The sequence below is a fragment of the Typopeltis vanoorti genome, chromosome 9 (assembly GCF_054136105.1).
Source record: "Typopeltis vanoorti isolate ZY-2024b chromosome 9, IOZ_Tvanoo_1.0, whole genome shotgun sequence".
NCBI classification, from domain to species: Eukaryota; Metazoa; Arthropoda; class Arachnida; order Uropygi; family Thelyphonidae; genus Typopeltis; species Typopeltis vanoorti.
This window is the reverse complement of record NC_143557.1, coordinates 130,270,381-130,342,469: the sequence shown is the minus strand read 5'-3', so window position 1 is coordinate 130,342,469 and position 72,089 is coordinate 130,270,381. Positions and strand designations below refer to the sequence as shown.

Sequence of the window (72,089 nt, the reverse complement as noted above, 5' to 3'; positions counted from 1 at the left end):
TCAAATCATGAATATTCACATTCATACATCATTCTATCTTTCTGACATTTCATAAATTCTCAGCAAGTGAGGAGTGGACTTAAATCAGATCGGCCTTTTTGTAATCGTCGGTACCATTTTTTTAAATTTTTGCTTTTTCATAATGGTTTTATCATTACACACAGAATACATCACTAGATTACCTTTTCTTTTTTTTTCTTGCATTCATTCCTTTCAAAAGATCAGTTTGTTCGATACGTTCAGATCCTTCTAAGACCTGAACATACAATCGAACAACAGAAGATCTAAGAAACGGAAGACCAACTTCCAACTTATGGAAGATAAAAATCTTGATTTTTAAACAACAATTATGCCATACACTGTGAATGTTTCATTGACCTTCGTGTTTAAATGTTATGTATCGCGAAACTTGATTCGCCCATAAAATTACACCTCATTTATGGTTACTTGGAATTTCAAATAATGCGAAATTTCAAAAGAATTTCAAATTTAAAAGAATTTCAAATAATGAAAATCACGTTCTATTAACCCTCGAAATGCTTCAGCGAAAATACTTCATTTGCAATGAAGTGCGCGATGTTATTATTAACTTTTGAAATTAAAATGCAAAACAAGTGGAGTTCTGAATAGGGCTCAGTAGATTCAGGTGATGACGATGATGAGGGAAGGGTGCAGTGTTTACAAGTAAGTTTAAATCTTCGTTCCTAGAAATAGAAACAGAGAAGGAAATTAGTGCATCTCTGGTGCACAGGAAAGAGTCAAAATATAGATTTTTTTCTCTTTAAGTATACATTTTCAAAATGGCAAAATTAGGATTAAGGGATGATGTTATCCTGGCACAGGATTAAAAGATTTGAATGTTATTTGAATGTCAAACAATCCCATCGAATTCGACTTTATGGAGGATTAAGAATTTGATAGAAGATACTGGAACTTCACAGCGGATTTAAACATGCTCATCACATAAGCAAGCACGAATTTGAAAGCAGATGTTCTTGATTGAATCTCCATCCTTGAGGATAAAGAAAGAAAAATGTCGACTGCGACGAAATACTTAAATCTGGAGAGAAACGAAATTGACTCTGATTATGAATCTAAGAAAACAAGAATCAATTAAAAGTGTTTAGTGAATCAGAAATGTTCTAAAATGATGGAAGTATCATTTTTGTTGGTGATAAAGAACAAATTACTAGCATACCTATGGAGGTTTATTGAAATAGAATCCTTTGTACGAAAACTATTCAGCTTTTATCAAGCTATCATATTTAATTCGTGGATAACGCCTACTGGGGATACCACATTAAAAAAAGCGCGCCTACTCTACCTCTGAGGTGGTGAGGAAAAGAATAAACCTTTACCATTCTGTCTATCTATTCCCATTAAAAATAGAGATGTCAGCATTACATACAGACAGCTTCCGCATATTGGCTTTACTATAGTTAGATACATAAATGTAGTTTTATATCTGTCTTGTCTCGAACCAACACCCAATACCTTTCCATAAAAAGTTGACCAACTAGACGTTTCCGACGATTTTTAATCTCCAAAATGATAACAGTGGGTAACGACTTGAACAGATTTGAGCATACTTATTGCCGCAAAATGTATCTGATGCACCAGAATTGGCAAAATGCTACTAAATGTCTACTCTTCTGGGCTTATCACACCAAACTTGTTTAAGGCGTACTGGCAGTGGTGTGATAACCAGAAAACTTCAAGCCAATGGCATTGCAGCGATCGGAAACATCTCAATAAGTTGCGGATTGTGAAACGTAACAGAAGGACCATAGCCAATCAAATCACTGCTCGGTACAAACGTAGTGGACAGAACATCATCTCTGAGAGCACAGTTCGTCCAACGCTGTCATAAATGGGATACGGGATTAAATGAACACCCCCAGTCAATGCGCCCAGCACATCGCAGTGGACACGTGATCATCGACAACGCTATACTGGACAACTGTAAAAAAATATCGCTGGGACTGACAAGGTCCGTTTTGTAGTGTATCGTGCTTGTGGCGGAAGCAGAAGATGGCAGTAAAAAATGAGGGTATGTGGTTCACATACCCTGCAAATCTTTTTTAAGTAAATTAATGAATCTTTTAATAAGAATAAGCTTCCGTTAAATATATTATATAAGAGGTGCAAACTTACTAATTATATCACATTACGAATTTTAATGTTTTTAAAAAAATATTTTACACACCTTTTCTAAATAAGAATGTAAATAGTATTTATAATAAAAAAAATGTTATATTAAGATAGTCATAAGCTATAAGGACTATCTCAACTTTATTAGATAGGTTGTTCGTTGGCGGTTGAATTCATTCAATCCAATATATATCCTTGGAGGGTAGTGGATGGCAATGCTGTAGCCAATGAAGTTCTAACTGAGGCTCGGCTATTGCTGTTACCCTCCTGCCATGATCAGAGCTTTAATAGCTCAATAACACCTTATCCCTACACTGTCCTCTACAGATAACGGGGAAGACGAAAAGCATTTTTGCTTCGCCCCTTTAAGCCAGTCCTTATAAGGACTCTTAACTTTATCAATCAAATTTTTTTAACTATAACTATATCAATCAAATAAGATATAAGATAGTGTTTTTTTAACTATATCAATCAAATAAGATATTTGATGTTTGATGAATGCAGAAGTATTTATATATAAGAGGACTTAAATAAAAAATAATTCTAAAAGTGCTTTTCAAATTATCAATAAGTTAACCAAACCTTTTACTGCAATTAATTGGAGCATAGAAGATGAAGATGGAAATGCTATCACGGATAACCAAAAAATCGTTGATTGATGGAAATGTTACGCAACCAAGCTTTTTCAAAAGGCCCTCAACTGACTCATGATATTTTGGACGGAATTTTGCCAGGAGGTTCGAAGGAAGGAGATTACCCGATATTAAAAGAAGTTATTGCAGCAGATATCTCCTCAAAAATAGGAAATTCACCGGTAAGTGATTTTTTCCTATTCCTAAAAAGGGAAACCGCAATAAATGTAGCAACTATAGAACAATAAGCCTTATTAGTCATTCAAGCAAAATCCTGTTTAAAATACTATTGTTCAAGAATCGAAAAGAAAATAGATAGCAGACTATCAGATGAACAAGCGGGTTTCCGGAAGTCCAGAAGTACAATCGACCATATTTTTACAATACACATACTAGGCGAAAAATACATAGAACACAACAAAATAATCTGTGACAACTTTTTAGACCTTCAAAAAACTTTTGACTGAATATGGCACAAGTCATTATGGAAAATTTTGGATCATTATGGTATCGACAACAAAATCATTAATAAATCTCTTTATTGCTTATCTGATATGAGAATTGAAATTAAAAATTACAGCAGTGAACCGTTCCGGGCAGAACGGGGATTAAGACAGGGATGCATCTTGTCCCCTCTTCTTTTTAATTGTTTTCTGGAATATGTCATAGATGAAGCTCTTTATGAATATGACACTGGAATAGTAGTTGGCGGACTAAGAATAAATAACTTACGTTTCGCTGACGATATCGATATTCTGGCAGAAAGTGAAGACGAATTGCAAGAGATAACCAGTCGTGTTTTCAGAACATTAAAAAAAATATGGATTATACATAAATCTACAAAAAACAGAAACAATGATAACCTCAAAATCAGACATTGAATTAATTCTTAAAGATACAAATTGGCAATAAACAAATTGAGAATGTAAAGAAGTTCACTTATCTAGGAAGCACATTGAGTCAAGATGGTCGTTCAAAACATTAAATTCCAAATTACTAAGGCAACCGTGGCCCTACAGAAGTTAAAACCATTTTAGGGAGATAACAGAATAGCAATCACAACCAGACTAAGACTACTTGACACCTTGGTAAATTCTGTCCTTTTGTATGGTTGTGAGGCCTGTACTTTATTGAAGTAAGATGAGAGGAGACTCCTGTCTTTCGAAATGAAAACTTACAGAAGACTTTTGAGAATTCCCTATACCGCTCATGAAACCAATTAAAATGTTCGAAAACTGATTGGTTCAATAGATGGTAGAAAAAGAGAAAATATTCTCACAGTCATCAGAAGAAGACAGGTGAAATAATTCGGACATGTGTAGAGGGCTAATGGCATTCCAAAGCAAACACTAGAAGGAATCGTTCCGGGAACAAGGGTTACGGGCCGAGCTCGATTAAAATGTGCTGCTAACATAAAAAAATAGACAAATTTCTCCGTTTCTCAACTGACATCAAGAACAAGAGACCAAGATCACTGGAGGAGGCTAACAAACAAAATCACCTAACAGCCATGAATAGCCCAACGGTCCATTTAGGACTACGGGAGAAGAAGAAGATATCAATCTTAATGATCTGCTTTTGACTATTGATGAGAACAGACGTATTATTTTAGATTCAGCCTGATTAGATTGCATACAAGGTTTTTCAAGAATCTCACATTGCACTGGCGCTGACACAGCTTGATATCTTCTGTCTCCCCCTCTGCACGAAATATGCAAGTGGTCTGAGAGCAGGCAGGCCCCACCCGCTATGGGAACCAGTGGTGAATTTAAGGTATTATAGGGAGGTAGGATTTCAATCTGTGTCCAAGTGGGTTCTTGACACTCCTTTTCCCTATTGTACGGCAGTTACCTATAATATATTGTTGCTGGTTCGCACCAGTGTGTGTCTACGGGATTTGCTAGTGGACCCTCAAAAGTCTAAAAGATTATCTGTAATCTGCTCGGGACACCAGAGCAAACTCTATTCTTTCTCTATCTGTGTCTTTACACAATTTTCACTTATTGTTTTCATGGCAAAACCTCTGAACGAGGCCATAATAGAGGAGGTATACAAGGAATTACACATACTGGGAAAGTTGCTGAGTGACAACTGGCCAGGAAAAGTTAAGCTATTTGATATATCCCCCTCCTCAGAAGTCACACAAGACAAAATGGATGACATCAGTGACGAACTCATTACTCAGATGCAATCAGACTTTGTACACTCCCCAAATCTAGAAGATGCTTCATTCCAAGACAGCATCTATCAGACCTTGGAAACACATACAGAATTCCAACCGGTCAAAAAGAAGACGAAAACCTCTACCAACACCGAAGAACCCAAAACAACAGGGATAGAAGCACTCAATGTACCAAAAGAAAAGGTACCACCAGTCATCTTAAAGGATAAAGAAAAATGGATTCCTGTCTCGTCAACCCTCAGGGAACAAAACATCACATTCTCATGGGTAAAAAACCCTGATCAAGGAATTACAATTCAACCTGCTCCAGTCATGGATTATAGACAAATGACCAGATTTATGGACAATGCAAATCTCCCCACAACTTCACTTTACCCAGCGAAAAGAAGCTGAAGGTGGTTCTTCGTGGGGTTGCCGAATGTATCACTCTAGAAGATGTGATCAATTACCTCTAGAGACAGGTTCTGTCCCTAGTTAAAGTGAGCAGGATGCTCAGGTCAGATAAAACAGCAATGCCTTTGGTGCTGGTGGAAATCAGCAATACACAAAAGCAAATCTATGAACTGACAGTTGTATACGGACTCAAAATATCAACTGAGCCGCTCAGGAAGAGAACATCAGCAGGACAGCATCATAGGTGCCAAAGGTTCGGGCACGCCAAAAAATTATGTAAAACAGCCTACAAGTGCTTGAAGTGCCGCGATGGAAACCAGACTATCACCTGCACCAAGTCATGATCTTCTCCTGCCTGCTGCGCAAGCTGCAGAGGACCTCACCACACCAACTACGAGGAATGCCTTTTCAATCCAAAAAATCGAGGGTCAGCAAAAGTCAATCTTGCTCCTCTCGTAACAACGCTATAAGCACCTAAGTAGGTCGTCCCCCAGTCCGAAACGCCTCACCTTCAACTACACAGGAAAGAACACGACCCAAAACCACGTCCAAAACATATGCCGAGGCTGCACGAACTAAGTTTCATACATATCTCGAGCTAGAAAGCTCCTACTAAACATTAGTTTTAACTGCCTCACTTGGCACCATGCTGCAGGAATTCAGCAAAAGAAGCTCTTCATCATCTTCTAGAAAGAGATTCCTTCAAGGCACTCAAACATTATAACAGCCATCTGTCAGGAGTGAAAAGTTCAATCGGAATATAATGAAGCGGAAAGCTACAAATATAAAAGCTCAAAGTCTATCTTAAGTTCAGCTGAACACAGCTAATTTCACTGCCCTCACTGAGCGAGCATATAGCTCACAAACATTCCACTCAAAGTTCTTTCATTACACACAAAGGGGAATATGAAAAGCAATTTTTCTTCACATATCTAGCCAGAAATGTTATTCGTCATTAAGAGTGAATAAATTGAAATTTTGCTCGCTCATCCGTGCATGCATGGCCGATTGTGAATTCTGTGCTAGAGAGGTGATTACGTCTTACTGAATGAAATATTTCGCACGAGCTGTGACTGTTTCACATATGACCTGATTCTTTCATGGTTCGCAAAGTATACACGTCTTATATACTTTTCCATGCGAGTGCACCTTTTAGACAACTCGCATCACAAAGTATACAAGTTCTCTTCACTATAATCTCGGTATTATCCAGGTCTACCTACTCACTGATGAGACCTCAATAAAGGTCGAAACCGGTCTGGGTAGTGACCTTCCACCATAATGTATAACATCATACATCTCCTAGGAGATGTTATACATTATAGGAAATACTAAGAATAGCGATCAGAACTTTACCCACCTTTCGTAATAATATTTTTAGTTTATAGATCAAGTGTTGATCAATTTTCTTAACTTAACCAACTAGTTTCGCCAAACTTTAACTGTTGGCGTCTTCAGGGAACTTACATATAGGTTGAAATAATCTCACAATTATGTGTAACTATAAAACTGACAAGAATAACTGTAAAAAACTGACAAGAATAACTGTAAAAAACTGACTAGAATAATTACAAATAAAATAGTATCGAACGTGCGTGAAACACGTATTGCGTGTACAAGATTGGCTAGCTGTTGCTAAGGAACTTTCTGCAGTTTGTATTAAAGTTCATTTCTTTTGTTTTTAAAGATCATAAACTACTAAGATCTCCAAAAGACAACCACCCTTTCTATAAATATGCTGGGGTTTATAATATTCCATGCTCGTGTGGCTCTAGTTACATCTGACAGACTTCGAGAAGCCTTGAAATCAGGCAAAAGAGCACATTGGCTATGTAAAAAACAACACACAGGACATTTCTTGCCTATCATCTCATTTCTCTACAACTAACCATGTCATCGAGTGGGACAAAAGTTGTTCCTCTTACTTAGAGGAAGATTACCATTCAAGAATTTTCAAAGAAGCAGCCACAGTCGCCCGTTCTACTGTCACCCTTAACAGTAATCAAGGCTTAATACTCCCAGAGATATGGAAAACCCTCATCAAATCTTTAAAAACAAAAGAAATGAACTTTAATACAAACTAAACAAAGTTCCTTAGCAACAGCTAGCTAATCTTGTACACGCGATACGTGTTTCACGCACGTTCGATACTATACTATATGTAATTATTCTAGTCAGTTTTTTACAGTTATTGTTGTCAGGTTTATAGTTAGACATAATTGTGAGATTGTTTCAGCCTATATGGAAGTGAGTGCAGACGAAGATGCACTCACTTCCCTGAAGACGCCAACAATTAATTTGTCGAACCTAACGGGTGTCCCAAAATTCACGCAAGAAGTAACTTTGATAAGAAAACACAGGTTTTTAATTAAAAATTGTAATTTCGTATTGATTCATAAAGTATACAGTATAGGGTTATGCATGGAATAGAATATCGGGTAAATGGCTTCCACGGCTTTGCTGGCACATACGCACTCTTTTGTCGAAATTTTCCATGACCGTTTTGCATAAATGTGGCTGAATTTCGTTGATACAGCGCTCAATTTCCTCCTTCAAGGCGTAGGTGGTCGTGGGGTTGTTGCCATAGACCTTAGACTTCAAAAAATCCCAAAGAAAAAAGTCCAACGGCGTTAAGTCACATGATCTGGGCGGCCAATTCTGATCACCAAAACGGGAAATTACACGACCAGGAAATGACTCATGCAGTAATTGAATTGTTTCTCGGGCTGTATTGGCATGTGGCACCGTCTTGTTGAAACCACATGTCGTCCACATCCATATCTTGCAATTTAGGCACAAAAGAAACTGGACTATCATGTCGCGATAGCTAGCACCATTCACTGTTATTGCCTTACCAGCCGCATTTTGGAAGAAGAATGGACCGATGATACCTCCAGCTCAAATTCCGCAACAAAAAGTGACACGCTGTGGATGCATTTGTTTCTCAACAATCACTCGTGAATTTTCTGAACCCCAAATGCGACAATTTTGTCGATTAACGAAGCCATCAAGATGAAAATGAGCCTCATCGCTGAAGATGATTTTCTTCGAACAATAAACATCCACTTGTTGTTGTTCCATAATCCAGTCAACGAACTATCTTCGCTGTGTGTGGTCAGTAGGCTTCAGTTCTTGAGTCAATTGAACTTTTGAAGCATAAAGATGCAAATCTTTCGTGAGAATACGCTGTAGAGAGCTTCTCGAAATGCCCAATTCAAGACCACGGTGCCGAATTGATGTTCCTGGACTCTCAGCAACACTCTCACGAACTGCTTCGATGTTTTCTGTTGAACGACTTGTTGAAGGACGGCCAGAGTGTATAAGATCACTAATTGATCCAGTTTCCTTGAATTTTTTAATTAATCTTTTCACAGTTGATGAAATTAAATCACTATTCCGACCATATTTTGTACGAAAATTGCGAACTGTAGCTGCCAAACCTTCATTATTTTTAAAATATTGCTCAACAATGAAAATGCGTTGTTCTTTCGTGTAGCGCTCCATTTTTAATAACCCTGAACTGTCAGCTGTCACGCTGTCTTTTTTTCTCTCGTTGGCAACACTTTACCGCACAAATGGCGCTAAATTTAAATCTTGCGCGAATTTTGGGACACCCTGTAGTTGGTTCAGTTAATAAAATTGATCAACACTTGATCTGTAAACCAAAAATATTATTACTAATTCTCAGGATCAAGAAAATAAACCTTCATGTACCCACCTTTGTTACGAGTAGCCCTAGTTTGAACACTAAAATGTGCATTAGCGTACGCTATAATCGCCGAAACGTTTATAGTTTGCTGTATCGGCATGAAACTCTTTGATTTGATTTCATTTCTATCTTTGAAAGTTTATTTTTTACTTGGTTAGACCATATTAAATTTAGTTTAATCCTTCATCCAAGTGTGAGCAAACAATGTTTGCGCCTGAAAATATCTTCAGGACTGAATATGGTGTTGTACTACCTTACTGGGGTAAGGTAGTACAACACCATATCTCCTATCTCAGTATCTCCCACAATGCAAAACACATCTCCTTGCGGATATGTATAACGTTATGCATTAAGGGAAGGGCCACTACCCAGACTAGTTTCGACCTTTATGGAGATCTCTTCAGTGGGAGCCAGGCCAAGAAATGAAAATACCAGGCAGAAGCAATCGCAAGGTCATCTTTACCTATAGGAATTGCCAAAAGGTGTGCCACCTTTTTTTATTAAATTACTTTGGATTTAAAGAAAGACGTTGAAAGTTTATTTTTCACTTGGTTAATTGTAACCAAGTGAAAAATAAAGTTGCCAAAAAGTGTGCCACCAGAGTAATTTAATAAAAAGGTGGCATACCTTTTGGCAACTCCTATAGGTAAAGATGACCTCGCCGTTGCTTCTGCCTGGTATCTCCATTTCTGGGCCTGGCTCCCACTGAAGAGACCTCAATAAAGGTCGAAACTAGTCTGGGTAGTGGCCAAACCCTTAATGCATAACATTATACATATCCGCAAGGAGATGTAGTTTGCATTGTGGGAGATACTGAGATAGGAGTGATGTTAGCTTGTTTCAATCGTGTAATCAAAATAAAATTCTTTCATTAAAAAAACGAACTATTTAACCAAGCAAGCGCCAGTGTAATCTCCAAATTCACAAGAAAAACACTTACATCTTCACAAATTCCTTCAATCACATAAACCAACGCTTATTATGGAACATGAGTTTCTCTCCTCCTACAAAGCTTTTATTATATCTTGAGTTCACACAGGAGAAAGACTAGTATAAAAGTGATATCTATATGACAGATACACATTAGTTCAATTCTTCTTGCATCGCAAAATCACAGAATAGTGGAAAAAACATATTCTGGCTTCATTCAATGCCCCTCAGTACCTTCACTTCTATCTGAAAGTAAGGGCAACCTATTCTGAATGAAGTGCCAAAAACTATATCAATCAGATCATCATTTTAGAATAAATTAAGCTTATAAATCTCGGTATCCTTCTTGAAACCTCATAAATGGGTTTAATACTTTATACCATCTTTTCTTTCTATACGAAATCTTCTGAAGAAATAACTAACACACTTATTTCTTCTCGAAAGTTCACTTCAACTTGATCTGAAATAAATCATATTTGAATTAACAGCTATAACACACTTCACATTTTACAACAAGGATATCTTCTCTCAGTCTTACATTTCTAACTTGTCTTCTACTTTCTATGCACTCTTCATATATTAAAGACACAGAAACTCCGCATCTTTTTTGGGCTGTGTTCGTTTTCTACAACCCCGAACCCCTTACCAGCGTTCGATATAAGTTCTTTTCGCTTCTACGCATGCTCAGGAATGTAACTGAGAAACTTCCGCTCACGTCCACCATCGTGCATTTATCCACTGTATACATACAACATCTGATTGCTCAAATCCATCACAAAGCAGGAGTTTGTTGTGAAAATGAATTCTCTCACAAACAGTTAATATTTGATAGAGAATTAAATTATATTGATACAATCCGTGGTAAAATATCACCAGTGAACACTGCTTGATAAAACGTCGACGGACACCACAGCGTAAGGAGCAAACAGCCAAAATGCCTACCTTAATGCGATGCCCACCATTCATCCTGTAGTCATGTAATGAAGTCCTAGACTATTGTTGGGATGTCCTTTGAGCTCACCGCTGTTTTTAATGTGAATAGATAGAAAGGATGATGTTTAGTCTTTTCCATGCCACCGCTGAGGTACAGTATTAGGCGAGCTTTTTTAACGTAGTCTCCCCAAGTAAGCCTATTCCACGAAATTGAAAACAAAAAAAGTGTTGAAAACGGTGAATATTATTTTTTTAAAGAATTACAATTTAATAACATTTAAATATGCATTAGTACTGTGTTGTACATTACTACAGAAAATGTTACATCCATATTCCAGAGAAGATTTCTGAATCTTCAAATATTATACACAAAGTGTCCGTTAAGTAATGAAACAACAATTATTAACTTAAAACAAAGAAATTTATTTGGAATTGTCAATTACACAGATTCAAAACAATCTCTGTGAACCACGTTTATATCTGTCGTACAGATGTTCATAGGCACGGTGAAAGTCCTGAACGGGAACCCCCTCCCGCTTCACTCTCTCTAGGTCAGCGCTTCCCAAACTGTGGGCCGCGGCCCCCTTTGGAGGCCGTAGGATTTGTTGAAGGGGGCCGTGCAATAATGAAAACAAATTTAAAATGTTTTAAGACTAAGTAGATTTTTTTATTTTAAAAGAAACTTTTATTATTATTTCTTTTTTATTTTTTATATTTTAATGGAAAAATTCACACATTGGTGTTGGTTCACAAATTTTGCTTCCTGCGTATTTCGGCGCTTAATGAATATTGGTAAATATTGCTTATTCATATGTTTCATTTCAAAGCAGTGGTTAATTGTATTTACTTCAAATGCTCTCCAGGGAAGCTCCAAATCTTCCTGTCCCTTTCATCACGCGTTCGTAATCAGGGACTGTTGATATTGACTTTATATACATATCAAAACTCGTTTTATATTATCACTCTCATCCGAGCTAGTTTTCTGTTACCAATAAAAGTTTCGCATATACTTCACACATGAAAAAAAGCTTAAACAAGTTCATGTGGGGAGATAGTAACTCGCTTGCAATGGTAAACAACAAGCTCTCCCTAACAGCCACTATACTGCAGAGGCAATAAAAACAAGTACTTTTATTATGCCAGTGAATAAGGTATGAGGAGTCTGTGTAATATATTTCTCAACAAATAGTGCAATTAGAGACAATTGGGATAAAACCACACTAATTAATGAATCACATGTCCCCTCATACAGAAACTATGCTGTATAGACTGAAACAAAACCATATGTTGCATGGGTAAACACAGTATCTAACTAAAAACTATTATTATTAATTAGATGTGTGTGTTAGTTCAATTTCCCAAAGCAGCAATAAAATTCAACCGAACGTGTTAAAATTCGTAAAAGTGTTACAACTAAGTAATATATATATATATATAATGAATGTTATGGCAGTTTCACATATGGAATTCGGTTGAAGAGAGTTAGCATTTCAACTCAATTGTCAGCTATGCTTTTATCTTTCGGTTGCGCGATCTTTTGTTAATACCGCACCAATCATATGCACGTTTTAATAACCTGCCTTTGCTGTCTGTTTCGCGTTAGGCTTAATTACCGTAAAGGGAGAAAAGTCACAAAAGAGAAAAATGTTCCTGGTCCGGAGATTCCCTTATTCAGGTAATATTCACTAATTTCGTGTTATCAGTCTGTGGTGTGCCAGTATCGGTAAGTGGTGATATTATTTGATTTATTCTACGTTAAAAAAATTTAACCCTGAGATGGATAAGTGGCTGATAAAAAATAAAAATAAAAAATCCAGCGAACAATCAGCAGAAGCAGAAACAGACTCAAAAAAAAAAAAAGGACAGCATTTCATATTTTACCAGAACATATCGCATCGTCTTCAGAACCAAACGGTAAGAGGCAAAAAATGTAATAGATGCATTTGATTTTTGCAATATTCGCTGTGTATGTTTTGTATTGAATATAAATACAATAAATATTATAATAATATATCTCTCTATTACGATTTTGTTCGAGGGGGGGGGCGTGAAATATTTAATTTTTGCAAAGGGGGCCTTGACATCCAGAAGTTTGGGAAGCACTGCTCTAAATCACACCCCGTTCAATGTCCTCAATGCCGCTGAAGCGCTCCATCGACTATATCACGCGTGATGTATCCTAGGTCCGTGGCATTTGTTTATGACATTGTTTTCATTAGAAGCCGAGTTATAGTGCCAAGAGTGACAGTGTGTTTGACGAACGGTCGGTCGTCACGATATTCATGCCGTACGCGAGACGAATTCTCGCTATCAATCGCTTCAAAACTTCGAGATGAAACTCACCATTGACCATTTGGCCAGGCGGAACGACTTGTTTGCAGATAATGCCCTTGGTATCGTAGAAACAAATCAGCATTGTCTTTACTTTGACTTCTCCAAGCGACTTTTTTTTCGGATGTCCCTCTTCTGGTGGTGTCCACTCAGCACTCTGGCGCGTAGTTTCCGTCTCATACTTGAAACACCACGTTTCATCACCAGTAACGATCGTTTCAAGGATGTTTGAATCCTTAGGAGCGGTTTTAATGAGGTCCTTGCAGTGTTCAATTCGATACATGTTTTGGTCGTCGGTCAACTTTTGGGGAACAAATCGGAAATTCAATTTACGGAGGCCCAAACTCACGGCTGATTTTCGAATCGCCAATTCATCTTCAATCAATCTCACCGACTATTTCGGGTTTTCTTTGATGAAATCACACACATTTTTGAACTTCACTCAGTCCAGTTTTTGGACGGCCCGGCTTTCCGTCGTGCTGAAGAGTCTCACGACCACTTTGAATTCGCTTAAACCACTCGTAAACTTGAGTAAGGGATGGGATAAGAATTCATCACCGTATGCTTTTTTTTTGAAGCATTTGATGCGTTTCGGTAAAACTTTTACCAAGTTTTACACAAAAGTGAATCGCAGCTCTCTGTTCTAAACTCATTTTCCGACAATTCGTCAAAACACACTGTCACTCTTGGCACTATAACTGGGCTTCTAATTAAACAAATGGCATAAACAGTTGACACGACACTAATGAAGGTTGCCGCTTTCGAGAACAAAACGATACGACAGGTGGCGCCACTAGTTTCTTCTATTTTCGAAAAGTTCGGTTTCTTTTTGGACTAAGGGTGTATATAGTGGAATGTATCAACCATTAATAATACATTTATATTATTTTATATTTATGCTAAGTCCATCTTAGCATTTCCAAATATATGTATGTGAAAGATATGCTCATTATGTATACTAAGATATGATAATAATGACATAACAGCATAAATATAAATCAAATGAAATCAATAAGCACTATTACTATAAAAAATAATGTCGTCTCATCCTCTCTTTCAAATGTGAGAGATATCAATATGGAGAAGGTCCATCCATTGCTGCTAGAACACTCTTCAGTATCTACTGATCGGGATTTCTACTGAACTCTGGGACGATGCTCCAGTCAATGATTCCAAAGATTCAGCATAGCTTGAAATCGGCGTTCAATCTCTTCCCATAGCTCAGTGATGGGGGTTGAAATCAGACCTATACGCAGGTCAGTTAAATTGCTAGACAAAGCAATTGTCTGGAATGCATTATAGGTCACAGTGTTAAGAACTCTCGTAACTGGAAGTAGGAAACGGGAGAAGTCAGTACAAACCACGAAAAAGATCATCCTGTCCATAATTCCTCTCTGAATTTAGAGTTGGAACAACTGTTTCGGGCATATGCAAAAGAAGACTTTTCCGTGTGATTACCACATAGCGAAGTATGATTCATCACTACAAAGTACGCACTTCCACTGCTTAAGAGTCCAATAGCGGATGATTTACTCCACTTCCGTTTTCTATAAGTGTGTTCCATTCTCCCTGGCTATCTCCTGATGAGGCACATAAAAAGTGCCAAAACATGTTTCTTGAATGTGGGGAATTCAAGCTGTGGGGTTCTGTGGGTGGTAGAAGAGGAAAAGGAAAAATTCAAATCTAGAAAAAATTAGTTTTCATCTCATTGGAGGACATTGTGATCTATCAAGAAACATATCGGGATGGTAGAAAAGAGACTCGAATCTGGTGTTTTCCTTTTTTTTCATGAATTCCTGAATCTGATTGTACTCAGCAGGGTTCAAGAAATTACCAGATAACTGCACAGTTAACGAGAAGTTTGTTCTGATTTTCATTACTTTTAAGTCTATTTTATATATAACTTCGGAAGCAGATTCTTTTGGTATCTGTATACATTGAGTGAGCCTTCCAAACATTTGGACAGTTTCTGTCTTTTGGGAAATTCCTCAATCAAAAGAGCTTTTAAAGGTTAAACAGTGTGAGGCCAATCTTAACCTTCTAGAATTTTGAGTAAAAGGCTTATCTTTGTCTTGCAGTTTAAACTTTAAAATTAAAAGTATCTGTTCCACACACCATTAGCAAATTTTGTAATTTATTCTGCAGCTTCAAACATGATTCAGTATTTTAATTGGAAGGCCATTAAAGCTTGGTATGACGTAAAAAAGTTAACATAAAAAGTTAACATCATCATCATCATCATACGTATCAAGGATTTAGGCCTAGCATGGCCTGTTCCGTTCATCGTCATCGCTAACATAAAAGTTAAAAAGTTAACACGCTTCACATTTTACAACAAGGATATCTTCTTTCAGTCTTATATTTCTAACTTGTCTTCTACTTTCTATGCACTCTTCATATATTAAAGACACAGAAACTCCCCGTCTTTTTGATCTGTGTTCGTTTTCTGCACCCCCGAACCCTTAGCAACGTTCGATAAGTTCTTTTCGCTTCTACGCATGTTTGGGAATGTAACTGAGAAATTTCCGCTCAAGTCTACCATTGTGCATTTATCCACTGTATATATACAACATCTCATTGTTCAAATCCATCACAAAGCAGGTGTTTGTTGTGAAAATGAATTCTTCCACAAACAGTTAATATTTGATGGAGAATTAAATTATATTGATACAATCCGTGGTAAAATACCACCAGTTAACACTGCTTGCTAAGACGTCGACAGACACCACAGCGTAAGGAGCAAACAGCCAAAACGCCCACCTTAATGCGATGCCCACCATTCATCCTGTAGTCATGTAATGAAGTCCTGGACTATTGTTGGGATGTCCCTTGAGCTCACCGCTGTTTTTAATGTGAATAGATAGAAAGGATGATGTTTAGTCTTTTCCATGCCACCGCTGAGGTACAGTATTAGGCGAGCTTTTTTAACGTGGTATCCCCAAGTAAGCCTATTCCACGAAATTGAAAACAAAAAATTGTTGAAAAAAGAATATTATTTTTTAAAAAATTTCAATTTAATAACATTTATTAAATATTCATCTTCACTGCTGAAAATGTTACCTCCGTATTCTGGAGAAGATTTCTGAATCTTCAGATATTATACACAAAGAGTCCGTTAAGTAATGAAATCTGTGTAATCTGTGTAATTGACACAGTGTAATTCAAAATCTCCCTCAACAACGTTTTTATATGTCGTACAGGTGTTTCTAGGCACAGTGAAAGTTCTGAACGGGAATCCCTCCCCTTCAGTCTCTCTCTGGGTCACACCCCGTTCAATGTCCTCAATGTCGCTGAAGCGCTCCATCGGCTATATCACGTGTGCTGTATCCTAGGTCAGTGGAAGATAATCAAAACTTTCATCAAAAATTTAACTGTCACTGTCCTAGGATATAGCACACGTAAACCACAGAAAGTGACAACAACTAGCAATGTTCCAACACTCACAGTAACGAATGTATCATTTGTATATTCTTGTTTATCATTATGATTAACATTTGTGAAGTTATAAAAAACATCTGATATGTTTAATAAACCGATAATCGGCTTTTGTTGTGTAAATCTTTTATATAGCATTACTCCTGATGATGATGTAAGTCTTACATCATCATGGGGAATGGTTACGCACGAAACTTGTCGGGTTTTAGTTGCTTATTTTTTTTTTTTTATTAAACTCTTTATTTACATCATAATGAGGTCTCGATACAGAAATCTTCCTACAATATATCAATGCTATTTAGCATCTGGTTGTTTCGTAAAATTTATCCATTTCTTTCTCTGTGTGGTCTTAGTTTGGTTCATAAATCATAAGTATTGATGTCCATTTATTTTATGGTAGGATTCTGCAACCCTTTTCTTGATTTTTATCCACTGTATTTGATCTTTCATGGAAGGGTTAATTAGGAAGCCAATTCCTCCCTGTGAGTGTCACCATTCCTATCGAGTAGATAGATGTCCATTCTTTAGATCGATACTATTTTCACGACGTTGCCGACATTGCCGACTTTCACTGAATCCGATGACGTCCTGTTTTATCTGTTCAGCTTCTAGTAGTAATTCTTCTAATCTATTTTGTGATCTACTCTACTTATAATCTAATGATGATCTACACCATCTAAATTTACAGCATCCGTTTATCATTTTATTGGCAGATCGATCTGCTGATGAGATTCCACTGAAGACCCCAAATGTTTCCTAGATTCTTTTCGAGACTCGAAGGTTTAAGACCAACAACAGATAAGAAATGTGCGTCTTTGGAGTCATTTAAATAAAGATCGATTTGAATTGTACAGCTCGTGGATCATCAGAACACAAATGTATCTGAATGCTTCAATGGTTTAATTGCTCGTTCACTTATAGAAACCTTGGAGTTTTAAAAGATTTATTTTCTTCACTAATGTGTTGATATGCGGAGTAATTTAAAGGAACTCATAAGGGCAAGAAAGTGTGATCTTGATCTTGAATGGATAGAAAAGACACCGAATCGAAAGACAATATGAAGACAACATATTTTATTAATCGTTAAAGCAGAAAGAAAACGCATCACCGGAAAATTTTTAGAACGTATTTCTACGAAATGGACAGACCTGAAAATGGTAAATCATTGCAAATGGTTTAGTATCGTGATTATAGTAACGTAATATTTCGCACTTTAATTCCCCTTGTGAAAAAGAATATTACATGATAATATAGAAATTCATATTTATTTATAGATTATCATGAAATGAACTAGAAAATTATGCACCGGGGACTCAATCACTGTTCTTCTTTGAACTCTGTTTTTTGCATCTCTCTTAATCTCGTTCCAAGATTTTCTTATTTTTTTAAATCTCAGAATCGTCATTTCTTTCATCTTGGGGCCTCGCTTTCTTCTGCTCACTGTGGGTTTCATTCCATAGCTATCTTTGCAATGGAATATCCTTCTTGAAAAGTCCTTATTACCCCTAATCCCTATTTCAAATCCACAGTTGTCTTTGCCTATCTTTGGATTTGCATATCCCAGAAATACACCTGATAGTATATGATAAAAATAATAATGAAAGCTAGATATAAAATCAAGCTTTTATTATTCTGTCTGACTATTCCATTCCATGAGTGCGTTTTTCGCTTCCACTTTCATCATCGACGCTACACACCTGCCATGTTCTCCATCCTGCTCCTAATAATTATCATAATTCCAAGGGAGAATTCCTGTCGCTATAGAGAGTTTCATCTATAGATTAATGAACACATTCTACTAATGCGCATTCGGAAGTCCTCTTCGTCTTTTCCCTGCTATCTTTGCCTATGAATATGCTTCTAATCCATTCAATATGTCTCCATACTTAAAATACCATTCCCATTCCAGGAATTTCATCTATCTTTCTATTGTTGTTTTCTTCAATACTCGGTTCTCTTTGATTTCATGCATGACGTCTTCATTGGTTTTTCATTCTCTCCAGTTCATTTCTAGCAAAATTCTCCAACAGTATTCCAAACCCTGCGATTCTTTTCGAGTCTTTTACTGTTAGAGTCCAAATCCCGCAATGGTATTGTAACATTCTCCAAACAAATGCTTTTATAAATCTTTTCCGTGTGTGTTTACGTGTGTTTCTCGTAATAAATGCTTTTTTTATTCTTTAATAGTATTTTTTCTTTTGTCGATATTATTTTGTTAATTTGAACTTGCCACTATTATGTTAATTTTTCCTGCATTTTTCTTAAATCAATAACCTGATAAAACATCATCCATCCTGCATAATATCGGTTTTAAATCCTGTCAATACAGCTATAATGTCATGATGATCAAAGCATATCATGTGTACCTCCGCTTTACCTACAGTTATCCTATCCTGTTCATTCTTTCTTTTATTAATTTCATTATATTCTTTATAAACGGGTTGAAAATTAAGAGGCACAGATCACAACCGTACCGTAGGCCTTTCTTTACTGCTATTGTTTCATTTTTCTTTATTCGTATATCTCTTTTCTGTCTGGTACACGTTTTCTTAATTAGTCTTCTAACTTTCCAGCCTATTCCAATTTTCTTCATTATTTGAAAACTCTTGTTTCATTGAACATTATCCAGTGCCTTTAATAAATCTGTAAAAGTAATATGAGCAGGTTTATCGGTATTCGGTGGATTATTTTTCTTACGGTTAGTAGAACGTCTATAATTCTTCCATTTTAGAATATAAACTGATCCCCATCTAAATACTTACTTTTTGATTTTCTTCTAAGTTTCACACTATTTAGTATGACATTTGAGGCATCATTGAAAAATCTTAGCGTTCGATATTTTTACAGTCTGTCGCATTCACTTTCTTGGGTATTGTTCTAATCAAACTTTCATTGAAATCATACATTTCCTGTTTCTTATTATAGATTACGCTAATCATTCCAAAAACAGTTTCTTGTGCAGAATGTTTCCGATTATTTAAAACTTGTAAGCAAGTATCTTATCTGTGTTGGCAGTTTTCCAATTGCATAACTTAATAATTGCTCTTTTACTTTCTTCAATCGTTATCTTTGATTTGGGACTTTCTTTGCAACTTCATAATCTAGTTCGAAAAATGCACTGTTCATACTTTCTCCGCTATATAAGTCATTAAGATATTCCCTCCATCTCTCTGCTATAACTTTGATACCCGTGTATACTTTTTTCTTTTTTGTCTTGTACTATTTTACTTTTCATTTTGAGATTGGATTGCGGTGTATGTAGCAATTATTCGATTGTGGACTATCAGCTGGACCTGGTATTAATTTACATTCAACTTCTTTATATATTTCTTTTATCACGTATTTACTTTACATTTTTGAAATCTTCCTTCTTATTCTTCAATACTGTTTCTTGTCTTCTGCAATCTTCTTTTCCCTTGCTTTGTTTCCTAAATCTTTTAATTTAACTACTTCCTTTGTAACACTGTGTGCTGAATCTTTAGCTGTTTCGTAATGACCATCCAGTCATTGCCAATGTTTATCTCAACCCTGCGATCTGTTTCTTTTTTTGAATTCATTTCTATTTTTTATCTTAATTACTTCAGTAGTTCTTGGGTAGCTGTATCGTGGCTTGAGTTGCTTTCTGTATCTCCTCTTGACTAGTACATAATCAACCTAGTAACCTGCAACATCACCTACTGATTTCCATTCATACGGTCCTATTTTTGATATTTCAAGAGGCGAACTACCAACTGTAAGGCCGTATTCGTTTCATAAATATAACAACTTTTTTCCTCTTGTATTATACCAGCCTACTACATAAATCGTCCAGTTACTTCACATTCACTGTCCTCTCCTTTCCAAGTACTGCATAACGATTACCATTGTAATTAAATTATCTTTAACTTATGTCATTAATTCGAGTTGTTTATATGTTTCTTTTACTCGTGATCTTCCGAATTATTTATTAGAATGTAAACGTGAATTATAGCAAGATCCACTGGCGTTTTTTTGCTTTTCCCCCAACCCTCAGTATCAATTTCACACTATTTTTTCCTTTCTCTATATCACTATAGATGTTTAAGAAGCTTCCACGTGAGTAATCGCACTACCTTCCCAACTGGTTTCACAAACTCCTCTATTACCTACATCTTTCTTTGGTTTTAATATTCCTATATTTTCTTACATTCAAGAATAAATTACACACTTGTTTGATGTTAATCAGATCTCACCAGTTTTATTTCATCTGGTTAATATGAGAAACCTTCTATTTATGTTTTGTATCTATTTATATCATTTCCTATTTGGTTTGCTCTTCCAAATTCTGAAAAAAACATTGCTGACATCAGATCTGGATGCCATCCTCGGAGTTAAAGGGCCGATCATTCTCGCCAGAGACAAAAGCAAAACATCCTGCCTGGAGCAATAAATCTATCAACAAGAATGGCCTCATCCTGTTTAATCAGTCAAGTTCCAATTGTGCAGCTGCGGCTGGCCTCTCAGTACAAACTCATCATAGTCCGACTGGATCCTCCGAAGTTCTGGATATAGTTGTCCTCCAGAATGGTAAATTACAGTATAAATTGGAATCACTAAATGAATTAACCTCCGATCACAACCCTATTCTGCTCCAACTGGGTAATTAGAAGAGACTGTCCCCTCCGCCTCACACCTTCATACCGTGGGAAAAATTATCCAAAATGCTACCAGACTGCTTTGGCCCTGTTCCTCATATTAACTCCAAGGAAGAAAGCGGATCTGCAGTCAATAAACTTACTCAACAAATCAACGCTGCCTTATCATCTATCACGTCAAATAAAACTGCCTATAAGCCTAAACCACTACCAGAAGATATCATGAACTTAATCACGGAAAAAACGTTTCTCAACAAATTGAATAATGCAGCGAGGGATGCACATAAAGCTCACGGAAACAAATTATGGGAAGACAAATTAGCCTCCATGTCACCCGGTGATCAAACCATATGGAAACTGCTGAGAAATATCAAAAACAAAAATAAATCTCTTCCCCCTCTCAAATCTGATCTAGGCGTTGTTCTCTCAGATGCTTAAAAAGCCGAAACTATAGTAAAAATATTTAGAAAAGCAGTGCAGCCCTTCATATGATAACCTAAATTTCGATTATATTTATAAAATTCACCGCTACTTCAGATACGTGTTAAAACGGTCTGATACCGGTACCAGCCAACTTACACCTACTTCTCCAGCTGAAATTAATGACATTATACAGAATTTAAAGTATAAAAAACCTCCTGGGCCTGACAGCATTCCTAATAAAGTTATTAAATTGCTGCCCCGAAAGGCCATTACATCTTACGCAATAATAAATTCCACATTCAGATTTAAATACTTTCCCTCACCATGGAAGCTGGCAGAGGTGGTCCCTATTTATAAGCCTGGCAAGGATCCACAGCTCCTCAAAATTATCGACCTATCGGTCTTATTTCTAATTTGGACAAAATTGCAGAAAACGTTATAATTTCCAGAATTCAAGTCTTTGTAAACAAGTCAAATATCCTTCCCAAAGAACAGTTTGGCTTCCATCAGCTTCGCAGCACTACTCAACAAATCCATAGGCTGATTGAATTCATTACCAGCAGCTACAATTGGCAACAATACACTGGAGCAGTCTTTCTTGATTTAGAAAATACATTTGACAAAATATGGCACTTTGGACTACTATAGAAGCTAATTTAGCCGACATTCCATTGGATTTGGTCCACTTTATAAACTCATTTCTTTATTGTAGACGAATGCATGTCAAATTAAATGCATTATTTACCCATTATTTACCCAACGACGTATCTTGGCAGGAGTGCCTCAAGGGTCTTCCTGGCACCGATACGTTTCACGATTTACAAAGACGACATCCCGCACGATTCAATGTCATCTATTATTGCCCTCTGCGCTGACAACACAGCAATACTAGCCAGATCTCTTAAACTGCATCTTGTCACCAAGAAACTGCAAGAAAACTCGCTGAAACTAGAGCACTGGTTCTCCAATTGGAGATTACAAGTGAACCCTCAAAAGCGCACTGCCATGCTTTTCACTAAGAACTCAATAACTCCTAAAGAAGACATCTTTCTATTTAATATCAAAATTTCTTGGAAAGCAGAAGCCAAATATCTCGGTATAGTGCTAGACAGAAAACTAACCTTCAGCCCACATGCAAAAGCCTCACGTGCAAAGGCATCAAAAGTAATCTCACAGCTCTACCCTCTGATCAACAGGAACAGCAAATTGAATACCGAAATCAAATTGCTTCTCTACCAGTTGATGATCCTGCCGATTATTACTTATGCGTCTCCTGCCTGGAGCCACACTTCAAGCACAAATATCCCTAAATTACAAAGAATACAAAATAAATGCTTAAATATGATCCTAAATGTGCCATGGTATATCATGGCACATTTAGAGATGTTCCACTTCATTGGGACACAAATATCTATATCTACTCTATCCTTAGTGATATATAATGTCCAGATCTCACTTCCACATAATAGTGTAGTTTTGGCTGTTGTTTTGTAGATTCTAAGTGTTCTGTGTTTCTGCACGTAATTAGGCTTAAAGGTTCTGTTAATTTCTCCAGTAAAGTTCTCAAAATAGTCTTCATATCCGAATGAATTAGTTCAACAAGCATCAAACTATCATGAATCGGATTTCTTCAAATACAGGAGGTCATTCTAGTTCCCATGAAGGATCTATAACTCACACCCACTCGGGCAGAGCACTTTGCTCATTAATTTTCCCCTACACAGTAACCTTATCGGAATAGCAGGGATTATAATAGCATTATGCTTCACTGTTATATTACTCTCTAATGTTCTTCGTTCTGCGTAAATCATTATGGAATGGAATCCAGAGGGTAATAGATGGCAATGCTGTAGCCAGTGAAGTTTTAACCGAGGCTCGGCTATTGCCGTTACCCCGCCAAGAGCAGAGCTTATAGCTCAATAACTCCCCATCCATATATTTTCTTCTAGAGATAAAGGAGAATATGAAAAGCTTTCTTGCTTCACCTATCTAGCGCCCCCCCCCCAAAAACAAAAAGAGAAAAAATCATTATTTACTACTTCCATCTGAATCCTCCAACGTTCTCTTGCCTTTTTTGGAGGTTAGTGTTCGAAGCAACATAATCTCAGCCATTCGGAAATTGAAATTTCCGAATGCTGCTCCAACTGCTGCTACAACCAGAAGGCCTTAAAAGTTCTTTTTTTACAGTTATATTTTGCTTTGAAAATCCCCACTGAAAAAGTCAACAAATTTTACTTAAGAAAAGTTTCGAGCGATACTGGAGGAATTTTTGTTCCAGGGACCTCGGATTTTTCATCTACAAAACGAGACAAAGATGAACAAAGCAGTTAACCTAGTTATAATTGTATGGCCTCCATGGTTACGAGAGTAATTCGAAACACCCAGAACTATGACCGACTACACAGCATACAATAATTTCATAATAACATATTAATAATGGGATATATTCTATCCGTTACTCAATCAGACACTTAAGCGCCCATTTCCTTCTAAGTATCATTGGATTTCCTAACCGTATTACGAGGATAAAGTGTCTCTAAATTGCGAATTATCTGACAGCTTTGCCGGTTCCGAGGGACGAAAAACCGGAATTTCAGGGAGAAAAAAATCTCCAGCTGCTGTATGAGAACGGCTAACTAACCTCCTATTGAAAAGCCTCGACAAACGTTCTTCTCGTCGTAGATGAGGTTCGAACACATATATTTCCAACCAAACAGCTTCGTCTACCGACTGAGCTACGAAGGATCTGACAGAATCATCTAAGTTAATACAATTGGCTTTATTTGTAAATTTGTTTGAATTCTTAAGTCTTGATTTTATGTTACTATTCTATGTTCTTGATGGAAAGATATACGAATTTTAAAGTAACAACAAACGTATACCAGAAATGTTTCCCACATTAAAGGAAAGTATGTGAAGAGAAATTGGCCTCATCTGTGAGTACACATTCCGAACCTGAGATGCAACATAACCTCAGCCATTCGGAAATTGAAATACAACTGCTGCTACAACCAGAAGGCCTTAAAAGTTCTTTTTTAACAGTTATATTTTGCTTTGAAAATCCGCACTGAAAAAGTCAACAAATTTTACTTAAGAAAAGTGTTAGTAATGTGAGTGGCTTAAGAACAGTAAAAGAAAATGAATTTACGTAAATTGGATACATAAAATAATAAATCATGTAATTTATTCTTCATTAGCCAAAGGAAGTAGGAAATATTCTTTTTGCCTTTGACTTTTTGGAAATCGGCAAGCAGTGTGTCTAACTCTCACCATCGTCAAGGTTGAGCACATTTCTTCCAACGCCTGCTAAATAATCTTGGCGACATTCTTAATAGTAACTGATATTCTTCTTCTTCTTATCTAGGATCTAGGCCTGTTCCAGACTCAGTCCATCTTCGTCTTTGTCGTCTCCCATTTCTTGTTCCTCTAGGCTTATATGCTAAGATTTTTTTGGTAATCTTTCTCCCTGCATTCTTGCTATAAGGTCTAGCCAGGTTTTTATATACTTAATCACTGTTATGGAGTTAATTTTAAGTTTTTTTATTATTTCACTATTTCGTTTTTTTATTTAATAGGGTTAGTGTTTCTGTTTTCTTAGAATTTCATTTCTACTGCCTGAATTCTCTGTATATCTCTTTCTCCAAAGGTCCAGATCTCACTTCCATATAATAATGGAGGTTTAGCTATTGTTTTGTAGACTCTAAGTCTTCTGTGTTTCTGCACGTAATTAGGTTTAAAGGTTCTGTTAATTACTCCATTGATTTTTATAAAGGTTGTCATCTTAAAAAATCAATATCTATTTCATTTATGTTTACAGCCTAGGTATTTGAAATTATTAACTTGCTGAATTATTTTATTATTTATTACAATTTTACTTATGACAGGGTTATCTCCATGAAAAGCCATGACGTTAGTTTTCTCCAGGCAATATTGTTGTATAATATTATTTTAATTACAGATTGATTTCGGCAGTTCGTCTTCAGTGTTTCCAAAGATGATCTGATCAACCCCAAAGAGTAGTGTGTGCCCATTTTTGAATGTCGATTAATTTGAAAGCCACATGTATTTACTTCTCTCCATTTTTTGATAATATTGTCCATATATATGTTAAATAATATGGGTGATAAAGGTCAGCCTTGACGGACTCCTCTATTTATTGGTTCCGAAGTACATATGGTATCATTTTGCTTTATTGCTATTTCATTATTGAGGTATATGTTCAATAGAGCTTTGTATAGTTAGTTTGAAATGTGATATTCCTTTAGAGTTTCTGATAGTTTATCGATACAAAATTAATAACAGAAAAAACTCACGTACAAAGATTATTTAATAATATAATTTTCGCCTGTGTGTCACAGGCATCTTCAATACATATTTAATTTAAAAACGCCACTTAAGTAGCTGGTGTAAGATAACTATTTTACAAAAAATAGTTATCTTACATCTTTTTATTGACCTTTTTAGTTATCTTACACCAGCTACTTAGGTGGCGCTTTTTGGAATTGTCAGTTATTGTTTAATTTGAGCTTAATGTACTGAAGATGTCTGTGACAACACAGGCGAAGATTATACTATTAAATAATCTTTGTACGTGAGTTTTTTCCGTTATTAATTTTGTATCGATATGTCTACTCACAGTATACCTCTTTTAAAACTTTCTCATAGTTTATTTCTCAAAATTTTGTCAAATGCTTTTATATAATCAATGAAAGCTATGTATGTTTCAATATTGTATTCTCTATGTTTTCTATAATTATTTTTAAAATAAAAGCCGAGTCGATACACGATCTTCCTTTATGGAATCCGTTGTTTTTCCCCCAGCTGTGATTCTATACAGGATATTAATTTGTTTGTTAACATCTTTGCATAGATTTTGTATCCTATATTGAGGAGGCTGATACCACGACAGTTTTTGCAATCTGGTTTTTGTCCTTTTTTGTAAATTGGGATCACTCGAGCTCTACCCCAGCTTTTTTAGGGATTTTCCCTCTTTGTATATTTCATTTATAATTTTCAGAAATCTGATATTAAATTCTTTACCTGCAAATTTAATAAGTTCTGTGTTTATATTATCTTCTCTTGGTGACTTGCCTTTTCTTTGTTTGAGGTTTAAACTAATATTTATATGTACATAAACGTGATTATGTACTGTGAGTCATTTTCACGAGTTCGGGAATATACGACAGAGTTTCTTCCCAAGATTTGTTTAAAACTAGAAACAGTTTCACTGTATGTCATAACTAGACCAGTCTTCAGTTTATCGGGCATGAATCACTAATCCCATAATGGTTTGCTATTCGTGTTACACTTCCTTTTAAAGTGATTCTAATAATTCTAAGGTAATATGTTAATTCAAATAAATATATAAAATGCGTACATTTTAAAGCTAATCGAGCAGAAGGACGTATAATATTAGACATATGGGCACACTGACTGACCAACAAATATCCGACAAGTGCACATTGCACATTAAGAATTTTATCTCTTCTTTTTTTTTTTTCTGGTATTTTCAGCCAACCATCTTAAATCACACTCTCGCCCATTACAGTGTAAAAGGCACAATAAAGTACATCAATCATACCTCCATGACAAGTTTTACACAGAGCGAATGGAACTTCATGGTTTGAAATAGTAAATGTGGTATACAAAGACAATTTTTTTCACAAATCGTATATCTCGCTGACACACTATAAATACAGCTTTTATCGTTTACCAGTAAAACATCTTGCGAACCACTAGGATTTGACTTCAAAGAAAAACACACTGAATAACTCACTCCGGGAATGTGTTTAAATGTCTTTTGGACGTAGATGACATGGCGTGATAAGAATACCACCTTACTTATTCGAGGCATAAAAGTGGTTTGAAAAAATGTCCCATTATGAAGTAAAAATATCTGAAAATAAATAAATAAAGGTACTATTGGTTTATTACATTTCGATTATGGGAGTCATAGGGTAATTATTCAGTGGATTATTCTTTATAAAAAAAAAAAAAAACAGGTCGCCCGCGCAAGCTCACACATACAAACGAACAGCTTATTTGAAACGAAGTGAACAGGTGAATAAAAAGTGTAACTAACCGTGTATAATCCATCCTCTCTCCTTCTCTATTTGATAAACAATACCCGTAGTGGTAAACTTGTTTACAGAGTGATAAACTCCACATTTGGTAAACGAATGGCTAATTCCTATGTCACAATTCTGTATCATGTGAAATACTATTTGAAACAGGTTGGACACCTAATCTATCAAAAAAGGAATTAGGCTGTCTCTTCGTCAAGAAGGTTTACTACATAATATCTATTTACAGAAATATGTAAAAGGAAAATAGATAGAAGAAGGAAATATATCACAGCAACTCATGAATGAAGAAATTTGAATCGAGATTTATTTTCGACATAGCTGATACAAGAAAGTCATTGCAGATGGTACTAAATTAATTACTACTTATTTAAATCTTTTCAAAATATAAATAATTCTCGACATTACAATTTCATGTAGAGTTTTATATTTAGATCCAGGAACAGAATACATTCACTTTAAGGATTTCTTTTATTTTAATGTTCGCATCCTAAATTTCAGACTTAATAATCCAAAACTGATTGTTACAATTACTGTGCTTGAATTTCATTAAATCTCAGTTGGTGCCTAGTATAATGCAAGAATTATGAGTATTTCAACGTATTAATAAACACTTCTTCCATTACGATTTGGTGGCTGTATTTACTGGAACATTAGAAGGATGTTGTTGTTGTAGAGGACCAGCGGAACCCTGGGCTTGCTGTACTCCTGCAGATGGAACGTTCGATACAACATAGCCGGAAGAAATGTTAGGATAAAGAGATGAAGGAGCACCATGATGGATTGTTGGAAATGATTGTGGTCCAACCGTACCTATTTCTGCACCTGGAGTTCGCGTGGTTCGACGACAGTAGACAATTAATAAATTCACCATCGCAATTAAAATAATAATTCCGGTAACAATTCCAATAATTGGTCCCAATGAGAGAGAGTTATCGCCTAGGAAGAAATAATATCAGAAAATTATCACACAAACATTACTTAACAAGAGAAAAATGAATAAATGATAAATGGTACTGTGTTATAAGGATACTGTAGCGAAAATAATGGTTTATTTCTATCTGTATCCATTCTTTCCATGGCAATGTAAGGTCATATAACACGGTGTGAAAATTATGAAACAAACCCAAATAGCAAAAGAGAAAATGAAGTCGTACTTATCTGGCACCACGATCCATAGTAACCCGATTGACATATGCAGTCGCCGTCAGGGTTACACCAACCTCCATTGACGCAAGTTGGACTGCATTTCTCTGTAACAAATATACAGGTTCAGTGAGAGGTTGTGAATAAAAGAAAAATGAATAAATAATAAATGATAGTGTGTTATAAGCGTGAGAACATTATGGAAAAAAAAACTCAAATAGTAAAAACGAAGTCATACTCAGCTGGCACCGCGATCCATAGTAACCATATCGACATGCACATTCGCCGTTACTGTTACACCATCCATTGATACACGTTGGAGTGCATTCCTCTATAACAAATATATAGGTTCAGTGAGAGGTTGCGAAAGGATCACTACGTGTAGAAAAACTAAAAGGAACGTGATGTGTCATCTATGACGTTTCTGTACAGTAAAATATCAGGAAATGTAACAATTTAAAATTAACAGAATTCATGTGGTGATGGAGAAAACAGTACGTACTTGTCTGGCACCATTCTCCAGAAAATCTAAATGGACATATGCATTTTCCACTATTACACCAGCCGCCATTGATACAACTTGGAGAACAATCGTCTGAAAATATAAAGAAAATTATGGAAAATAAGTGATGTCATATATCACTGTTGTGATATATATCTTAGAGTTTTCTTATTCGGCTTTGAAATAATGTGGGATTAAATATCCCCTTAATTTAAATAATTTTTACATCGCCGAAGTGAAGCCTTTTGGCTCTTTATTTCATTGATGTGATGTATCTCTTATCTTCTACGACACAAGGCTACGGTAAGATCACGATCAAACAGTGAGTTATATTATCGTTACGTGTGAAGTGTCCTCTATTACATTTCTATTCAGTAAACTATCATAAAATATAACAATTTAAATTTAATAGAGTTCATAGGGTAATGGAGGAAACAGCACGTACTTATCTGACACCAGTCTCCAGAAAATCCCCATAGACATTTGCAATTACCATTTCTGTCACAAAAACCTCCATTGATACAACGTGGAATACAATCTTCTGAAAAAAATAAAGAAAGTTTTGTAAAAAAGTGATCTCATTTATCTGTCTCTTAGGAGATAACATTACAGTAAGATCACAAGCAAATAGAGAAAGACACAAAGATGAAAATAACCCTAATTTATCTGACATCATGACCGAAATTCCGATGATTACTGCAGTTGTTACCATCATCATCATCATCACCACACCCTCCTTCATTGATTTAAGCTGTCGAACGCGAAATAGCAAATTAACTTACTTTTCTGGCACCGGTATCCAGTAAATCCAGCTGGACATATGCAATTGCCATTATTTTCATCACACCAACCTCCATTGATACAACGTGGATTGCATTTTTCTGAAACAAAAACAAATATTAAAAGAAAGTTGAATTCTCAGCAAAATGAAGAACACTATGGAAAAAGCAAAACTGTTACAGTATTAATTTTTATATATGTGAAAACAAATATCAGAGATGTTTGTTTGTCAAATATATATATTGCAGAGAAAGCGCTTCTTTGCAACAAGAAATATACTCAATGTAAGATTATAAAAATCCTCAAGTCGAACATACTACATTGTGCAAAATAGTATTTTGTAAACTAGAACACTCACTTAACCAACCTTTTATGTGGTAGACTTTCCTTCGCGTTCATGATGGCGGTGGGGTTTACCAGTAAATGACAGTTCTGTACTTACAGCAGCTTTATGTTCCATATTTTCTAGACTACCATCCTGACTGGGTTACAACACCGCACAGTTTTGTACAGTGAGACTCATTTCATCATATGAAGATTGAAAGGATTCTCTGTATTTATAAGACTATTTACGACTAGAAAGGAAAGGATAAAACTAGAAAGGAAATGATCCTGGATGGTTCGCTCAGGATCAATCAGTTAATGGGTTCAACAAGGGTGCAGTGTGTCTGTTTCCCATGATTCAGAGAAGATGGACAAGGCTTGACACAACTTTGATGTAGAGCCTAAGCTATTCATGACTCTTTCTTCCAGTTCAAAAGTGATTTAATGCCTTCGATAGTTGGAACTTAGTGTGGAATGTAAACTCACATTAAATATCCCAAATTCATCCTCTCATTCATTGCAAGGCTCAAACATATGCAGAAACGTTGAGACATTAGATGTCACAAAACCAAGAAGCAAAACAAAAGAAAAAAAAAACGTTATTGCTCAATGCATTTGTAAGCAGTCTATTTTTCCTCATCATACATTCACTAGATGTTCAATCAAGAGAACATTTCCCTAATCATTTGCAGGAAAGATTCAAACTCTGATAGTTTTCAAAGTTCTGTTCTGGCATCCAATCGATTTCTAAATGTTGTCTTTTCACTAACTAGTGTTGAAAATCCAGATTCTTAGGGTTAAAATCTTTGGCATAAGGCTTTTCCATTATTTACTGAAACACATTTTTGACGTCCAAAATATCATAAGTCAATACTATTAAATAATGTACTGCATGGCTGTTTTCAGATCATGGAAGACATTTTATTCACAATAACAGTCATTTAAAAATAAAATATAAATATATTATAAATCAATAGTTATTCTGAAGAAAACTGCAATGAAACTTTCCCTTAGATCTTTAGCTACAAAAGATTTTAATAGTAACGATGACATTGGAAAGAGTTCAAATCCCGTGTCTGTTCTATGTCCATCACTGTAAAGAACTAATTATTAATCTAACTTACGCACGTAACTATGCAAATAAAATAACTATGAATATCAATATTAGCATTTAATTCATGGTGTATAAATTTGGCATAATGCGTCATCATAATATATTACAGCAGCGTCTGCAGTTCACTTGGTAACCATGATGGCCTTCAGAGGAAGGTCATGGATTCGATTATATAAGGATTTTTCAAATGGAATTATTCAGTCTCATACGGTGGCGGCAGGGATTTTGTTCCAGAAATGCTCGCTTTCATCTCGCATACAAGTCATCATACTGACCTCAGAATGCAATTGACGGTAGAGAGTGACCAGACTATCGTGATATTAAATGCATTCCTATTAAAGCAACCATTTTGACCGTAACAAGCCATTTAGCCTAACGCACAAACTCATAGTCATAGATCAAATGAGTTGGCTTGAAAATATATAACCAATGTTTCAATTGGAAGATGAGATACGCTCACCATTTAGTATCACATATGTAATGAAATAAATGTATGCAATATGGGTATCACGTAATTTAAATATGTAATCACAATATATAATCATAATTTTAATGAAAAAAATACTATTGCACATGTATGTATGTAATTTATTTAAAAATAAAAAACAATTATTAAGAAAAAAACTTTATTATTATTATTATACGACTAGGACTACATAGAATCCCTTCAAATTACATCCAAACACACTCAACTAACTTAAGTCAAGTTACACTAAAAGTGTGAATTAAAATCTTTGAAACGGGGCACATACCTGAAACACTAAAGACTGCATTAATCACTCCCATATATAAACATGGAAAAATAACATAAGTAATTACAGACCCATCGAAACATTGCCTGTATTCAACCAAACCATGGAGCGCATTGTGTATTGCAAACTCTCCACGTACATAGAATAATTCCAGATCATCCCAAAAACACAATATGGTTTTCAAAAAATAAAGGAACAGCAACACTCCTGGAAATTTTCACAGACCTATTAAACGCTGCGTTACATAAAAACCGAACAGTATTAGTCGCTTTTAGTGATCTAACAAAAGCGTTTGACACACAAACACACACAACTTTGTTGAAAAAAGTAATACATATTGGAATCTGAGGTCCTCTACTCCAGTGGCTTAAAGTATACATGAAAAACAAAGCAGATCACACTTATACCATCGACAGCAAAGAGAAGAGGTACTGGTAACCTGGGGAATGCTACTAGGAGCTGTTCTGTCTCCCATTCTCTTTAGCATGTACACACACGATGTTAGCCTGCTTCTGTTAAAAGTAATATCTTCCAAAACGCAGAGGACACGGCCGTAGTTTCCATTCACAACGTCGCAAGCTTGCACAAATATGCAACGCGAGATCAATCTGATTTCCAAATGGCTAACTGAAAACAGCATATATATATGCTGTTTTCAGTTACGTATTACAACCCTGTAAATATAAAACTAATGATATCCAAAAACCCTCAAACCCTACCCATAGAAAATAATATCTCACTATCCAAGATCCATCTTCCTATACAAAAAACGCGAATCCTAGAACGTAACCATAACACAGGCGAAAACCATACGTTATCTCGGACTTCACTTTGATGCTGATAAAAGATGGAATATCCATACAAACTACCTACACAACAAACTCAGGATAATAGCAAACCAACTATACCGATTAAAAGACACTGCCCCGACACACACAAAAATATAAACCATAATCCATAATATAATATATAAATCATAATCTGTACTAATCTATAAACCATTACGTGAAAACATTTTAAAATACGCAATTATATCAGTAGTATACCAGGCACTTCTGACAAGATCAAGATAAGATAAGGAATCGTGACGTGATAGGTTGTTCAGATGATGACGTCATGAGTTTGGAATGTGAGGAATTTTTCTGGGGTTCATCTGTGTGTGTGTGACGTCACGTTGTTTGTTTTGTTCGCGTATGGAGTTATGGGTGATGATTAGAGATAAGGATTCGTCTCATGATTGGTTGGGCACTTTGAACAAGATCAAGATAAGATAAAGAATTGTGTCGTCGATGTGGTTGTTATCAGATGAAGATAAGTGACGTAATTTGTTAGTTCTAAATAAGTGACGTTATTGTTTTGAATAGAAAAGAAAGATATATTAGTGGATAAGGATTCGTGGGATATAGTGTCCCACCAATCACGCCACGAATCCTTAACTTGATCTTGATGTTGTCAGAAGTGCCTGGTATACTACTTACATCATACACATTCTGGTGGACTACAAACTTAATAGATTACAATCGTTACAAAATAAAATGATAAATCTGACATCCTGGTAATGAACAGAACAGCCCACAAACATACTTTCAGCAATTACAAAACACAAAATATTTAAGGTGAAAAGGTGAAACCCCTGTGACACTGCACAATCACTAAAATTTTACTTCAATCAAATTACAGATTAAGCAGAATAACATACGAGAAAAAAAAGACTAAAGTCAACAAAGTACATGACGCATAACAACAATAATTACTACAGAAAAGCCACAAGACGCATCTACTCAACAAATTGCAATTCGCTGAAAGAAACCTAGAGAGTTACAGAGAGCTGATGCCTGTGCTATTTGTTTAACATAGCGGCACAGAAAATTACAAAGCAATTACTTACAAAAAACTATTATGAATTTCTCTCAAACACCAATAAAATGAAACAAAGAAGCTACCTCTGTCTCTGATCATCTCCTTTTATAAACTATCTTTAATAATTCAACCTTAAGCTTGCGAAACGTCGGTGTGTGTAAATTTAATATGTAAATTAACTGTGTTAGTAAATTCCAGAAAATTCGATAAATTACATAATTCTCATTGGCAACCATTACAGGGTATATGTATGATATTCTTGTATTTTGGACTGTTGCTTCACGTATTTCGTGAAACTTCCTGACAAAATAAGATAATCTTATATCCTAATATTAAAGAAGCAGAATTTAATCGGAATGGTAAAAGATGAAATAGTACTTACTTTTCTCGCACTGCGACCCATAATAGCCATCTGGACATATACACGTGTCATTCGAGTCACACCAACCCCAATTCAAGCAAGGGGTAGTACAGTTGAAGACTGCAAAAAAGAAAATATTATCAAATTATACGAAGATATACGAAAGGGACATTAAATGTTCTTTTCGTATATCTTGTGAGTTATAGTCACACTAGAAGAATTTAAAATAGACTGAAAGTAATAAAACTGAGTTGGTTATGGAGAAAACTCTCTTTCATATCTTATACAGCTAGCTAGCTAATCATTACAAAATGATGCAGGGTTATATATATATATATATATATATATATATATATAAAGAAACACTCCTAAAACTAAAACCAAAGACCACTCCAGGAATAGCAAAATAAGACTCACAGACCTTATAACACATTTTGGACAAATAAATCCAATACTTTTGAAACTCGTGAACATAATATTCGACATATGCATTATTCCACAACAACTAAAAACTGCAGTAATTACTCCAATATACAAACACGGCAAAAGAAATGGTACTCAGAACTACAGACCAATAGCTACACTACCAGTCATATCAAAAATGCTGGAAAAAATAACACACACCAGACTACAGAACTATTTCCAGAAGTACAACATCATCTCATAAAACCAATACGACTTTCAGAAAACAAAAAGCACCATTACTTTATTAAAAGACATCGCTGACACAATAAACAAAGCTCTCGACAAAAACAAATACGCCGTACTTATACTGCTGGACCTAACCAAAGAATCTGAGACACTTGAATATAACATACTACTCACCAAACTATACTCAATAGGTATAAGAGGAACACTGCATACATGGTTCAAGAACTACCTCTCAAACAGAACACAAGTAACAAAAATAGGTACATGTCACAGTCAGAGTATACAAGTAAATCACGGTGTACCTCAAGGTGCCATATTATCACCCACTCTATTCAACGTATACATTAACGATGTTCATAACATATCCATAAGAAGTCAAATATTTCAATACGCAGATGACACTGCACTACTAGCAATCCACACAGACATTAACACAGCTCTCTGCAAAGCACAACAAGACCTAAACGAAATCACAACATACTTCCACCAAAACGCAATTCTAATCAACGGCACCAAAACACAGATGTTGATAATACACAACCCAAGAATCATACGCCCTGCATCACTATCGATACATTGTCACACATACCGCTGCATTAACAACAAAAATACCTGCCAATGTTGCGAAATCAAACCTGTAACACACGCAAAATACCTCGGTCTCTATACAGATTCCCACCATAAATGGACAAAACATATAGAATACCTACACACCAAACTCCAGATCATCGCAGCAAAACTCTTCCAAGGTAAAGACATTATTCCACCCAACATAAAGAAACTCCTATCACGGTATCTGCGAATCCCTACTAAGATACGGAATAACAGTCTATGGAAATACATCAAACAGCCACCTAACAAAATTAGAAACACTACACAGGAAAATCGTGTCAGAAGTGATCTGGACACCTTACACGCAACAACCAATATCCGATAAGTACATGGCGGCGATACACAGAATTCTGAGCATTAAAAACCTGAAACACTACATGACATTAACAAGGAATTACTTCAACATCACCTATCGAAACAACAGAGACACATATTGTATAACACAACCTACAACAACTCTCTACATCCCCACACCCTTCAACCTCATACAGTTCTTTTGTGAGATCAGATACCCACGCAACTCAACAACCTACCAAGAAAGTTAAAACACGTAGATAACCACAGACCATTAAAAAACGAACTCTGGAAAATATACCAACAAAGTTAAGAAACCATTAACACTAATATACACATCACAAATCACTAGCATCCAATTCCTACATCCCATACATAAACAGTAGCAACAACACAAATAGTGCAGGCTAAATCCCACTCTCTTCACAAAAGCTAACCCAAGCTTCGAAGTAGGTGGGATTAACTTGTCTCACTCATCTACAAGTAATCCTTATAAGCAAATGCAGAAATTTGTAAGTATAATCTCTCTTTCTGAAACTTAAAAAAAAATAATTAAAAATAAAATAAAAAAATAAAAATTATACAAAAAATTCTGTATAACCTTCATTGTTAATATTAGAAGAACATGTGTTGTAAATACATAATACAAAGGCAAAAAAGTATTATTAAAAATTTTAATTGAAATCCAACGTATGAATTGCAGCACTTAGTGCTGAACTCTGTAAAATTATAGGGTGCGGTGTCATGCAAGATGTTTATTGTATGTATAAATATTTTAGCAATCAATAAAAAATAATAATAATAATAGAGGACGCTTTAGCAGCGAGCGGTCGCAAGCACGCTATTTCGATGCTCCCATATTTTAAGCTGCAAAGCAGGTTTTTTCTTGTGAATTAAAATTTAAAGTATATCAGTGAATTCCGTTCTTCAAGACGAACATATTGATGTAAAAATTGTATCTGTTAAGTAATAAGTAAATTATAAGTACTCAAAATTCGAAGTAAACGTTGGTCAATGTTTACTTCGAATGCGAAAAGAGAAGAAAGGAAGTCCCCATATTAGAAATTACAGCAAGATCGTCAAACAAGAAATATGAAGTGCTACAAATGCCAAGAAGACTTAATGGGGGAAGAAAACCACATAACATGTAGGAAATGCCAGAGAATCATGCATTTTATATGTTCGGGATTGTCTGAGGCCACTTGGTAGAGAAAATCAAACAAGAATCGTGACGAGTGAAAGTGTCCCCATTGTCGCCTTCGACCTCAAGCGGAAAACAGCTAATGCGGAAAACAGCTAATGCAGAAAACAACCGAAGGCAGTAAACAGCTATCAACAGCAGAGGAAACGGAAACCCAGGTGAGCCAACTTTAAATGCATTACTTGAAAATAGACTACAAAACCTAAAAGACTGTTTAATCAATTTTGTTGGAGAACTATTTCAAAAACGTACCGCATAAATTACAGAAAAATTCAACCAATATGAGGAATTTATTAAATTTAATAATAACTCGGTAGGAGATGTATTACAGACAGTTAGAGAAATCAAAAACTGTGTTAAAGAACTACGTTCTTTTAAAGTTCTGTGTTAAAGAGACAACGGAACTACGACAAGAACTAAACTCTTTAAAGCAACAGTACGAACTTTCAAACCAACAGCAGTACAAAAATGATCTGCTCATTGATGGTCTCCCAGAAACTGCTATGGAACATTTAAAAGACACTATAATACAACTAATCCAAAAAATTGGCTCCCCCATTGAATCAATAAAATCCGTAGAAGACCTCTACAGGCTGCCACATTGAAAGGAATATTGGCAACTCGTAAAGAAGGAACAGCACACCAACCAACATGAATGCAGACCATCAAGCAGATATAATCACCCCGGAACATGATAATTGCCACATTCTGAAATCAATAACAGAATGGAAACAAGTGACTATCCCCAAAGAAGGACTATCTATTCTCCACATCAACATCAGAAGCATTCAAAAATACTGACTGACCCAGCAAGCTTATTTGAAAGAAGATATAGACCACATAGACATTTTAATACTGTCTTAAGTATCTACAACAAACGAAGAGGCATCCACCTACCAAATGCCACACTTCCAACAACACAAACACTGCAGACAAACAAAACGAGGCGGTGGTATAATAATATTTACCAAACATAAACTAGAAGTAACAGAAATAAACTATAAATTAGAATACGTAGAAAACATATCCATCGAAATTAAAAACATCAAACAAGAAAACTCCCTGATATTAAACGCAATATACAGACCACCCAACTTAAGCACCACAAAAAATTCCTAGAAGAACTAAACAAATGGCTTTCAACCACGGAAGTAGGAGCCCCAGAATAGTTGATAATAATAGGAAACATGAATATAAACATTAGGAACATAAATAACAACACAGAACAATACCTAGACCTCTTATCGGCATATAACATAACCGCATCCATACAGTCGTATACACGAGAAGAGACAGTCGGAAATATAACAACCTCATCCTGCATTGATCATATAAATATAAGGGCTCCCTCCAAACAGCCACACAGTAGCCGTCATAACATGCAAACTGGCAGACCATTATTTCACAGTATTACAGTTATACACTGGACCAGAACCCATAAAATTCACTGAGACTACAAAACAGTATTATAGCATTCTAAACGAAACAATAGAAAACGATGAATTCAGAAAAACAGACTGGATGCAGATAGCATCTTTAGACTCTGTTGAAGCTGTGTATAATAATCTTAAACTTACATTTAAAAAAATATTATTATTATTATTATTATTATTATTATTATTATTATTATTATTATTATTATTATTATTATTATTATTATTATTATTATTATTGGGAAAGGAAAAAAAAATTAGTTCTCATCCAAGATGTATCATATGTAACGAAATGCATGTAATGTACGTATCACAAGAAAACCAATGTATGTATTATATGTAAACCAATGTACGTAATGTAAATATCACATGTAAACAAATGTAAATTAATGTATCATATGTAAACAAATGAATGTAATGTATATAATAACTGTAACAAATGTATGCAATGTAAAAAAAAAAAAAAATTCTCTTAAAAGTAAATCATGAGTTTACACCTTATGTTTGTGAAAATAAGGACACATAATATTCAGATTGCATATGTGTAAATACTGTTGTATAATCACACCTTTTCAAACTTGAAAAAAAAATAGTAAACCACAACATGTAATATTATACAACTTATGTAACTCTGAACAATATAATTGTAAATTATTATTATGATTGTTATATATAAAAAAAAAAACTGTTGTCATCATTACAATTTAAATCTCATTATATGTAGCACAAATTGCTGAGCCGTGTAAAATAATATACTGAATAGATGATCATTGTACATATGTAAATATTTGAAAGAACAATTAAAAATAATTATAAAAAAATAAAAAAATAAAAATAAAATATTAAAAAAATATTATTATTATTATTAATTACGGGCAACTCCAGGGATTCATTAGACTCATCGAGAGAGGCCCCAAATCATATTCATCACAGCTATTCTACATTCATACAGTATCTATCATACCTCGCCTTAACCTCATTCACTGTCACAGCATCCACCACAGACTCTGGGAGCGCATTCCACTCATTCACTACTCTACAAGTAAAGAACCCAGCTCTAACACCTTTACTAATCACACTTTTACCGAGTTTCCATGGATGTCCCCTAGTCCTCCCACAACCAGCCCTGTTCTCAAAAATATCTTCTGAATTAATTTTAGAAACCCTTCAGTAATTTGAATGTCTCAATCATATCTCCCCTCCTCCGCCTATCAACCAATTTTTGCAACCCACAAATCCTCAACCTGTTCTCATAAGGTTCATTCCACAGACCTGCTATCATCTTGGTCACTCGCCTCTGGATCCTCTCCACCTCCTCCCCATCAAGAAGAAACCTAGGTGACCAAATCTTGGCACAGTAGTCGAGATGAGGTCTTATCAAGGCTCGATACAGAGGAACAATAACCTGCTTGTCTCTGCTTTTCAACGTATTCTTCAGCAACCAAGTGATTTGATGAGCTGATTTGGCCACTTTTGCAACGTGCCCCCTACACTTCAACTCCTTATCCACCAACACTCCTAAATCTCGTGCCTCATCAATTTCCTGGAGTACAGTTCCACCAATGTAGTAATCTGCTGCTAATCTTTTCACTCCAAAATGCATAATCTTGCATTTTGCCACATTAAATTGACATCCATTCACCTTAGCCCAGACCTCCAATCTATCCAAATCATCTTGCAAAATTTTGACCTCATCTGCATTCACTATTGCCCTACCCAACTTTGCATCATCCGCAAACAAATGAACTGTTCCTCTCAGATCCTTTCCTATATCATTAAAGAACAAATTAAACAGCAGTGGTCCAAGAACAGATCCTTATGGCACACCACTAGTCACAGGTCGTCTTGTGGATTTTACTTCTGAATAAACCACTCTCTGATACTCTCTGTCAACCACCCTCCTATCCATCTCACCAACCCTATATCCATCCCCATATGCTGCAATTTACTGATTAGAATTCCATGTGGTATCCTGTCAAATGCCTTAGCAAGGTCCAGTAGAATCACTGTAAACCCATTACCCTTATCCAGTTTAGCCGTCACTGTATTATAATACGTGAGCAAATTACTGAGGCATGACCTACCCTTCACAAAACCATGCTGTCCCCGATACAGTATCCCATTTTCTTCTATCCAATCTTGTATTTTCCTCTTGACTATTTTCTCCAAGACCTTGATAATGATTCCCGTTATGCTGATTGGCCGGTAATTTTCAACAGCAGCCTTGGAACCACCTTTATGCAGCGGAACTATTTTCCCCTCTTTCCACCCCCTTGGGACTGGCCCCGACCCGAGGCTCAAATTAAACAAAATGGTCAAGGGCACTGACAATTCTTTAGCCGCTTCACGTACGACACAAGCTGGTATACCATCCAATTCCACAGATGTATTGACATTGAGGTTCTGTAATAGACTAGTTACCTCTACTTCTTTCATCACAATTCCAGTATAAGCTGTTGGTTCTTCCATTCCTGCAATGTCACCACCTGGATGATATACTCTTGCAAAGTGCTCGCTCAGTAATTCCACTATATCGACTGATTCGGTTACCTCCCTACCCTCAGCATTTTAAGATCATTCTACCATGAACATTTTTCCTTTTACTTGCAACATATTGAAAAAACTGTTTGGGATTCTCTTCAGCCTGCATGGCCAATTTTCTTTCGTAATCCGCTTTTGCTTTTCTTACCACCCTTGTTACCATCCTGGCCTGAGCTTTATGCTGTTCCTGCGCCTGCTGGTCACCTTTCTCCTTAAATTCCCTCCACAATTGTTTCTTTTTTTGCAGCTCAAGCTTAATAGTGTTATTCATCCATTTAACCCCTACTTGATTTATTATTCAGACTCTTGGTATACAGTCAACCATTGCCTCCTGCAAACACCTCTTAACAACCTCCCATGCACTATCAACATCCAGCCCTTGCTGTTTTACATGCCATGGCACTGAACCAAGCACACACCTAAGCTTGTCATGCTTACCAGCCTTGTAATTCCACATGTACCCTGTATTAATTGTAAATTCCACTCCTTTAGCCACCTCCCAAGTCATGACCTTATGGTCACTCTCACCAATTGGTGGCAACATGGTCATATTCGTTACAGCCACATTCTCCGTTGCAATTACTAGATCAAGCACTCTCTTTCCCCTAGTATTTTCCACTACATGCTGCCGCAGATAGTTGCCCCTTAATAACTGCATAAAATCCAATTCCTTCCTCCCATGTGCCCTCTCCTCTTTCCAGTCAATGTTACCATAATTGAAATCACCCATAATAATTACCCTTATTCCACTCATTTCTTCTATTTGCCTGTGCATACTATCCCCACCATCGATTCCATCACCTGGTCTATAGCAGCACCCAATTGTATATTTTGTTCTGCTAGATTCTATCTCACACCAAACAGCCTCAAATGTGCTCTTTTCTCTATCCTGCAGTTCAACTTCTATACTCCTTGGCTGCAACTCATCAGCTATCATCAATAACACTCCTCCCCCCTTTTTATCCACCCTGTCACTCCTGAACACGCTATACCCGTCGCATTCAATCCCACTAGCTTTATCATCTTCTGTCACCCATGTTTCATTAATACCAACAACCTGTGGTCTGAAAGTGCCAAGCAAGGCCAAAAACTCTTCCTTCTTGTTCCTAATACTCCTGGCATTAGTGCACATGAATTGCAGAAGCCCATTTATCCCATCCCTACTTTGATGCCTTATACTAACTATCCCATTCTGATTTATTATCCTTCGTACTCGCTCGGGCATAATATACTCATTCATACACTCAACTGCCTCCCTAAAGTCAGCATATCCACTCCCCCCTCCTCTTAATAAATTTAGTTTCCCTGAGTCTGTACATCCACTTCCACATCATTCATCAACACTTTTTGAAGCCTCCGTACACCAACTCCATTCAAGTGTAACCCATCCATCTTATATAAGTCCTTTCGCCCATCGAACTCATTCCACACATCCACTAATTCCACACCACTTTCCATGCATAATCCACGCATAAAGTCATTGGCAATTATGGCCCTCCTTCTAAACACTTTACTGTCATACTGCGGTAAAATACTCACTGTCCTAACTCTCTCACTCTTCTCTTTTGCTACCTCAAGTAATTCCTTCACATCCTCTATCATTTCCATTTTGTCCTCTTTCAAATCATTTGTTCATGCCACGATTATCCATTTATTGTTCTTTGGTACACAGACTATTTGAGGGAAAAATCAGTGAAGTCCTGGTTCTATTATTCCTTAGACGGCCTATGTAATGTGTTCGTAAACCATTCTAAAATTGGTTCAAATTCATTGGAGAAATGATTCTCAAGTTCAGAAATAGAGTAAATAATATCTTGTTCTGGAACGAAAGCAAGCGAAGTGATCATTTTTGAATTTAAAGCGAATTGCTCATCAGAATTGTATCTGGTTAAAAGACTGCATGAAGCTAAATGCATACGAAGATTTTGTACGAGATGAAAAAAAGGAACCATTTATGTTAGCTTGTGTAAATACTATACATAGCGCTTGATGAATGGCAATTTCAAAATCCACATTTATATTTTCAGGATCTAGTAATGGCCACATTTGGCGTATCATATAAAATAATTTTGTGTATGTTTCAAGAGTCTTATTAGGTAATAAACAATATAAAACAGGGAAAACAGGACTCCTTCCTTTCTAGCCAAAATAACAAAAAATTGAGCAAAACGAGGGGGAGAAAGTAAAAATGTGCCACCCACAAATAATTCATTCATGCTTTGGCTCCACACTGCATGGATTTCACGACCAAAAATTAATATTCTCATGAGGTCGACCTTTCTGATCCAGAATCAACCGATAAAAAACGTTCAAATTGTGATGGACTGAATTCATAATTTAAGTATCCTTCAGGAATAATTATTGTTTCCCTAGAATCAGGATTAATTGGGGCTTTTAAATTTTTACTTCTTCTTTGAATATCTCTGCACAGACTGCTGTGATTTGGAAACATTCCTTCTTCCGCAGAAGAAACATTTTGTAGAACTTGAGTTCTGATTTGTGATGGGTTGCTCACTGTCATATCCGCTATTTTTTGGCTGTTGTACTATCTTCTTGCGTTATTACTCTGGCCGCATTTCCAGAGCAGCTACATGTGTGTTCCTGTTTTTCAGAACTTAGTGATCCATCAACGACACTTGTCCAGATTCTACCTTTGCATCCTTTGTTTTTATTTTCACATCGCCAAAATTGAATTGAACCTTTCTTATCAATCTTGTCTTTACCATAAAGATACCCATTCCAAGCATTTTTCCTTGTCTCTTTGACTTAATATTCTTGAATTATCCATTTCTGAAGAATAGAAACAAGAAATATAAATATAAAAATAAAATGTAAAAAAAAGTTTTCACTATTGATATAATTAAGAATTTTTTCAGTGCTATTTGAAAAATAGTACTGAAAAAAATTCTTAATTATATCAATAGTGAAATATTTTTATACTTCTATATAATTGTACTTAGCAATTTGTTTCATTTGAGAGATAATCAAGAGTTTGAAATTTATTTAAATTAATTTAGATGTCACGTATAGAATTTAGTATACGATTAAGATTATAAATTTTGAATACATACTTTTTATTTACTGAAACTTGTTCTTTGCACGTAGTAACTGTAACGTTGACATAAATATTGGAAACGATGTAATAAACAAACAAACAACTAGTCTTACTGTTTAATAGAAGTCAAAATATCTTGTGAATGCGTATTAAACTAAATAACTGCACACAAAACGCCCAAATGATAAATTGCCAAACAAGACACCTTACACAGTGAAGCTCAGAAATATTTCTTCAGATAATAAAAATAAACTTAATAATAAGCGAGGTTTTTCAAATTTTATGTTTGTACCGTAATTCTATGGGAAATTTCAATATAACTTCAATACAATTCGTAATTCTACACAATAAAAATAAAATGCAAGATTTTTCAATTTTTTTTGTTTATACCGTTCTTTTAACTAATTTTTGCCTGGTAATAGATCAACAGAATAGAATTGCATATTTCATCTTTTATTCCGTCGCCCAATTGTCCGTCGCCCACTTGGCTATCGCCCAGTTGTCCGTCGCCCAGTTGACTGTGCCCCGTTGAAGTCTTACAAGCACGTACCAACAAACAGTAAAATGAACACCCTTGCGACCAGTATAGAAACATTACGTGAAACACCGCCATCTGTTATCTACCTCAGATAAGCTCTGCTAAGCTTCGAGGAAGAAAACAGAAATGCCATCCAAAGAAAGAATATAATAGATTATACAGAAAAAAAAAAAAAATATATATATATATATATATTATTATTATTATTATTATTTCAAAATATTATTAACTTGTAAGTATCTGTTATTCGCAATTGTAATGTATTATAATTATTGCTGTATCTACGTATGTAATTTATCTGAGATATAATAAAATGTTTAAACGTGAAAAAAAAAATATATATATATATATTATTGTTATTATTGTATGTATGTATGTATGTATGTAATTTTTCTGAGATATAATAAAATATAAAAAAAATATATGTAAGTTAATGTATATGGATATATACAGAATATACTTGTATACAAAAAAAATATTACTATCATTAAAAAAAATATACGTTAGCAGTGCGTGTAAATAACTGTATGCAGATTTGTGTGCAAGTATGTATTGTAAATATTATATGTGAATAATAATAAAGTTATTATTTTTTTTTTAAAAATTATTATTATTTTTATTATTATTGTTATTTGCATTTAATAAAATACATAACAAAGCATTAACAAAAATAAAAATACGCTCTCAAGTTAAACGGAATCCATGGATTCTGTTTAATCCATCATATTAATAGACATACAAAGAAAAGATGCCCTATGGAAACAACTTAAGAAGTCTTCTAACAATACCGTTTTAGAAGCTGAATAAAAGAAAAGGAATCTCTTAACAACACAGATTAGAACGGCAAGAAGAAACCATTATAGAGATAAATTAAAATCAGCTCAGAACGACACAAAGGAAACCTGGCACCTGATTATTGAAATGTTGGACAATGCACACAGAACCACAGCCTCAAAAACAATAAAACACAGCTTTGCTTGCGACCACAAATCCCTCAAACAGTTGGTAAACAGTATTAATCAGCACTTCGTGAACTCTGTCCAAAAACTGGAGTAAAGAATCAATCCTCCACAAAAAGAAACATTCTCCACTAGGTCCACTAGCAACCAAGTCGATGTAGTTTCCCACAGTAACAAAAGAACTATCACTTGTAATTCAACAAATCAACCCTAACAAAGGACCGGGGATAGACGGAATCAGACCAAAAGACATCACGAAACTTTCAACCAACCTACTTCCAGTTATACAAACACTGTTAAATAAAATTTTCGAAACCGGACACATACCTGAAACACTAAGGACTGCATTAACCACACCCATACATAAATATGGAAAATGAAACATTACAAGTAATTACAGACACACTGCCACATTGTCTGTAATCAACCAAACCATCTATGGCATCTGCATTGCGAACTCTCGACTTACTTTGAAAAATTCCAAATCATCCCCAAAACACGATATGGTTCTCAAAAAAATAAAGGACAGCAACACTCCTCGAAGATTTCACAGACCTATTAAACGCTGCATTGTATAAAAACAGAATAGCATTAGTGGATCTAACGAAAGCATTTGCCACACTAACACACAAAACCATGTTAACGAAACTAAGGAATATCGGAATCGGAGGTGGTCTACTCCAACGGTTTAAAGGATACATGAAAAACAGAAAGCACATCACACATATAGGATGAACGTTTAGCAAAGCGGTACCTGTAACCTGTGGAGTACCACGAGGAGTTGTCATATCCCTCATTCTATTTAACATATACACACACGACATAAGCCATCTTCCCCTGAAAAGTAAAATCATCCAGTACACAGACGACACGGCCATAGTATCCATTTACAACAACGCAAATATCGCTTACACAAATATGCAACACGACATCAAACAAATCACTAACTGGTTAACCGAAAACGGCATATATATATAAACCCTGGAAAAACAAAGCTAATGACATTCAAAAAACCCCCAAACCCTACTCACAGAAACTAAATGTCTCACTATTCGACAACCATCCTCCTATACACAAAGTGCTGATCTTTTCTGCAGCTGAATACTGCTCACCCGTATGCCTAAACAGCGCCCATGTGTATTTGGTTGATGCTCAGCTTAACACCACTATGTGCCTCATTTCTGGAACTGTGAAATCAACTCGAACCTAGTGGCTACCAGTGCTAAGCAATATCCCACCTCCACAGATCCAACTTTCTACTACATAAATACAGCAAAATCATGGAAATTCAAAATGTTCCAATCGACGAAGACATCCAACGCTTAGAAATAAACAGTCTAAAGTCAAGACACCCTTCAATCTTAACAGCAAAACATCTTGCAGAGACAAGCTTCAACAGGAAGGAGAAGTGGAAAGAGTCCTGGTGTAGCACTTTAACAGGGGACTTCCATGAATTGGTTGACCCTATTAATAGCCTTAACTGAATCCGCACAAATCATGGCAGAAGTGCAGACCATCTTTGCAAATGGGACATAATTGCCTCACCCAGGTGCGACTGTGGATCACCCCTCCAGACAATTAATCATATTACAGCAGAATGTGCCCAACGTGCATACAATGGAAAGCTGTTGGACTTCATCCATGCTACACCAAGTGCAGTTAACTGGATAATCAACCTGGACATACAGTTGTAGCCTATTCTTTTATGACTGTAATGTTTTGTATCTCTTTTATGATTGTATTATGTCTTATTATTGTACATATATCTATTATTATGTTCATATATATTAAGGATTAATGCGATGTAACTTTTTTCATGTTTAAAATACATAACAAAGCATTAACAAAAATAAAAATATGTAATCAATTCGGCAGATAATAAAGTATTGTTATTTGACAAAAAAAAATTATTATTATTACAGGACTAGATATACATGGAATCCGTCCAAAATGCATTCAAAGACACTCAACTAACAGTGTGTAAAATGTCCAGTTATACTAAAACTGTTAAATAAAATCAAAATCTTCGAAATGGGGCACATACCTGAAACACTAAACACAGCATTAATCACTCCTATAGATAAACATGGAAAAAGAAACATAAGTAACTACAGAGCTATCTCCACATTGTCAGTAATCAAACAAATCATGGAGCGCTTTGTGTATCGCAAATTCTCCACATATGCTGAAAAATTTGACATCATCCCAAAAACACAATATGGTTTTCAAAAAACAAAGGAACAGTAACACTACTGGAAGATTTCACACAAACGCTGCGTTAGATAGAAATGGAATCGTAATTCCTTGAACTTCATCAATCACACCGCCATGTAGTGCTTCATCAAAGATTGTGATTTGGACTTCAACATTTTCTGTGTCCATAGAAAATTATCACATCCATATTCACATCCATAGCCTGTTAGTCTCTGAAAATGGCATCTTTAGTTCAAAAGACTTACATTTTGGTGTACAAATCCTAGTACCTTATAAATCTCAATTCCGTGTAATTCCAGAGCGTTGTTCTCACATTTGGGAAACTCATCAAAATCTTCTTAAGAATACTCAGTACTTCCGGAAATTGGCAATTAGCTTAATAACTCACCCACACATTTTCTACAGTAGCATTGTCATAGGTCCGCGCGGTTAGCCAAGTGGTTACGCCCAGAGCAATCATATGCCTGGGAAAGGAGTGTCCTACGTTCGATTCTCGCTGACATGAGGATCTTTTTCAGACATAGCCAAGTTAGCCGGTCTTGGGTGTGGACAGCAGAGTTTTTCTCCCCAGTTTACATGGGATTTTTCCTCCGGCAAAGCAGGAAAATTGGTCTTAAGAACACAACGCTTTACAGAGATTTGCACATGATTGAGCGTGGGGGGGGTAACAACCCGTACCTCGTGGCGAGTTATGAAGGCCAACCATGGGAGGTCAAGACCCTGCATGGGGCTGTCGTGCCGAGGAAGAAGAAAAAAAGAAGCATTGTCATTTCTTTTTTAGCTATTTTCATGAGAGTTGCTTCACTTAAGTCGTTTGTTCTGTGGATCAATTCCTTTCTTCTAATCATGTATAAGCACAAAAAAGGCATTCTTCAATATCCGCACACAGCTCAACTCCAAACTTATCGAACCAACTTTTATTTTATTTTTTTTATTTCAGCTACTTCTTTGTTCTTTGGAACAGCGTTCCTCAGACCGTTTTACAGCCTGAGCTATTTAATAAATACATTGGCAGTGTCTATTTTACTCCATCACCCCGTTTTCCCACATGACACTGTTGCATTATAGGTCTTGTGTGTGGGAAGTCAATAAAAAAGAAAAAGATTTGAAAATAAATTGCACACACTCCACCAGTTAAGAGCTTCATGTCGTTTTCGGTGGTCCAATTCTAGGACCATCTTTTAAACATTTGAATTTTTTGTTCTCTGGATAAATCCTTATATGATTCCATATGGAGTTCACAACATTTCTTTTGTTGAGAATTTTAACATGACACATAACTTAGGAAAGTTCATGTAAAAAGAAATTTAAGGTAAATAAGTTTATCTCGCTCCCTGCATCCAATATGTGTCTGTACTATTTATGAGTCCATCTTAACTGAAAATGAAAAACACAAGTCTCCAAGAAAGACAAAACAATTTTATGTGAAACACACGACTTGTTTAGTTCCACGGTAGGTTCCTTGCAGATTTTTATTAAAATTCAGTCTGTGCATAGAAAATCATATTTATAAACAGAATTCCATATTGACATAAAGCTAAGAAAAGGGTAATAAAACGTTTCTTAGAGTGAGTTGATCGCATTAAAATAATGTAGTTCTCAAAGTCCTCTCACTCAAATTTCTGTTTTCAATAATCTCTGTGATTTGACACGGGATTTCTACAGGTAATTTCATTTTTAAATCGTAGAGATTGCTCTTGTTCATGTTGTACAGAATACAATGAACTGCAATAGAACTGATAGTGTTACGCTGCACAAAGTTTGGGACACCATCGTATACTTCCATCAGCATTTGACACAGCAGTGCAGAGAGCCACGGTCTTCTTCATATACTGTTCTTGTTCTCAACGCCAGTTTTCCCGGTCTACACTGACCATCTGCGTCTATAAAGTATCTTTCGTAATGCTAGCTAAAGCGGGCGAAACGATGGTGTGACTAAATTTATTTAGTAAATTAATATAAGTAGTAAATTTCAGAATATTCAATAAATCACATAATTCTCATTGGCAATCATTACAGGGTATATGAATGATATTCTTATATTTTGGACTGTTACTTCACATATTTCGTGAAACTTCCTGACAAAATAAGATAATCTTATATCCTAATATTAAAGAAGCAAAATTTAATTGGAATGGTAAAAGATGAAATAGTACTTACTTTTCTCGCACTGTGATCCATAATAGCCATCTGGACATATACATGTGTCATTTGAGTTACACCAACCTCCATTCAAACAAGGGTTCGTACAGTTGAATTCTGCAAAAACGAAAAGACTATCAAAAGGTTTGTAAATTTATCAAAAATAAGATATATTAAATGTTCCTTTTATATCTTGTGAGTTATAGTCACACTAATAGAATTTAAAAGTATAACTAAAAGTAATAAGACCAAGTTAGCAATAAGTTAGTTATGGAGAAAATATTCTTTCATATCTTGTACAGTTTTCTAGTACTAATCATTACAAAATGATGCCGAGTTATTGTGAAATTGATAAAATAATTTTGAGAAGATGTAATATAGTTTTGTATTATTATTATTATTATTATTATTATTATTATTATTATTAGTGGTAGTAGTAGTAGTAGTAGTGTTTTTCCTTAAAAAGACGCAAGATGCAAAGCCAATGCAAATAAAATCTTAAGAAGACCTCATCAGTCTGCAACATTAAAAGGAACACTGATTAGTCGTAAAAAAAAACAAAAGAAAACATACCAACCTCCATGAACGCAGACTAACAAGCAGACATAATCACCCCGGAACGTGACAGATACCACATTCTAAGCTCGATAACAGAATGGAAAGTGACTACCCCAAATAACGGAATATCTGTTCTTCATATCAATATCAGGACCATTCAGAAATACTGGCTGAGCCAGCATGCTTATCTGAAGGAAGATAGAGACAACACGGATATTTAATACTAACAGAAGTATCCACAACAAACGAAGAGACAACCATCTACCGAATGCTAAACTTTCAACAACACAGACACTGCAGACAAACTAAACCAGATGGTGGTATAATAATATGTAGCAAAGATAAATTAGAAGTAATAGAAATAAACTAAAAATTAGAATTTGCAAAAAATATATGCATCGAAGTTAAAAATATCAAACAAGCGAACTCCTTGATAATAAACGTAATATACTGACCACCCCCATTTAAGCACCACAAAATTTCTAGATGATTTAAATAGATGGCTTTCTGCCAGGGTAAAAAGCCGTCTCAGAATACTTGATAATAATAGGTGACATGAATATAAACACGAGGAACATAAATAACAACACACAGCATAATACGTAGACCTCTTATAACATATATCAAAATCCCATCCATACAATTATATACACCAGAAGAGATTATCGAAAATACAATCACCTCATGCTGTATTGACCACATAAATATACGAGTCCCTCTAAACAACTATACAGCAGCCATCATAACGTGCAAACTGGCAGACGTCCGATATGTCACTACATTACAGTCACATACTGAACAGAACCTTTAAAACTCACTGAGACTACAAAACAATATAATAGCATATAAACGAAACTATAGTTAACGACAAAATCAGAAGAATAGAGTGGATGGAGCTAGAATCTTTAGACTCTGCTGATGCTGTATGCGAGTATAATAATCTTAAACTTACATTTTTGGGGTGCAATTCTAGCTCATCTCCTCGTGGTGCACCTGGATAACGCTAAAGACCTAGAGCGGCTTGGCAACCGACTATTTTCTCGATCTCCTGGTTGCAGCACACATGAGCTCAATAACACGAATTAGCTCTCTTAAGGGCTAATTCGAAATGACTAGAAATATTGGACCTGTTGTCCGAATTTGTCTAATTAACATTGAGGGTATATGGAGAGCAAATTGTGAATGCCTCTCAAAGATTTTATATGATTACAATGTCGACATTGTTCTTGTACAAGAGAATCACTGTAAGGATGAGGATCCATTCCACCTCAGGGGCGGAATTCCTGGTTACATTATCATTCCAGCCACTTATCATCATGCACATGGCCTTGCCACCTGCGTACCCTAGAAGATTTCCACCTCATTACAAGTAGCATTGTGATGCGTGCATCTGATAACAATTATGATAGGGAACATAACCTTTACCAACGTGTATAAGAACTCCCTGCCCTTTTGTGACCTCCACAAGTTCTACCAGTGTACAATCACCGTACGATGCATATAAGTGATTTTAACAGCCACCACACGCTATGGAAATATGCTTCCAACAATGAAAGCATAGATACTTTGAGTGAATGGACAGAAATTCACAACATGCACCTAATTTTCGATTCTAAAGATAGATCTTCCTTCAGGTCAGCACAGGGAGTACAACCCCGACCTCTGCTTCGTCACTCAAGACAACAATGGACGACCGTTACCTACCTCGAGAAGAGTTCTTTCCAACTTTCCGCGAAGCCAACATAAACCAATGATATTAGAAGAAGGCCTGCAAGTACCCCTTGTCAGACCCATCCAACGTTCCCACTGGAACTTCCAGAAAGTCGATTGGGATATATTTGCTGCCTATCTCGATAAATATGTCTGTTGGATCCCTACAACATGCAATAATTACAAGAGATTCGTGGGAGCTGTTTTAGCTTTAGGTAAGAACACCATTCCAAGAGGCTTCAGGAAGGAATATATATCTGGATCGGACGATGACAGTAATAACCTGTACCAAGAATACCTATAGTGTGTAAATCCTGACATTGCAGATGAACTCATTCACTGCCTTGACACCAACCGACAGAAGAAATGAACTGAGACAGCAGAAAGATTCGATTTTCGGCACTCCAGTAGAAAAGCATAGCCGTCTAAGAAAACTAGGTAGTGGCACATTGACTATCCGGGAACAATCAGCTATTTCTCCTAACCAATATGCATCACATACTGTCAATACATCAAAATATGCCGTCCTTGTTGGCCGATCGGTTAGCGTAGTCGCTCTCCAGCCAAAAGGTTGGGGTTCGAATCCCGCCATGGGCATGGATGTTTGTCTGTGGGTCGTAGTGGTGGTGGTCGGCTGTAGATGGCGTTGGTGTAGATGAAGAAGGTAGTCGCAGTTGGTGGAGTGGTGGAGACGAGAGTTGTAGAGTAGGTACCCTCCCTCGATGAGTCTTTGGACTCCCTGGAGGTGTTATGTAATAATAATAATAATAATAATATATCGCCAAGGACAAACAACACATCAAATAAAATGAGAACTTACATATGTGAAAAATAATAGACCACACACCCTTTATTTTCGCGACCTTTCCCTCTTGAAGATATTAATACTACTCTAATGGATATGAAACCAGGCAAGGTTCCCGGTTTCGATGGACTTCACCCTGATTTCCTGTTTAAGACAGGCCAGAAAACTCGACAGTGGTTGGCTTGCTTTTTATCTGACATCCTCCGAACTGGTAGGCTTCCGAAAGAGTTAAAGAAGACAAAAATTATTCTCATCTTAAAATCAGGGAAAACCAATAACAAACTAGAAAATTACTATCCAATCTCTGTGCTTAGCGCCTGTTATAAGCTCCTAGAAATGCTTATCCTCTATAGAATTGCCCCTAAGATAATAGAACAAGTCCCAGTGGAACAGGCCGGATTCAGACATAAACTAAGCTGCTGTGATCAGGTTCTGTCACTCACCACACATATAGAGGCAAGCTACCAATAATGCCTAAAAACAGCTGTTGCTTTTGTAGATCTTGTAGCAGCTTATGATACAGTCTGGAGACAAGGAGCAATCTGGAAGTTGCTCCTTGCAGTCCCATGCAGAACAATAGCAAAACTAATTGATAACATGTTAAGCAACTCCCTGTTCCAAGTGGGTATGGACGAGAACAAAAGTAAACAAAGAACACTGGATAATGGACTACCATAAGGGTCAGTTCTGGCTGCCCTCCTTTTTAACTTTTACATCGCAGATTTGCCTAATACAGCCTCCGAGACGTTTCGCTACGCTGACGGCATTGCTCTAGCCACTGGACACACCAATTTTACTGCAAAGGAAGGAACACTAACAAATGACCTTGCAGTCCTAAAAGACTTCAGCAAATGGAGATTACGCCTAAATCCTAGCAAAGCAGAAGTTTCATGCTTCCACCTGAACAAGAACCGGGCTAAGAAAGAACTCATGGTCTACTTCAACCACAAACTAGTAAGCTGCAACAGATTCCCGAAATATCTGGGCGTTACTTTGGATATAACTCTATCTTTTAAACCGCATCTCATTAACACAGCATCCAAGCTAAAAACAAGAAACAATATACTGCAAACTCTATGCGGAACGACTTGGGGTGCATCTGCAACAACACTTCGCTGCACTACTCTTGGTCTCGTTTATTCTGCAGCTGAATACTGCTCACCCGTATGCCTAAACAGCGCCCATGTATATTTGGTTGATGCTCAGCTTAACACCACTATGTAGTTTATTTCTGGAACTGTGAAATCAACTCGAACTTACTGGCTACCAGTGCTAAGCAACATCCCACCTCCACAGATCCAACTTTCTTCTACATGAATACAGCAAAATCATGGAAATTCAAAATGTTCCAATCGACGAAGACATCCAACGCTTAGAAATAAATAGGCTAAATTCAAGACACCCTCCAATCTTAACAGCGAAAAATCTTGTAGAGACAAGCTTCAACAGGAAGGAGAAGTGGAAAGAGTCCTGGTGTAGCACTTCAACAGGGGACTTCCATGAATTGGTTGAACCAATTAATGACCTTAACTGAATCCGCACAAATCATAGCAGAAGTGCGACCACCTTTGGAAATGGGGCATGATTGTCTCACCTAGGTGCGACTGTGGATCACCCCACCAGACCATTAATCATATTACAGTAGAATGTGCGAGGCCAACGTGCATACAGTGGAAACCTGTCGGACTTCATCCATGCTACACCAAGTGCAGTTGACTGAATAGTCAACCTGGACATTCAGTTGTAGCCTATTCTTTTATGACTGTAATGTTTTATGTCTCTTTTATGAGTGTATTCTTTTATTTCTCTTTTATGACTATATTTTGTCTTATTATTGTACATATGTCTATTATTATGTTCATATATATTAAGGATTAATGCGGTGTAACTTTTCATGTTTAAAATATATAACAAAGCATTAACAAAAATGAAAATAAGCTCTCAAATCAGACTAAATCCATAGATAACAGACACCATATTAACAGACATGCAAAGAAAAGATTCCCTAAGAAAAAAAAATTATGAAATCACCTAACAATGCTATTTTACAGGCTGAATACAAATAAAAACGGAATCTCTTAACAACACAGATCAGAACTGTAAAAATAAAAATAAATAAAGAAATAAAACATTACAGAAACAAATTAACAACAGTTCAGAATGACATAAAGGAAACCTGGTACCTGATCAGTGAAATGCGGAACAATACACACAAAAAACAATGCCTCAGAAACAATAAAACACAACTTTGCTTGCGAGCCCAAATCCTTCAAACAGTTGGCAAACAACTTTAATCAGCACTTCGCGAACTCTGCCCCAAAACTAGCAGAAACCTTCTCTCCTCTCACAATGAAACATTCTCCACTAGGACCACGAGCAACCCAGTCAATGTGGTTCCCCACAGTAACAAAATAACTCTCACTTGCAATTCAAAACATTAACCCTAACAAAGGTCCAGAAATAGACAGAATCAGACCAATCACATCGAAAAACACTCAACTAACCTGTGTCCAGTTATTTTAAAACTGATAAATAAAATCTTCGAAACGGGACCACACCCGAAACACAGCATTAATCATTCCCATACATAAAGATAGAAAACGAAACAATATAAGTAACTGCAAAGCCATCGTTGCATTTTCAGTAAGCAAACAAATCATGGAGCGCATTGTGCATCGCAAACTCTCCATATACATTTAAAAATTCAACACCATCACAAAAACACAATATAGTTTTCAAAAATAATAAAGGAGCAGCAAAATTCCTGGAAGATTTCACAGTCCTAATAAATGCTGCGTTAGACAAAAACAGAATAGTATTAGTGGTTTTTATTGATCGATCAAAAGCGTTTGACACACTTACACAGACTATCTTGTTGAACAAACTAATACATATCGGAATCTACTACAGTGGTTCAAAGCTTGCATGAAAAGTAGAAGGCACATCACACGTATAGGATCACAGACGGCGAAGCGCTATTGGTAACCTGCGGAGTAGCACGATCAGCTGTTCTTTCTCCTATTCTGTTCAACATGTGCACAAACGATATTAGCCATCTTCTCTTAAAAAGCAATATCTTCCAATACGCAGACGATTAAGGCCATAGTATCCATTCACAACAATGCAAATATCGCTTACACAAACATGCAACACGACATCAATCAAATTAAACTGGCTAACTGAAAACTGCATATACATAAATCCTGAGAAAACAAAGCTAATTCAAAAACCCTCAGATCTTACCCATGGAAATTAAATATCTCACTATCTGCCACCCATCCTCCTATACACAAAGCGCTGATCCTAAAACCACATCCATCACACAGGCAAAAACAACACCCTATCTCCGCCTTCACTTCGACGCTGATCAAATTTGAATATCCATAAAATTATCGGAGGTCGTCTACCGCACGACAAACTCAGAATAATAGCAAGCAAACTATATCGATTAAAAGACATTGTTCCAACACACACACACACACACAAATAGGCTAACATATAAAGCATTATGCGACAACATTTTAAGATATGCAATTACATCATACGCATTCTGCCCAGACTACAAACGTAACAGATTACAATCACTAGCAAAATAAAATGGTGAAACTAATATGCTGGGAACAAACAGACGAGCGCATACTCATACGGGCAGCAATGACAGAACAAAAAAATATTTAAGGTGAAACACTTATGCCACTACACAGTCGTGCTAAAACATTAGCCCAGTCCTACCTACAGAATAACAAACCAACGTATCAGATCACAATACCACAGTCAGCAAACTACATGACATATAATACAATAGTCGACTAGTCTACTCAACACTCAACAAACGGTCTTTCGTTGAGAGAAACCCACGGAGTTTCGAATATCGAAAAAAAAAAAACTATTAATAATTCCTCTCAAACACAAGTACAAGTTCACAAACACGCTTTGTAAACTTGTATTGGTGTTTGAACCCCCCCCCCATTAAAATGGTTAAACCATCTTCATGTATATGTATATATATATATTTTATGTTTCCATGCACATGCGTTTAAACAATTAAATCTACTCCTAGCTCGCGATGTGTACTGAAACGAAACCAGCGGCGTCTGTTATCTTCCTCACACAAGCTCAGCAGTAGTTTGAAGGAAGACAACAGAAACGCCACCTGAACAAAGAAACAATTTTTTCAAAATCTAATATATTCATTAATTTGTAAAGTGGATTTGTATTGTGATAAAAATTTTAACAATAATGTTTCAATAGTATATATATAGCTAGAGGTATTCTAACAAACCGATATTGATAACAAACTGTTATTATTTTCATTATTACTAAATTATGTTTAAAAAAAATTAAAAGACTCAAAATTTAATTGGAATGGTAAAAGATGAAATAGTACTTGCTTTTCTCGCACTGTGATCCATAATATTCATCTGGGCATATACATGTGTCCTGTGTGAAACACCAACCTCCATTCAAGCAAGGGTTCGTACAGTTGAACTCTGCAAAAAGAAAACTCATATTAAAATGTGGTTGCGAAAATTATCGCATTAAAATGTTTTCCTCCCATATCCTATGAGAGGAAAACATCCCTAAACGATCTATAAATCATTTAAGTTACTAAACTGACTCTGATGTTCAATTTCAATGATTAAAATTTTTTTCATGGGCGAAAGGACAATTTCTAAACTTACCAGGACTTTCAGTTAAAGCATAGATGGAAACGATACAGAAGAAAATTATTAAGACACATCTGAGCACGTGATTAAACATCTTCAAATGGAAAATACTGGATTAGAAGAGATGCACTGTAATAAAACACGAAAAGGTATTGTTTTTAACATAACGGGAACAATTTTACATTTTCTTACATACATCTTACATTTTCGTCTGAGTCATTGCTAATAGGATTTTTTTTGTAATTACAAAAAATGCAAGATTATATTACTGGTGGTAATTAAGTGTTCTCAGTTATCATTATGATATCATCCTCTTTTTCTTTTTCTTCTTATAGTAGAAGAAGAATCTGATCTTGGGATTTCCTTAACAAATTGAAGAACGAAGAATTAGTCCAATATCTAATATTATCTATCCAGATGATTCTTGGTCATTCCCGATGTCTTTTACTAGAAGTCCAGTCCTGTGGTAGTGATTTATGTAAGCTATCTGATCTAACAATGTGGCTCAGCCCCGAGAATTGTTTACAAGGTATCGTAGTGATGATCTTTCTTGTGATGTAGCAATGGAGCAGACTTTCCTTCTAACTTCATCATTTGTTACGTGTGCCACATATGGTATCTTCAATAGGTTTCTGTAGTACTTATCTCGAAAGCCAAAAATCTTTTTTTCTCATCTTCCTTTAGCAATAGCTGGCTGTATTTTATTGTCCCTCGAGACTGTAATATCAAAGGGCAGCAGTTGCTTTAATGCGATGTTTAGACAGACCATCTCTGTGGTGTACGCTTCCCAAGTAGGTGAATCTTTCTATTTCTTTCAATTTTTCAACGTTAATTGATTTTTATACGGTTATTGCGTGAAGAGATAGTTTTTGATTTGTGAATCTGCGCATGAATCCATAATCACAAAATACTTTAGAAACCCTGTCTATTAATTCTTGTAAGTGATATTCATTCCTGCTATTATGTCAATGTCAATGTCATGGGGGTATCTGAGATTACTGATTTTTTCCCAACACCAATTGTAATTCCCATACCACTACGTTCCAATGAGAATTTTAGTATATATTCCAAATAAAGGTTAAAAAGCATCGGCGAAAATATGCAACCTTGATACACACCTTTTTCCATTTTGAAAGGCTTGCTGTAGTTACCGTTAATTTCTTTTCACATTTCTGAGGAACGGTAAAGAGTTTTAATTAGGCAGACTATTTTATTATCTATTCCATACTGGTTCAGTGTTCCACACAATGCCTAATGCCATACTGAATCAAAGACTTTCTGTATATCTACAAAACAGTGACAGTACTTTATTATGTTCGATATATTTTTCTCCAGGTGAGATGAATTGTAAATAAATGATAAATTGCACTCCTGTTTGTACGGAATCCTGCTTGATTCTCTGCATGTACACTTCATATTTTCCTCTCAATCCTCTTCCTCCTCTTTTCACGTATATTAAGACTAGTGGCCTGTTACGTTCATATTCCATTCATCCATCCATTTACTCGTCCGCCAAGGGCGGATTGAGTCCCCTCCTAATGAGAGGTTTACTGGCGTATTAATTCAGCCTGTTCGCCAATCCTCTGCTGCATCCCGTAAGGGTGATATTCTTGACTGCAATTCGTATGTGTTCACGGGGCCTGTTTGCCTGCTTGCGGGATGAAAAACCCCAGATAAAGTAGGGGGAAAAACCCTGCTGTCCACGCCCAAGACCAGCTAACTTGACTATGGCTGAGGAAGATCCTTAAGCTCCTCACATCGTCGACGGGAATCGAACCCCTCTCAATCCTAGAGAGTAATATTATATTAAGATTATATTACTGGTGGTAATCAGTGTTATCAGTTATGAGATAAAGATTAATAATTATCGGTTTTTAAGGAATATCGGGGTTACTTCTTTTCTGTGTTAATGTTACGATTTTATTAGAATTATTGTCAAAACTCTAATAATTATTACTTTCAAAATACTGTTAAAACTCTAGTATTAATGACTAACACGTATTCCTCGAAGACTTGTATTAAATTTCCGTGATTGGTGCATTGCCCCAAACAGAGTGATGCATTGCAGTCAAGAACAGTAGGAAGAATCTGAAGAATCTTTACCAGGGAATGGTACACATCGCTACGCAGCACTCAATCAAGTAATCCTTAACAAAATATTCCTGGGAAAAATCAGTGATTTATACTCATTTATAATCTCAGTGCTTGGGTGATGGGTTCAGAAAGGACCCTAAAAAGGACTTACCCCACTTCCAAATAATTCTGTGTCCATTCTGCGAACAGAAGAATCCGAGTCGGGAGAACTTCACTAAAGACAGGTTCACCCATCCCAAACTGGAGTCGAACTATAGATTTACATCTCATTTAGTCACCTGAACCCTATCACCAGTGTCTATAAACGTCACATCTTCAATCCAAAATTGGATTCAAAGGACGCGGTGGACGTTTTACTCCAACCTCATGCATCATGTAAGATTCTAATCTCTTCTAAAGAAATCTGCGTTTCAGAATTCTTTATAAGATTCCTCTCACTTCTATATGAAAGAGACAAGGATATACATGAAAAGGCAGAGTTACCTCCGGAGGACACTGCACTGAAACCAAGACCGTTTGTTGGCAGTAAATGAAAATTCTCAGTCGCCAATCATGATGATTGTAACCAGTGGATTGAATGCTATTCAGGTTGCATCTACCCAGTTGTGTTTTCTGATGTCGTTCTGATTTAAGTAATTTAAAAGTAGACGTAGTGCACTAGTGGAAACATAATAGAAAGCCATACTAGTTAAATATTATTGAAGACTTAAAAATGTATGAATTGAGAAATGCAAATTCTCAGTGTTATATATATACAGGGTGTTCGGGATAAATTTGACATATTTATAATTAATTATATTTTTCCGTAAGTTACATGTATTAACACACACTTCTCTTCATTTAAAAGTTTGGACCCTTCTTCATTCATATACAAGATGTCAGAAAGGATGGATAGCTGGAACCCACCTGAATCATGGAAGAGAATAACTTGTATCATGATGATTCGTGCCCGCCATCAAAATAAGGATATTACGACTGCTGCCCAATGCTCCCTGAATACAGTAAAAACAATCAGGCATGAACTAGAGACTTGCAATGGTGACTACGAGGATGTAGCAAGAAGAAAGATCCCTAGCAGACGATCTGATTGCGTTCGTACAGCAGAATTCCTCGCAAATCTGCAGGAACAGGTGTTGTAGAACCCTGGCATTGGAATTCGGGCTTTGTTCGTGGAGTTGCTAACTGTAGTCAAGCCCTGGATAACAAGGGTAGCCAATGGTAGGCCGTATGTATGACAGCAGGATTCGGCCCCTTGCCACACCTCTGGGAAAAGTCAAAAATGGTTGTCTGAAAATTTCTACGACTTCACCAGTCCAAATGTTTGGCCTCCAAACTCCCCAGACCTTAACCCCATGGATTATTTTGTATGGGGCGCAGTTGAAAAAGACACCAATCGCACTTCAAGTAATACAAAAGCCCAGTTAATGGATAAAATTAAAACAGTTTTTGCGGCCCTTCCCAGGGAGACTGTAGCATCAGCTTGTTCGAGGTTCCGAAGCAGAATTGAAGCTGTGATCGATGCTAATGGTGGTTATTTTGAGTAAATCTTGTTGATAGTATTGTAATTAACTCTGCCTGTAATGTTTTTTTGTCAATTCATTAAATTTAATAGATACAAAGAAGATTTTCTTTTTCCTTACGAAACTGTCAAATTTATCCCGAACACCCTGTATATATATATATATATATATATATATAACTGAGCAAGGAGAAATATTCGGGCTACGTAGCCTATTAGAGTCACTGTAATTTATCATGGGGATGGTAAAGAGTAAAAAATAACCTTTTGATCTGCAATCTGATATTTAAATCTTCAACATAAAACACAAATCTCGACTCATTTCGTCTCATAGGTGTCTCATTTGTGCGTATGTTCGGTTTGTGCGATAGAGACAGCATATGCAATTTACTGCCTCAATTCCTAAAATACCACCAAGTGCTCCGAACTTTCCATTTACTTTATATAAATATTGATTTATAGCATTTATAGCAGTATGAAATTCGCAATAACTTATCAAATAATCTTCGTTGGTGATTTTGAAGTTCACAAGTCCAGTTTGCCTTTTTCATCCTGCACTGAGAGATACCGAGTCATTCGCCATCACCATCTCACACAAAATATTTGCATTCCCACCAAACTAGTAAAATACTCTTGACATCTTTACAAGACTATGCAAATTTATCAAAATTAAAGCTGGGTAGAACGGTCAGTAAGAATTAGCTGTGAAGGTGTGTGTGTGTGTGTGTGTGTGTGTGTGTGTGTGTGTGTGTGTGTGTGTGTGTGTGTGTGTGTGCATGCGTGCGTGGATGCGTGTAGATGTTTACAAAGTCCTCAGTGATGTGCGGTCTTAAAGTTTTGTCTCATGAGTGTGTATATATATTCTAAAAATAAACCGCACAAAATGCCAAGTTTAAGTATATTAAGAATAAATAGGCTACTGAACAGCTACTGCAGATTATCGTCTACAATAAAGCATGCAATTAAAGAAATAAAACAAAAGTTAAAATGATGGTAAGAAGCTCTACATACATGCGTAAAAAAAGTCCTCTCAAGTAACTGATCGTTCAACCCACCTGAAATCGTTACTATTTAATGAGTACGGTGATATTAGCAAACTTTTTCAGAAAGAAAAGATCCCACAATTTGCTATTTTCAAGGTTATTATTACAGCGTGACATTGATAATACGAATGAGAAAAAAATCACTCTAACGCCATCTGTCCCATGCGTCATGCATTCAAGGGCTATAAGATTCTGCTATCTCTACATGATAAGAATTGATTTTGCAAGAAATTCATTCCTGTAATAGCTCTGTAGCAAAGATAAACTTAATGACAACTTAGCTATTGTTTTTTTTTGTGAGACTCCTGTCCTCCCACCCCTCCTATAAAAATTGTCAGCCTGTAGTAAATCAGTACTGTAGGCTGGCTAAGGAATTCTTTTCGTATCTTTCTTATTATTTTTATTTATTTATATATTTGCTTATTTTTTTATTTTTATTTTAGCTGAATTTAGAAGCACAAAGCAAGTTTAGATGTGTATTGTTTCTTTCGCAGTATCTCATTTAAAAAGCAAAGATTTGCAATATGTTATTTAGTACACAGATCAAACATTGTATTCTATATTCATGCTAATTTTAGAACAGTTTAGAAATAGATAGATCAGAAACTTGGTAACAACATCAGCATCTAAGAATATGTAAATAGAAGTAGTCCATAGCGAGATAATCACTTGAACAGAGATGCATTTCGCAGGCACGTGAGGAAAACATTTCACAGTAAAATAGGATCTATTAAAGTCGATGCAATTGGAGTGCTTTAGGAGATTGCAATGTCAGAGCAGATTCAATCAGAATTTTGACAGATAATAGATCCGTTTATTGGAATCGATTGCTGACTGAGATATGTAAAGTGGTGATTAGATTTAAGTATCAGAATATAATCATCTCTGATAACACACGACAGGAATTACGGGTGATAGTCTTTTATCTTCATATTTCCAGAAAAACTTAGAGATATTTTTGTCTGATGATTTCAATGTTAGTATGAAGATAAAAGACTTCATTTTGGCCATATATCGAAAAATCGGAGAGTGAAATGGAAGATATTTAATTCTCAACCGACTGGAAAATTACTTTTCCAATGTATGAGAATTGCAGACGTGTGGAATGATGGGGCTTCAACGAATCATCTGCTTCGTTGACTTTCGCTTCTTATCGTTTAAAATGGCTCTACAACAAGAAGAAGTATTATTCACCTCGCTGGGAAATTTAGTAAATCGTTTAAAGTCTGAATCTTACCATTCAAAGATTGCTTGAGCTTTTCGAGAAGTTTAAATGCTTCTTCTAGGTCTTTTAAAGTGAAAATCACAGTAGGAGCTTCATACTCATTATCGTTTTTGTCTTTTTCTTCTTCGTATCTTTCCTGTTCCTCTAATTCAAGCAGATCATTGGGTATGAGTTCCATTCTGTGAGATTGAAGCATGACCTTCCGAAACTTCAGTTTGCAACTGGTTAGCCATACCTAAGATCGCTTAAGTTTCCGAATTCACAACGTTTGTTGGATCTTCAAAGCCTTCGAAATTACCTTCGAAATTATGTTGTAAAAATCTGTGAAAGAAGTATGGCATTAACTGAGGAAAACGTTTATGCCATAGTAGAGAAGTATTTGTAGGTAAAAATAGTTTTTACATTAGGGAAAAATTTAAGCTACTGACGATGGATGGCTAGGTGCATTGTCGGTTATCAGAAGCACTTTAAATCGAATTTGTTTTTTCTCACAATAAAATTTCAATTCAGGAACAATTGCCATCCATATTACAGAGAGAGTATCTTTATTAATTCTTTTTAATCTTCTTGGATTTTCTGATCGGTGCACAAATAAGGGTTTTAACTTGCAATCTCCAGCAGCATTTCCTCTTAACAGTAGTGCGATGCGATATTTTGATGCTTTAAAACTTGGCGTCAAGGATTCTTCTTTTGCGATGCAAGTTCTTGCAGGCATCCGTTTCCAAAAAAAGCCCGTGTCATCGACGTTAAAAATCTGCGATGGTGAGTAATTTCCTTCTTTAATTATTTTTCTCATTTTTCAGGATAAGATTTTTCGGCCTCACTATCGGAGATTGCAGCTTTGCCTTGAACTTTACGTTATGCCAACCAGTTCGCTTTTTCTAGCGGGTCAAACCACCAATTACTTGCAGCAAAAGCAGTTTGCTGCAAGTAGTGGGTCTCTTTACAGTCATCCCTTTTTTTGGTCTTTCAGCTAAAAATGGCTAATGCTTTACTACAAATCGGTGCGTAGTAATAGGTATGTTTAATCGTTGTGTTTGGTCGTTTATCAAGCAATTAGCAGTTTTTCCATATGAGGAATTATACTACCCGTTTCTTTATAACACAACCATGTAGACTGCATAGATTGTGCATTTTTTACTTCTTGCAAATACTCTTCTTTATCTTTTAAAATGGCGCAAACTGTAGAAGCGGCAAGAGAAAATTGAGAACTATCTGTAGTTGTTTTGAATTATGACAATCCAATTTCTATATAATGTAAATTTGAATACGCGTGCGTGCACACCCACGCTGCGTTCAATCAACTGTTATGTAATGAACTGGAATGTTTTCTGATTTATGAAACGTTTCGACTATTTAGGCATATATTTTAGTGAAAGGGGGAAAATTAAATATAAAAATAGATAACAGAATTAAGAAGGCTTCGCCTACTCCCTATATGGGAATAAAAGGTCTTAGCTTATTTAATGGATCAATGAAAGATCAAAGAATGAGACCTGTGAAAACATTATGGAATAAACAGACGGTTTCCATGGTAGACTCATATAAAAAAATTAAGGTATCATAAAGACATTGACACTTCTAGCATTTAAGAATGTTAGCATAACAGAAATAAAATGCAAACATTTAATTTGCTATCATTATAGTTTCCTGTATACCTCTTATGCCCTTGTATACCTTAAAGGTACATATAAAATTTTTGAATATGTTGGTGGTGATTTAAATACAGTAGCTGCTGTGGTAACATCAGCTACAGCTACCCTTTCGCAGTCGAGAATCTTTCACTTTTTATATTTTAATTTTCTATTCCCAAATTAATTTAATAGTTATCTTATTTTATTAATTAGTTACAAATGTTATTAATTAGTTACAAATGTTATTAATTAGTTACAAATATTATTAATTAGTTACAAATGTTATTAATTCATTACTTACCAATTTTCTTTTAGTTTTTTTTTCTGCTTTTCAAATGTTAAACCGTGTAGTAAGAAACCCAGAGAGAGAGAGAGAGAGAGAGAGAGAGAGAGAGATGACACAAAGCGAAGAGAACTGTCATCTGTGTACGCCCCTTAGAAACAATACACAAGTGGATTATCACCGGGAAAGAGGGCAAACTTCAGATAACAGCTGTAATACTATGATAAAAATATGATGTAATCAGTGTAGACACTCCTCAACCCTATTCTCCCACTTATTGTTTGTTGAAAAGATAAATACAAAATTTACTTATAAAATAGTGTCGCAATATTTATGAAATTATTTTATTCTCTTAATAATAATAATTCAAAAAACAAATTAAACAATTTATTTTTATCTTATTTCTAACACCTTTTTAACCCTGAAGTTAAGAAAATTAAAATAATTAAGTACTGTTTAAATTCCGCTGCAAAAAAGGCTTAAGCTATCCTTGGAGGGTAATGGATGGCAATGCTGTAGCCAATGAAGTTCTAACTGAGGCTCAGCTATTGCTGTTACCCTCCTGCCATGATGATCAGAGCTTTAATAGCTCAATAACACATTATCCCTTCACTGTCCTCAGCAGATAAGGGGGAAGATGAAAAGCATTCCTGCTTCGCCCCTTTAAGCCAGTCCTTATAAGGACTATAAAAAATTCCGCTGCGATTTATAAAAGCAGGCAATAATGGAAGGATGGGTCGAAATGCAGATTTTGTTTCATATTTGATGGAAGGCTTGGTCGAAATGCAGCTGGGATGTTTAGAGTTCATCTGGTTTTCAGCGGCGACATAAAAAATCGGAGATTTCATAAAACTGAAATCCACCAACTAAATTTGAGATGGGGTACTCGTACAACGCAAACCATGGCAATTAAAGTAGCTAAACTTTAATCTGCTGAACAGTGACTTAACTTGACCTAACGAAATAACACAGGTTTGCTTATTCGCAGATCTTTAGACAGGACCCTTTACTTTTCTTGAAATGCTCAATGATTATACAGATTTCTTATAAAGCTGTGTCATTTATATCTGCATCAGCTACGAGAAACAAAGATAATACTTCTCATTCCTCAAAGCGATATTGTTTGCCTGAACAACTGAACTCTACAGATTTCGGATTCAGTTCGTTTCGCACTATTGTTCTCCAAATTTGGAGAACACCGTAAAAGGTTTTTTGTGAAGAATTATTGCCCGAAAATGCAGTTACATTGATTAATAAGTGATATTTATTCCACTTAATCGACTATCATTTTTTGTTTCACATTTGATGTGAAACAAATGATAATCAAACGACATTCAGAGATTATTATGATATATGTGTATTGTACTTCACGTTAGGAAATAGAAAAACCATTGTTTCTGTAATATCCGATAGAGGCGCTACCGAACCGGATGAGGTGTACGTTATCAAAATAGACTGAAAATCTGACGCTACGCTACTAGATCACTTCTCAGCGAATTAAATAAGAGATTCAGTTTCCTTCTTCCTGGCACAAACACCTTTGTACATCGAGTGGTGTTATTCAACTGATGTCGAAGTCTAAAATTCGGCTACAAACTTCAAATATTCTTAAATTGTGTGGCCAGCAGTCTTATCGAAAACGCACTACTTTCGCGATTCTGTTAACATTTAATGTATAAGCAAAGCAGAGTTTAGAGAAAAGTGCAATAGTTACGAAATACTAGGGGATGTTGGCTGCGAATAGTATTCCGAATATAATACTACGACTTTACGAAACGTTTTTAATGTTTGATTTAATTTCTCATATATAAAAAGTGAATTTCATCAGAATTTTAGAACTGAATTCGGTAAAAAGAACGGATTTTTTTAAATCTATATTTTATTAACAAGGATTTTGGAATTGAAATATAATATCAAAAATTGAATTTGTATAAAAGAATATGATAAATTAAACAGGTTCTTTTTTTATTTCAATACAGTTTATATTGTATTGAATTTATGAAGAATTGAATATAATTTCTATCAGAATATAAACAGCAGAGTTGGAAAAAGAAAATCGTTACACAATGATTCTGCTGTAATTCGCAAAGACATTTGACAGAATACCAGGTGGAACTCTGTTATGTAAATCAGAACAAACTGGGATAGATGTGACACTGGTCAAGTGGATAAAAGGATGGCTGCTGGACAGGTATCAAAGGTGGCAGAATCGAGGCGTACACAGGAGATTAGTAGTGTGCCTCAATTGTGTTGTTTAATTCGTACATAAATGATACAGGAAATAACTGAAAGGAAATATTTGGTTGTTTACTGAGAATGCGAAATTAGAGTAACAGTTAACCAAAGCGATGTGGAGAGCTTGCAGGACAATTGAAATGGGCTGTCAGTATGGACAAAAGATAAAGAGTGTGAGTTTAATGTAAAGAAATGTAGAGGAGGGGTAACCAGGTGCATTGAAATTGGCTAAAACTGCTGATTAGAGACTGTACTCGTCATCTTGTAATCGTGTTGTCTTGGTTAGACAATAATTGAATGTAATAAACTTTCATGGATGACATTAAGATAAAAAAAGCACGTTTTTAGGTAGGTTTAACTTAATTGCTTGATCAGATTACTGTGCCACCAAATCCATACACTATATCTGACTCAAATTATATCTTCTCGAGTAAGAGATAAGGACACATATATTTATCTAACGTTTAAAAGGTTAAAGGTCCTCGGTATTCCAAACCATATTAATAATATCACACGTACTTACACTATTGACATTTTTGTATTGCTAAGAATCTGTTAGCGTATGCTAGCGATTTCGCCGTAAATCTATTGATAATACCTTTTCTTTTCCTTTTTTTTTCTGTTGATGAAAAAGGACTGAACATCTACTCCGCTTACAAGCCACCCTTAAAAAAATCTACTGCATCTGATCTAAATTCCATTTTAGGCGTGAGATTTCATCATTACTGCGGGAAAGTTAAACTCCAAGCACCCAGTCTGAAATTTTACAACCACCAACAAGAATGGCTGCATCCTTTCCAACGACATAGGATCAAACTCACACAGACCAACTATGGGAAGAAAAGTTACTTTCCATCTCACCTACTGATCACGCTATCTGGGGACTACTTAGGAATATCAGAAACAAACGCAGATCAATTTTCCCTATACTTTTTGACCAGGGCCTTGATCACACAGACGGAGAAAAGGAAGACGCCATAGCAAAAAATGTTGGAAAGCAATGCAAACCTTTATATGAAAACTTAGACTTCGATCACTTGTATAAAATTCAGAGACACGTCAGACACTCGTTAACACTTCTTGATACCGGTGCTGACCATATTGCACCCACATCAACTGCTGAAATATATGATATTTTAAAAATATAAAGAACAAAGAAGCTCCTTGTCCTGATGGCATCACAAATAGGATGATCAAACTGTTGCCCTGAAAATTTATTAAGTACTTTCTATTATAGTTACTTTTGTTCAGTTCTCTAATTAACTGCTATTCTCATGAAATTTGCGATAAATTGTCTTTTGATCAATTATTCTCGATGACTTTTCCACATATCCATTCGGCCTTTATTTTTGAAATGTTTTGGCTTAGTATCATTATTTTGAAACTTTGTTTAGTCTGAGCCGATTCAGAACGTTTTATCACTATCACTTTTATGAAATTGTATTCTATTTTGTTTTGTTCTTTTATATATACAGTATGTGTGTGTGTGTGTGTGTGTGTGTGTGTGTGTGTGTGTGTGTGTGTGTGTGTGTGTGTGTGTGTGTGTGTGTGTGTGTGTGTGTGTGTGTGTGTGTGTGTGTGTGTGTGTTTTCATTCTTTGAACGTGTTCCATCCATTTATGAATGTTCCATTCAGAAAAGGTTACATGATGAACTGCATAACAAGAAATTATGACCAACCGAGGAGTATACTGACTTCAGTGGAATGGGATCGGTTGCAGGATAGAAAGGATATCGACAGTGCATGCGAACCATTTAAATAATACTTAAATGATGCGATATCAGAGTGTGTTCCCAGAGTTCGAAGAATAAATAGAGTAGCAGTCAAATGGATGTGTAATCTTATTAAGCAAGAGATTCGTAAGAAAAGGACGACGTGAAAGGAATACGTTTGCATAAGGATGACGTCCGTTACGAACGTTATAAGCAGCAACTGGAATAGTCACAACTGTTGTAGGGAAAGCAAAGTCTGATTATGAAAAGAAACTGGCTCTGCATGCTAAAGACAACCTACAAGAATTCTATCGATATGCTGCAAGTAAAAGAAAGAATGAATATGAAAGAATAACTCTTCTAAATCCAGATGGGGTGAGGGTTACAGATGCAGGAGAGGTTGTTCAGTTAATGAGTGCTCATTTCGTTAAAAGCTATCAAAATGGTGTATTCGACATTGAGCTCACTGTTACCTCTTCACTGGATGAAGAGACGCAGGTGTGTGAGGCCGAGGCATTAGAGCTGTTGCACAAACTGAATAAGAATTCGGCAAGAGGGATTGATGGAATATCAGCACGTGTGCTAAAAGAGTGTTCAGATGAACTGGCCATTTTTTTGACCAGGATGTTTAATATGAGTCTCAGAACAGGGAAGATTCCGCAGGAATGGAAGGAATGTATGGTAATCCCATTCCACAAATGACAGTACAAAGACCGATGTATCTAATTGTCTACCAATTAGTATCTCAGAAGTGGTGGTGAAGATTTTGGAAAAATTGGTTAGGGCCGGCATTGAGAAATGGGTTGACAGTGAATATCTACTTTGCAATGAAGAACATGGGTTTACTAAGGGAAGGTCATGTTTTAGCAACTTGATCACAGTTTATAACAATGTTACCACTGAACTAGACGATGGGAATGGATACATTCCCATCGTCTAGTTCCCAAATGATACTTTTGGATTTTACTAAGGTTTTCGACGACATGCAGAATGCAGCTTGTCAGACTGCTGCATCAATTGGAGAAAATGGGTTTCGGTTATAGAATATGTTTCGGTTATAGGATAAGAGGATGGTTGACTGAGATATCAAAAAGTGGTATGTGGGGAATATGAGTCTGTAAGGTTTAAGGTAACAAGTGGTGTACCACAAGGATTAGTGCTTGGTCCACTGTTATTCAATCTGTACATCAATGATATTGGGAAGGATTCGACAAGCGACATACAGTTATTTGCTGATGATGCAAAGATAGGTAGGATAATCAGGAATGCTGCCAATATGCAGTACTTGCAGAATGATTTGAATAGGCTGGAATTGTGAGTATGGGAAAATGGGTGGCGGTTCAATGTCATTAAATGTAAAGTCATTCACTTCGGCATTATTAGATAACCAATGTCGTGTTATATTGGTGTGATTAGACTGGAAGAAACCGATGAGGCTAGGGATCTTGGAGTGTTAAAAGATAGGAAGTTGAAGTTCAGGGGGCATATAGCAAAGAATATTGCAAATAAATCTCAAAAGATAATAGCAATGCTGAAATTTCATTATGAACAGAACGTTCATATGTAAAGATAAGATCTCACTTGTACCATTGTTCGCAGGTTAGGTCTCCATTGTGATTCTGTTTACCGGAAAGAGTAAAAGGAGAATGTTAAAAATGATATCAGGATTGTGGAATACCGATTATGAAGAGAGATTGAGAATTTGTAGACTGCAAACCCTAGCAAACAGGGGAAAGAGGAGGGGGGGCTGACAAGATTGAGACATACAACCCTATGACAGGGTGACACAGGATTTAAATTGATGGAATTTTTAAATTTATGGAGGGTGGGAAAAGGACGAGAGGGCATCCTTGAAAGCTGAGAATGAATGCCCCAAGTAGGGTGTGAGGGCTAGATTTTTCTCTCAGAGTGCGGGTGCGTGATATATATATATAAATATGTTAAAGATACCAAGCAATTTTATAAGCTAGGTTTTTAATGCTTTTTCCCAAGTAAGTAAACAGACATGGTAAGAGTTTGAGGCTGCACGTAGCGCAACTCGTGGTAAAGGTGGAAGAAGATCTGATCACTTTCCTTAGAATTTTCCCCTAATGCAAAGCACATTTCCTTGCGGAAATGTGTGATGCTGCCTTATGGTAATGATCACTACCCATACCGGTTTTGACCTTTATTGAAGTTTCGTCAGTGGGAGCTAGACCTAAAAAATGCCAAGGGTGAAGTAATACAGAGCTTATAAATATTTTACCAAAACAAGTTGTCATAAGGTGCTTTGACCTCATTAAATAAAAATCTCAGGATGAGAGTAATATG

The 72,089-nt window shown here is 35.9% G+C and overlaps 1 protein-coding gene across 2 annotated transcripts; it reads right to left on the bottom strand.

The window, feature by feature from the left end:
- Nucleotides 1-28,100: 28,100 nt before the first annotated feature.
- LOC150103546 (uncharacterized) lies at nucleotides 28,101-65,982 on the bottom strand. 2 transcript variants are annotated; one of them, XM_090397799.1, is made up of 11 exons: nucleotides 65,851-65,982; nucleotides 58,050-58,163; nucleotides 57,759-57,857; nucleotides 50,313-50,411; nucleotides 34,676-34,774; nucleotides 30,246-30,344; nucleotides 29,909-30,004; nucleotides 29,464-29,556; nucleotides 29,200-29,292; nucleotides 28,973-29,068; nucleotides 28,101-28,754 (listed from the first exon to the last, which is right to left on the bottom strand). In XM_090397799.1, the coding sequence occupies exons 2-11, from the start codon at nucleotides 58,126-58,128 to the stop codon at nucleotides 28,438-28,440; spliced, it is 1,170 nt and encodes a 389-aa protein (XP_090253925.1). In that variant the 5' UTR covers nucleotides 58,129-58,163; nucleotides 65,851-65,982; the 3' UTR covers nucleotides 28,101-28,437. The 2 variants fall into 2 exon arrangements, with proteins under 2 accessions (XP_090253925.1, XP_090253926.1); XM_090397800.1 differs by lacking the exon at nucleotides 65,851-65,982 and adding an exon at nucleotides 62,659-62,683.
- Between the last annotated feature and the right edge of the window lie 6,107 nt (nucleotides 65,983-72,089).

What these genes read in the sequence shown, in the direction of transcription:
- LOC150103546 (XM_090397799.1), bottom strand. Translation starts at nt 58,128, where the DNA reads ATGTTTAATCACGTGCTCAGATGTGTCTTAATAATTTTCTTCTGTATC. An exon ending in TGCTTTAACTGAAAGTCCTG is followed by an intron (nt 57,858 to 58,049) that starts GTAAGTTTAGAA and finishes TTCTTTTTGCAG; the next exon opens with AGTTCAACTGTACGAACCCT. An exon ending in TGGATCGCGGTGCCAGCTGA is followed by an intron (nt 29,069 to 29,199) that starts GTATGACTTCGT and finishes TATTTGTTACAG; the next exon opens with AGAAATGCAGTCCAACTTGC.